This window comes from Blennius ocellaris (assembly GCF_963422515.1).
Source record: "Blennius ocellaris genome assembly, chromosome: 16".
NCBI lineage: Eukaryota > Metazoa > Chordata > Actinopteri > Blenniiformes > Blenniidae > Blennius > Blennius ocellaris.
In genome coordinates this window covers 5,876,947-5,949,035 of record NC_137665.1, presented here as the reverse complement: position 1 = coordinate 5,949,035, position 72,089 = coordinate 5,876,947, and the positions used below count along the sequence as shown (strand labels likewise).

The 72,089-nt window shown below is 40.3% G+C and overlaps 3 protein-coding genes across 6 annotated transcripts; 1 reads left to right on the top strand and 2 right to left on the bottom strand.

Moving 5' to 3' along the window:
* Window positions 1-16,281: 16,281 nt before the first annotated feature.
* lgals2a (lectin, galactoside-binding, soluble, 2a) lies at window positions 16,282-20,546 on the bottom strand. Its single transcript, XM_080510985.1, has 4 exons — window positions 20,275-20,546; window positions 18,095-18,174; window positions 17,250-17,421; window positions 16,282-17,128 (listed from the first exon to the last, which is right to left on the bottom strand). The coding sequence occupies exons 1-4, from the start codon at window positions 20,281-20,283 to the stop codon at window positions 16,982-16,984; spliced, it is 408 nt and encodes a 135-aa protein (XP_080367111.1). The 5' UTR covers window positions 20,284-20,546; the 3' UTR covers window positions 16,282-16,981.
* Window positions 20,547-25,120: 4,574 nt separating this feature from the next.
* On the top strand, window positions 25,121-33,422 carry gtpbp1 (GTP binding protein 1). Of its 2 annotated transcripts, XM_080511121.1 has the most exons (13): window positions 25,121-25,468; window positions 26,886-26,997; window positions 27,161-27,341; window positions 27,512-27,695; window positions 29,141-29,305; window positions 29,486-29,609; window positions 29,715-29,829; window positions 29,912-30,056; window positions 30,176-30,358; window positions 30,473-30,608; window positions 31,224-31,402; window positions 31,546-31,716; window positions 32,443-33,422. In XM_080511121.1, exons 1-13 carry the CDS (start codon window positions 25,277-25,279, stop codon window positions 32,557-32,559), a joined length of 2,004 nt encoding a protein of 667 aa, XP_080367247.1. In that variant the 5' UTR covers window positions 25,121-25,276; the 3' UTR covers window positions 32,560-33,422. The 2 variants fall into 2 exon arrangements, with proteins under 2 accessions (XP_080367247.1, XP_080367248.1); XM_080511122.1 differs by lacking the exon at window positions 32,443-33,422 and having other exon boundaries at window positions 31,224-31,466; window positions 31,546-31,671.
* A 454-nt stretch (window positions 33,423-33,876) lies between these two features.
* Window positions 33,877-44,714, bottom strand: sgsm3 (small G protein signaling modulator 3). 3 transcript variants are annotated; one of them, XM_080511118.1, is made up of 21 exons: window positions 44,572-44,714; window positions 40,996-41,084; window positions 40,809-40,894; window positions 40,520-40,583; window positions 39,931-40,142; window positions 39,714-39,821; window positions 39,312-39,455; window positions 38,987-39,182; window positions 38,760-38,905; window positions 38,394-38,627; window positions 38,121-38,303; window positions 37,818-37,973; window positions 37,679-37,733; window positions 37,549-37,598; window positions 37,205-37,357; window positions 37,029-37,099; window positions 36,829-36,877; window positions 36,603-36,688; window positions 36,381-36,503; window positions 35,826-35,886; window positions 33,877-34,759 (listed from the first exon to the last, which is right to left on the bottom strand). In XM_080511118.1, the coding sequence occupies exons 2-21, from the start codon at window positions 41,000-41,002 to the stop codon at window positions 34,676-34,678; spliced, it is 2,268 nt and encodes a 755-aa protein (XP_080367244.1). In that variant the 5' UTR covers window positions 41,003-41,084; window positions 44,572-44,714; the 3' UTR covers window positions 33,877-34,675. The 3 variants fall into 3 exon arrangements, with proteins under 3 accessions (XP_080367244.1, XP_080367246.1, XP_080367245.1); XM_080511120.1 differs by having other exon boundaries at window positions 40,520-40,580; XM_080511119.1 differs by lacking the exon at window positions 44,572-44,714 and adding an exon at window positions 44,272-44,412.
* Between the last annotated feature and the right edge of the window lie 27,375 nt (window positions 44,715-72,089).

Below are 72,089 nucleotides of genomic sequence, written 5' to 3'. Positions count from 1 at the left end.
TAATTCTTCTTCATTGTCCACCAGGCACAACACTGGAGCCCCCACAGCAACTTTGTGTGCAACCATGCAGTGTGAAAATAGAAGACAACTACAAGTTTTGCTGAATTTTTTTGATCGGGGCAGAATGAAGAAAGACCTGGATCATAATATGTTTGTAGTCTGTCGCTGAATTACTGAAAACAGTTGTCTGATTGTTGTGCTGCCAAGACACTTGCACATAGTAATGTTTCTGGTGAAAACGACTAGAATTGAATTAGTTCTAGTGCTGAGATGGATGCAGGCAGCAACATTTCAACAATCTCAAATTCCTATTTTAATGTTATGAGCTTTAAAGAATATCTCTCTATAAGATACAAGCCTATTAAGTAGCAGCCTTGTCCGCTCAGTGGGGCTACAGGTCCATCAAACAAACAATATCTTTATATCGTCTGTGCATTTTCTTTCTTGATTTTTTTCCCCCTCTTTCAGCTTCAGCACATGCAACCAATAGGCCCTGAATGTAAACCACGACAACATGTGATTAACATCTGAAGTACCAACAGGCCAAACTTACCTTGACTGACATTAAAAAAGGTGTGTCCAGGATTTACTGGAAAAGACAGTCGAGGATTATCCTTCTTTCGTGCACCTGGTCGGTGACCACCATGGAGATTCAGTATCCACTTGCCATTTAGGAAATCGGTGCACACAGGGACATTTCTGTGAGAAGAATCGAGGCTTGTCGTTGCGGTGCTGCGGTGCAAAACCCGGTTCCCCGACGGAAAATTGGGTTGTGCGTTGAAGCCTTGGCGACTCTGCGTGGTGCGCACTGGTCTCCACCGGACTCACATCTCCACCAAAAAAAAAAAAAAAAAAAAAGCCGATAAGACGATCAAATTCTCATTTTGTTTTTACCAGGCAACTTTTTACCTCCAGGCTCCAAAAAGGCAATTTTCAGCCGGTAAATGTCAAAGATGATCAATAATTTGAGTTCCACTTTAAGCCGTATGCGCAAAGGAATTTGGGAACACTTTTTTTCAACATGGTCACGTTGACAGAGCACGCTGCGAAAAAATCATCCTACAAAGCAGGAGAAAAACTGTCATATCCAGCAGCATTCCTAAACAACATCCCCATCTTCACGTGTTTCCCAGTTTTCATGAAACACTGGCACACAGAGTAATTCACATCTTCTCAAACCATTCCCATGGCAATTTAGGAGCTGAACTTGATATTCCAGAGCCTCTGTATCCAAAAGGCGTGCCTGTCTTTAAAAAAAAAAAATCACACACACAAAAAAAACCCTGCAACAGTTAATTCCCTGTGGGCTAAAACACAAGAAATTCGATTCTTCACTTCATCGTGCGTCCAGACCTCCTCCTGGTGGAATACGCGACGGAGCGGCGCATCGGTCAAGCTCCACATCAAACCAAAATATCTGACGGAGGTTCACCCAAGGCTGCTTCGGACAAATGAACGGGTTGGGGGAAAAAAATGTCAAAACAGTTTTCCACTTGAAACGGTGAGATGCTCAGCGGCTGGGGAAAAGTGGATTTTTCTTCTTTTTTGGGGGGGGGTCATTCCCACGCTCTAAGAGCATTTTATTTTGTCTGTGGCGCGTCAAAACCGCGTCTTGTGGGTGAAGTCTTAGCGAAGAGTGAGTGAGAGAGAAAGCGAGAGGGAGAAGAGGAGGAGGTGGCGGTGGAGGAGGGATGAGGGTGGGGGGGAGCTTCTGGTTATGTGGGGAACGCATTTCTTTAATCAGTCCTCACATTGAAAGAGCTTGTGTGGGGCCAGTAAATCACTGGCTAAATGGAAGTGAACTTAATCTGATTTAACTGATTATTATACCAAAAGAGCGCAGACTATGAATTGGAGAAAGACTCCGGCGCGTTTCGTGCGTGCGCGGTGTGTGAGACATGTGAGGACTGGCAACATGGTATATGGCGGTATACGTGGAAGAGTTAATATTTAACGAGGCGCGCGTTTACCTTCATAACCAGTTCACGCACAGCGTGGAGGGTCTAATGTGCCGCTGACTGTTTGCGCCGGGCACGCAAACAGCGGTGGACGATCAGCCTTTCGTGGCTTCATGAGATCGGACAGGCGGACGCGCCATCGCAGCGTGAACGCCTCACGGACTCACGCGTGAGCAAGTTTGAAGCGCCACGAGGCAAGGCGGTGCGCATTGGACGGAGTGCACTGCGGATCGTCTCTGGCGAGTGGGTGGCGATCCCTTTGGCATATGATGAGACAACATATTGTAATAACAGTGCACGGTGGCGCAAAGTGGAGTCATGCCCGGGTCCAAAAGAGGTGAAAGAGAGGGGAGATGAATGGGGAGGTGCATCATCACGTGAAAAATCGCCTGTAAAACACATTTACGCACGCACATACACAAGCACACTCTCATTGTTCAGAAACTTATTCCCACAGAGTTTGACATTACACCCCCTGTTTCAAGTCGATTACAGTCCGGTACAGTGTGAATACATTCAATATCTGGCAAGCATTAATGCATATCCTCATTTCCATCCTTCTATTTGTCCACCCATGCTTTACACAGTTCAGAGTCTCTGGGTGCTGAAGCAGATGACAACTGATTATTGGTACGTCCTAAAAAGCTCACTACTCCCTCACATTTCAAAAACTAAGACAAACAACAATACACTCACACTTAGACCACGAGGAGCCAATTCACCATGCATTCAGACTGTCAGGTGGAACTGTCCGGAGAAAATCAAACTCCAAACAGAAGATTGGACATTCAAGATTCAGACCAACAACTTTCTCGCTGTGAGGCGAGAGCTAACCACTACTCCGACATGCCACACTACCTTTCCCAAAAAACCTTATTGGATGAAGTAATACAAAAGACTGAATGGATATGTTTTGAAAAAAAAAAAAAATTAACATAAGTTTTGCAATCTATGTGACTTCATCACGTAATTTGTTCTCAACTCAAAAGCAAAAAAAAAATCCGTTTGGTAAGGTCATTTTTTTTTTTACCCCAAGATTTTTTTCTATAACGGAGCCTCCATTAATCTCCCAAATTAAGTTCAACCACTTCCCCAGTGCCTTGTTTTTTTTTTTTTTTTTTTTTTGTAAATTGTGTTCAGAACCATGGACAGCTAACAAACTGCAGGATTTGGTGTGCCGCTGTCCAGAGTCCTGAAAGTTCTTCTTTGGAAAATGTTGTATTAATGTCAGCCATTATTTCTTTCTTCCCTTCATCTATCCATCTTAACCTCCTCCACAGAGAGAGTCCTGAAAGTTCTTCTTTGGAAAATGTTGTATTAATGTCAGCCATTATTTCTTTCTTCCCTTCATCTATCCATCTTAACCTCCTCCACAGAGAGTCAGAGCACTCTTACAAACTCCTGAGACATACAGGAGTCAGTACTGGGTCGGACCTATTTCCATACATTCAAAATGGCAACAATTAAGCTTTATTTTTACCCCCTCAAAATCTGTCCTGAATTGTGCCATCAAAAAGGTCAGAGACTTCCATTTGTCATAATAACAGTGGCGATGAAAGTCCAATATTCTCTTGATGGCTGTAAGAAACACAATGTTTTGGAGAACAACTTATGTGCACCATAAGCTTGTATTTTATGTTGGTCCTTAGAAATAACTCCGATATGTGTTGTATAAAGAGTGAGGTTGCAGAGATTTAGGGATCAATTAAACATGAACACATTCCTTCACATGCTCGGTCATCCACTGAAAGCAAACAGCAAGCCACTTTGAAGCTTAAGTATACAGGTTAGTTTAAGACACGGCCTACATGTATTGACGGAAAAATGCTTATTATAGCTCTTTAATACCACACAAAAAGAAAATGCCCAACACATGAAAATTACATGTTTTGCCATTGTGAGGTTATGACTAATTCAAGGCACCATGTGCAAAAATACCCCCACTTGCCAGCTTGAGGTAAAGTGCGTTATTCATAAGTTGTGAATAATTGAGGTTCAGGGAGCACAGTTGGAACTTAGTTGGAATATTTGCTGACTGTGTGCTTTGTCTGGGCTTGGCACTTATGAGGAACTACAATGTTCGGGTTAGGCAATTAACAGCCAGAACAAGGAAAGAAAACAACATTATCAGTGTGTTATTGATAAACAACAAGCTGCTAAATGCGTCTTATCCCTTCACATAATACTTAACCCATTTAATTCTATTTATGTATTGACTAGTCTCTTTCGCCAGACAGAACAATAACCCCTACATGCATGCACTGTATCTGTTACTCAAAACTGTGTTGTTGTCTTGAAAAGCTGTAAATTGAATTGCGTCACTTTGTGGCACATCTTGTCACCTAGTGTCACACTGCATCTCGTCACATCAAGTCACTTCCTGTCACATTGCATGGCATCACAACAAAGCAACGCAACAAAACAAAGACATCATCAGTCGTGTGTTTTGTTTCTATTGTGTTCAATTCAGGGCATTGACATGTAGTCAGGATTAACTCTCAGCAAACAACTTTCGATACAAAATGTATATTTCTATCTATGTATATTTTGGAACTGAGACAAAACATTTTTGTTCCTGTCATTTACTAACAGACTATGTAAAACCTTCCCAGCTTTGTCTTTGACCTCTGAGTCCACGAGTGTGAATAGCCACTAGCATTTTAAGTTAACTAGTACTGACCAACTTTCAAACTTTACATCCTTCAGTCCAGTACAGATGCAGTCATCAAACAGATTTGAAGACCAGGAAACAGCACAAGTGCAGTTTGCTTTCGGAGAGGGAGAGAGAGAGAGAGAAAAAAAAAAGAATTTCCAACTTGCCTCTGTTTTTTTACAATCTTGACCACTCAGACCAAGAGAAAGGCTGAAAAAAAAATCATGTGAAGCCTCGTTCACCTCTGTTATGTCAGTTTGGATGGCCATACCGATAGAGGCTGGTTTCTGCAGAGATGCCAGTTGTGCACAGCCTCCGGGGCTGCTGGGGAGAGATAGGCTACATCCCAAGGTATGTGTTTGTGTGTGTGTGTGTGTGCGTGCGTGCGTGTGTGTGTGTGTGTAAGTGTGAGAGTTGTCGCCCTCTCTGGATAGCGATAAGGGGCTGGAGCCACCTGGAGCAGAGCATGGATGTGTCTGGAAGAAGGTGATTAATGCCACAGCCACCAACCTTCTCACGCTCTCCATCAAAACACCGCTATAAACAAGTGTCATTCAGGTAGTCACATTAAAATGAGAGACACACACACACACACACACGCTGCCACAAGCAGGTGCTTTTAGGTGTCTAGCTAACAAACACAAAGCCAACCATGAATTAAAAGCCAAATGAAGAGACACATTTAGCAGTTTTACCCATTTAAACTACATCCATATTAATAACCGTATAATGTGACAGAAAAAAATATGTTCAATCATAATGCTCATCTAATTCCATGTCATCGATAGCTTCTGTAGCAGAATTCATGCGTATAAAGTTTTCTCTCTCTCTCTCTCTCTTTCTCTCTCTGTTCATGAACTGAAACATGAAACCTGTGCCCGGGTTTCTTGTCGTCTTATGAAACATTTAGGGTCCCAGTTGACCGGACATGTGTTCCTTGTCAAGTAGACAAGCCCATCCCACCGTCCCATGTGTGAATGTCGAGGTGTGCGTTACATCAGTCATGTGTTGGCCACATTGAGGCATGAGGTGCCCTGACAAGGGAGTCATATTGCTCATTCTCGCAATGGAGAAAGTGAAGGTCAGAGAGGAAAAGAGGGCGAGGAGAAAGACAGAACAAAGTGGGTGTGTCTAGAGGGTGGAGAGGAGGAGAATACAGATGGAGGAGTATCATTTATAATTCAGAGGATAATAAAATAATATATGAGATAAACTTGAAATGACAATAACCCCCCTCCAAAAAAAAAAGTTACATAAAAGCCTTAAATTATTTTAAAATGTTAACGTTCGACAAACTTGTGTTGTCAAATAGAAAGATTGCATTGCCACAATAAGAGAAGTCAACACAAATGACGACAGTTACATTTCGCCAATGGACAGGATTGTTTGTTTGGCTGTGTGCTGTTAGTTTTGTGCTTTGGCAGTCCACATTTTGATTTGAAAGAAGAATTATGCAACACAAGCAGTATTTCTAATGACATTTTAGTAGTTATGATAAAGCTCCATGATCTTTTCTTTTGGACACAATTTAAACATCTTTCTTCATCTCCAGATCTTGTGGATCTATTTAATCAACAAATTGCATTTCATGCAGTAATCCTCTGTTGCAGAATATTTGGCTCAAAACATCAAAGAATCTATGGAACAGCAACAACATGCTCCTGAACCCGAAGTACGTGTCACCTACATTTTTTAATACAATAAATAGCCTTTAGTTCACTTGACCTTACTGCTGTAATGAACTGACAATAACATTATCTAGTGAATTGTGCAATACGTTTAATCAGGACATGTTAATGTTTGTTGTAACCTCTCGTGGTTTTAATAATAGCAGACGCAAGGAGAAACTGCGTGAAGATCCATAAAGTCTGCTTGAACAGGGTAAAGGTGAGGTTCAAACTGTTGATCCAATTTAAATAATATAATGATTAGTGTTGCTTTTAAATAGATAATTGTAAATCAAATGCTTTGAGTTATAAATACTGCAATTTTTGACAAACAAATGAATGTGTTACTCTTTCTGTCCTCAGATGCTCTCATCAAACAGGTTACCAAAGAATTGAAACTATACATGGTCCTGATTTTCAATTCTAATTGAACACACATACACACACACACACACACACACACACACACACACACACACACACACACACACACACACACACACACACACACACACACACACACACACACACACACACACACACATACACAATTGCAAGAATACTCTCACCCACGACACGTCTTCAAGTACAGTTTCATTTCAGTCTGCTCTTTACCTACCCAGAATGCCCCTGGAGGGATTTAGTAAATAGAAAGCTAGTTTGTACTTTCCATTAGAGCCTAATTCTATTATGCAGCCCTCTCTTATCGATCCAAACATTCAGGGAGACGTGCAAGAAAAGTAGCCAGTGGAGCCCAGCGGAGGCCACTGTGGTCTCAGGATGGAGGCAGAAAAGGGTGGGAGACTGAAGTGGCAGGGTCAGATAGAAAGACAGAGAGATAGAATTAAAATAAAAAAGAATAAATCAAGGACAGTTTCATCTGCATTCATATCTAAAAGTCATATTGACAGTCATGACATTTGTATAACATTATAAAGGTGTTTCACATATATGCAGCAATCAGAGTGAACACATGCAAATTGCATAATTTATTTTGCTTAATGTACCTCTTGGTACATTATTCAAGAATGTATCTCCAGAGCAATCTTCTCTACGTGTGTGTTCATGTCCTAACATTAAAGGCCTGTGTACCGGACTGAGAATTCAGCGCACACAAACAAACATTGACTCCTCCAGTGACAGGCCAGTGAGCAAGAGCCAGACACGTACAAAAAATAAATAAATAAATAAATATCGTATCTGTAGGAGAGACCTCGGGAGTGTGAGCAGTTTGGTGTGGGGATTGTAGTTTGTTTGCGTGTGTGATCTTTAACCCGGGCAGCTCATGGAACGAGAGATGTGGTCACAGCTGATTCACCTTGCCTGAGGGGGTGAAAGCAGTAGAATAAGACGAGAGATTATGAGGGGCATTTCTTCAGAGATGCAGGTAGATGGAGAATATGAGGCAGAGGGAAAGAGAGAGCGAGGTGGCAGTGGGAGGCAACAGAGCGGATAAAGGAAAAGATGAGTTTAGGGAGATGTGTGAAGGAGCCAAGGTGAGAGGGGGGTAGGGATCAGGTAGGGCTCGAGGAAAATAGAAGAGAGATAGTAATTCAACCAAAGAATTGGAAAGATACAGGAACACGTCTACGTAGACCTCTGCCAGAAGCTCCCGACCAAAAATTAGACCATGGTCACACTCTCTGAGCAGCTTGTCAAACCTAATGTGAGCATGTGCATATAGTACATGAAAACACATTTGCTCCCTGAACAGGAAGCTAAAATAATTTTTAATTAAAACAACAAGGGGACAAACAGGAACTTTTGAACAAGCTGCTGCTTAAAGTGAAGCAATAAAGAGATGAAAAGGAGAATGGAAAAGATCATAGCAACAAGTCAGGAACGTTACGTCCTTGTGGTGACAGCGGTGAGATGTATTCCCCAAGAAACATTATTATAACAAAGAAATAACTCAGCAACCCTGTGGTCTGCAGTCAGTTTAATAAAATACTTTCTGAATTAACACCACAGTAGCGTTCATGGCTTCAAATGCTTATTTTATCACTGACACACACCCACAGTCACACTTTGTTCCAAATGACAAAACTAGAGACGTGACAAGAAACAATGTCTCATTTGACAGCAAATAAAAAAAATAAAAAAACAACGTTTGTGAGGCATGGTCTTTTATCTCTGGATAGTTGGATAAGGAGAAACTCTTCTTTTTTCTTGCATGGAATTATTCTGTTCGAATAAACAGTGTGGGACAGATTACTGAAAATGAGTACTTGATTCCCTCCATCGATCTTCTTTCCTAGTACATGTGGTGGTAAAAGAGCACAACAGAGCTCTTCAGTCAGGAAGAGTGAGGGTCGCCAAGAGAAAAGCCATTTCAGCCACTTGTCCCTGTGATGTTATGTTACATTATTGATAATAGGTGACTGTGTCTATGGAGACAGAAAGCTTTGCATCACAGCTAACCCTCGACACTACAGCAACCAGTACTCATCCTAATCTTGTTCAGTTACTTTTTTTAAAAGTTGTGTGGGGTGAATAACTGGCAACCAAAAATACAAAGTAATCAGTGAATTGGAAATCCAAAGCAGAGGTTTGAACTCCGGGTTCTGGAGGGCTGCTTCCTGTTTCTGAGTTTTCTTGCTCAAAGCGGAGATTTTAAAAACATGCTGGACTGGTCCACCGGGCCTTAGAGCTTCCACCTCTGGTCTAATGAGTGATCCATTAGTTTCACTTGGAGATACTTCAGCTCCAAGTCTTATCGCTGTGCACATTTTTTGGTCTATTTGATCCGTTACTAAGGCTTTAAATCACACGCATTCCAAAGTCCTAGAAGGTTATTAGAGACTTTAGCAGCCATACAGAACTTATCATGACACTTTTTCTTAAAACATGGATTTGTGCACGACAATGGGACTGTGCTCTCAGAAACTGCAGTAATTGAACAAGTGTAATTAGTTCTGCAATGCTGCCAAAAGCAATGGCATTGCTGTAACAAATGACCTAATAATACACATACTGCATCAAATTTCCTCGACTCAGCACACACTTTATTTGATTTTAAGGACTCGGATCAAAAAAGTTCGACAGAATCCAAGGACTACTCCTCATTAAATGTCGAGACACTCTCTGCATAAGGCCTTTTGCTTCATCGAAGGCCTCATTTTATGCAGCAGCCTTATACTTGTATGCACTGCAGTTTCGACTCCAACAGCAGTTAGGGAGGCCACTCACGCATGCTCCAAGAAACAAATTAGTTGATTGCTGCTGAGAGCCAGACGCCTGTGCATGTAAAGACTATATGTACCCAAAGATTGAGTTATTTCCAGCAGCGGACATTACCAGCCATCACATGTCCTTCTAACACCTTTTTCTGCTCTTACCTGAATGAACAGGAATGATAAATCCATCATCTGGCAAACAAATCATGAATTCTAGGTATGGAAAGCAAAAAATATCTGCTATGTTTTTGAAGTAGTTTACATGTAAGTGAGATTTATACTATTGTTTTGTTGTTGTTTTTTTAACTATGTTAATTTTACCATAGTCATATGTTTTGTTCACCTATTGTTGGGGTCTGGTAGAGCAATTTGTTGCATCTTGGTGACTTAACATTAGTTGTGAAAAATTATTTAGAGATCAATAATCTTTTTTTTGCATCTAGTTACGTCTCAAGTCAACCTTTCATCAAGAAGTGACCATAGTTTACTGGCACTCGAAAACTAAGAATAAAAAAAAAAAAAAAAAAACACCAGTCAAAAATATTATGATATTTGAGCAATGAGCAATTTAAAATGGGAGAAACATTATTTTGGTATTATTTTGTGAATTTGTAAAGTGGCTTGATTGCACATTTATGTAATTCTTTTTGTAGTAACCTATAAATTGATATGCTTTGGCTCCCTTTGCTTCGGTGTCTTTCAAGATATGCATCACTGCACTTGATTTTAGGCAACCATCCTGTCAGAATTCATCAACTTCTAAAGATAGAATTGGTGAAGTGTGTTATTTTCATCTGGTTTATTCTTTAAACAGGAAGTGAAGGTGGAGCTTTAAACAACACTGACGTTTGCAAATGTCAAATTATTAACTCTTCTAGAAGATACCTGGATATATTCTTGATATTCAGGCAGTAGAATATCAAAACCTATGTACAAAGAGTGTTGTTATGTATGTTTTGGTGATGAAAAGTGAAAGTGTGGTGAGTCTTTTGAAGTCTAGAATTGGATGTAGATATTGACAAGCAATAGCAACCATCATACTGTTATTTACAGTATGGTGCAATTATATGAGTATGCATACCAAATCCTCTCAACAGTAACAGGACAGAAAAAACAAATGTGTTACTTTTGTGGCCAACACAAGGCAGGTGTTTTGTTTTTTCATATCTCCTTTTGAATAAAGCTTAAAAGTAGCTTGAGAAGCCCTGTGTGATCTCTTCATCGTCACCTGAGGGATCATACGATGCATGGCTAGGTTTAAGAGGTGGCCACATTCACAATTCAACAGCATTAAGATGATGGTGTCCTATTTTACGAGGGCATTGAGTGCAACGCGTCGTGGAGTTAAAACAGTGAAGACTTTGCCTCCATGGAGCGGTTATATGCATGCTCGAGGTAAATTTATGTTTCCATGGGATTGCACACAATTGTGGAGCAGCGCGTCGTAGTGAAGGCTCAACTTCCAAAGCCATTACTGACATTTTGCTGTCTCCGAACCACATTAAATTTAAAATTGAGGCATTTAGCGAGGACATTTCTTTGATATAAAGTGAAGTGTTGAATGTGTGTGTTCCTCTGCCATAAACAGAGGACACAGGGAAATAATTCTAAGTGCTATAAAACCGGTGCATTAAGAACTGAAAAGTTAATCATCAGTGAGGGAAGAACAAATGTAAAATGCTCAGTAAAGCATGCAAGACTTTTAACTATACTTACAGTGTAAGCCTGCAGTGATTTGGTTGAGCAAGCAGGTCGGCGCATCCTGCCACACGCAGCCTGAAGGTCTGATTACCGTGGGATTACTGCAGATTGGCGCCGAAGCCTTGTGCATACCATGGCAAATGTTTGCCTTCTCTCTGACAACAGACGTGTTTGAAACAGTAGAATTAAAATCTCAAATCTTAATTCATACAAAGGATTAAGCCAGATTGTGGCAGTATGTAAAGATGATTTTTAACTCGTTGGTGAAAAAGCCCACTGGGATCCAGTTCATGCTGAAGCCTTCTGAACAGCTTCCCTTTCTGCAAAATGCTGGTGAGACTCATCGCAACCTGGGACACAACTCATGTAAACAATATGAGTGACTTTGACACGATCGTGTGCTTTACAGATCACTAGAGAGTTTTATAACTGATTCATTCTGTCATCTCCTCACAGTCTCTCTCTCTCTCTCTCTCTCTCTCTCTCTCTCTCTCTCTCTCTCTCTCTCTCTCTCTCTCTCTCTCTCTCTCTCTCTCTCTCTCTCTCTCTCTCTCTCTCTCTCTCTCTCTCTCTCTCTCTCTCTCTCTCTCTCTCTCATGCTTGGAAATGTCTGGTTCTGTCTTTGTAGAGGCCCAGCAATAAGATAATGAAACCTAAAAAAAAAAAAATGGAAAAGCAGCTTTGTGCACTAAAATGTTGCATTATATATCCTCTCAGAAATGCCACAATCTGCTTTTACGTTTTACCAAAGTATCACCTCTGAAAAATGTATTACCCCTCCTCCAACACAGTCGAATACAAAGTGTTGCATCATGAAACTCTGCAGAACACCTCACGGCAACTTTCTCATTACAGTCACGTGTTCAAAGCAACCTCTAGGCCTGCCACAGGTCAATGAGAAATTAGGAATCAAATGGAAATAAGTGCACATGATGCATGTATTATCACTGTTTTCTTTTTTGTAAGTAGCAGCTTTATCAATTTATGTAGTTGGCATGTTGGTGCACCTTTTTATCATACTATGATCAAGTTTTTCCAACATAGTTCTGGTATTTCCTGAGGCTTCCTTGTTTAAAAAAAATAAAAATGTGAAAATCAACCATTCAAGTAATTGGTTCTCAAGAACCATGTTTCGAAACCCACAGCCCCGCTCCCTGCCAATCGGATGAAAGTTGACCCAGGCCAGTCATATCCTATAGAGGGATCGCATGTTTGTGACCACACAAAGAAAGTGTTTCTTATAGACAGTCATATACTGCCTTTTTCATGTTTGGATATTTTAACACTGCAACTATAAAAAAAAGAGCAACATTTGTTTCATTCAGCTCCTTCTGTGGGGGATTACATTCCTTCATTCATTGGTGCTTATGCATTACTAAAAACATCTGCAGTATACGGCCGAAGGCCCACACTAGATGTTTGAAAGGGCTTGATGCATGTGAAAGGCCACCTGTGCTGCCATGCATACACATATCAGCACTAAATACCCTCAGGTACACACACACACACACACACACACACACACACACACACACACACACACACACACACACACACACACACACACACACACACACACACACACACACACACACACACACACACACACACACACACACACACACACACACACACTGTGGGGCAGGTCAATGACAGAGCAGTCTCCAAGCTGTTGCAGAATTCCCAGAGTTTGCTCAGGACAAATGGTGTAATTCCGTTGGGTTTGGACCTTTTGTGGACTATGAGGACATGGGGCAAGGAAACAAACATGCAGATGCATAATGACTGTGGAATCTCAGCACAAACGTCTCTTATCTATCCATATCAATACAAACTCTAAAGGAGTCCTGTGAAGTTAATTTCCACTATAACCTTCAGTTCAGATGAAGAGTTTTTATCATCAAGTGTAAAAAAAGGACGAAAGTGGTCCCTGTCTGATAAACTGAATGGATATGCGAGCATTTTCTATTAAATATATGTGAGCATAAAGCTGTGCTTAAGGTTTATGACTCTGGCTTCAAATGCATGTTTTTAGATTGTGGGAGGAATTCAGTCTACCCAGAGAAAACCGATGCCTGCATGGAGAAAACATGCAAACCCCACACATAATTCAATTAACCTCATTTTGATTGATTTATTTGTTCTCACTCGTCTATGGGTAAAAGCAACAGGGAATCATTTTTGAACCACTGCCTTCAAAAAAAGAATTGTTCTGAAGAGTTCAAGAGATTTTCTTAGTTTGAATACTACTTAGTAAACCTGACAGAAAACAAGTGCAGAGGTGACCTGTAAATACCTTGAATGGATTTGGAGTCATATGTGACGCAGAGCCAAAATCACAGGAAGATTAATTGCAGGTAAATGGCAGAAAGACAGAGTCAACACGTGCCAGCTGTTACATGCTGAAAAGCAGAAGTTTGCAATATTATCTGATGACTCTCCCACGTCAGTGAACTGCCCTCTAAAATGAGCGAGAGAAAGACCATCTGTGGGCGAGCGAGAGTAGCACATCATCAACATCAATGGATAACTAATGAGATATAAGTAGCAATTTCTGAAGCCTTCATTTTGAGCTTAAAATGAATCGTCTTTGCATGAAGTGTCAATATTTTTTAACTGTTCAAGATATGATTATTGACCTTATCCGTGTTCTCTTAGTTGCTCACTGTTAAAGCACATGGAATAGATACAGTAGATTCACCCAAACCTTTAAACTCTGATTCAGTTGTCATTACTTTTTTTTTTTTTGCAGTGCGTGAATCCAGGACCGCAGTCAGCTCAGGGCAGGCCCACGCACATCTCAACGTGTGGCTGATAGCTTCGGCTGCTGAAATCTGGAGTCATGCTGGCACTAAATATAGACAAAGGTTTTATGTAAGCTGAGGTGAATCATTCCATCGCACACATTTCAGCACATTTGCTCACACGCAGCGGATGACAGTGCACAGGTGAAGGAAACACAGCAACGAGTTAAATATTACCCGTACTCATTACAATGAATGGCATTTGAAAAAAACAAAACAAAACAAAAACACACCACACACACCTGCTGCCTGCTGGAGTTGCACAGATTTACATAAATGTCTTGTATACGTTTATATGACCTGCTCCAGGGCCTCACTGAGGACAAATGTGTTAATCAAAGCTCTGGCATGATTGATTGGCTGTACCCTTGTCCTCACCACAAGCCCCAGGGTGATCTGCAAGGATGGAGATAAAGGATCAATGTGAACAACACACATCTGATCCTGAGTGGTGGCGTTCACGCACATCACCTGATGCCATTTCCTTCACTATCAAAGTAAGAACGCGAAAGAGTGAGGGCACGCGGACGGTCTCGAGCCGAGCTAAAATTATCCAGGTGGACGCAGAACAAACACAAACATATGAGTTCGCCGACAACACAGACAGCCCTGGATATTGATCTTGTCTGCCACAAAATAATTAGAACAGGAAGTGCTAAAATGAGGTATTTTCAATTAAGATAGCGAGAAGAGGGACGGGTTGGAGCTGAGGAATGACAGGTAGAAGAAGGAGAATAAGGGAGGTAATTTGAAATTGGCGAAAGGAAAATAATTTTAATAAAAATGCGAAGGGAAATGTGGGAAATGGGTCGCTATTTTAGAGCCTTGTTATTCGTTTCTCAGACTGAAATTTCACTCGTGTCACGTCTTCATCTTCAATATTTTTAAATTCTTCAGGCATTACTGATTACACCCACTATTTGAATGAATATTTAAACCAGTGAGTTAATTCTTTCAAAATATGCAACTGTTGTTTTAAATCGACATTTCTGGAAAAAAACAAAACAACCAAAAAAAAAACCTTACTACTGTGTCAGTGTCCATACTTTATTATTGTCAGGGAACTGTGTTTTCAATTATATTACACTATTAAATGAAATGCCCATCACTGACACAAATATGTTATGTATTTAGAGTATGTAATATGTATTTAACTATTACTATAAGTATCATTTTGAGGAAAGTGCTGTGCTGTTTGTTGAGTTGTGTTTTGACAACAGTACCTTCAGTCTCAGCAACGTAACTTTTTTCAGTGCCATTTCCACTCCTGGAAATGTTCAGAAAGCAGAAAGAAAAAGAAAATGCATGAAGTAGATGAGGAGTGATGCAGATAAGAAATAAACTGTGGCCAGCAAGATAAACAAATCTCCAGAGAGATCAACTTAGATACTGACAGGTAGCTTCAGAAAATCCATTATTCCGCGCAATCACACGCGCACACACGAAACACACATGCGCCTGCTGTTAATGAATACTCTCAAAGAAGAAAGAAAAGGTCATCTGTCATGATCCTGCCAGCTTCTGTCTCGCAGGATCAGAGCCTGGGAACCTGTCCTCCCAAATTCTCTTCTCCACCTTCACTCGTCTATCCATCTCTCCTCAAATCACTTCCACACACATTGCCCTCAGTTACATCAGATTAGATTATTATAATACTCACGAGTCTCTTCTGCAACACACGCACACACACACACACACACACACACACACACACACACACACACACACACACACACACACACACGCATGAGCGTGCGCACACGCAAAAATTGACTCAAACTGCTGCAGTGCTCTGATTGCATTTCTAGTCACTGAGTGCAAGTGGGACACATGTTGGCCATTGTGCACCCAGTAAACCTGTCAGATTATATAATATGTGTGTGAGATATCTTTAGTTTGTGAACAAGATGGACCCCCCCCCCCCCACCCCCCAGTTTGCTTCAGCTCAATATACAGTTTTGACAGTGGATGTGACGTCAGCCGGGACTTGTAATCCCAGCTCATGTTTGTCATAAAAATAAAGGTGTTTCTCTGTATCCAACAGATTCTACATAGACAGGAAAACAGGAGCAACAAACCTTGATTTTGTAGTCTTTTCCTCTTCCAAGCGATGATAAATCGCATAAATATCACAATCGTGACATCTACTGGCAATTATGGGTAAATACAGAATGTCATATTTAAATTAAATTTGACATAAAACCACACACACAAAAACCCCCACAAACAAGCAGAAAAAAAGTGTACAGTACTTCAGACAATTTACACTTGAATTTAGGATTTTCCTTTATTTGAAACTGCAAAGTGTCAGTGAAAGCCCGACCCTTGTGAATTATAAACTGAGATTAAGTGTGGATAAAATACCTGAACAAACTTAAAGTTTGCATGGACAGGCAAGATGAGTCAAGTGGCTGGAATATGGTCCTAAATTGATCAAACGATGAGGCAGGCCATCATACTAATCTAAAGTATGATAGTTTTCTTGTAGTTCATGGGTAATCGAGATGAAGCCAGGCACAGGAAATACATACAAACCCAAGAAAGCTTTTTTTGTTGTTGTTTTTTTTATGAGACGTTTTTATTAGACATTGTTCCATGTGAGCATTATAGCCAAGTACAAATCTGGAATGTCTTGGAAAACAGAAACTATGAAACACTGCAAGGCACATTGAATAAAGGTTTGGCACATTTTATGAAGATCCATCTAACAAAACAGGTTCCTGTCAACAGAGACACTAAAGTAGTGAAACTACTTCAGGAGTAATTGTCATGTGCACAGAAAGGGAATTCAGGACTAAAACTGACACTATGTTGATTTTTTTTTTTCTTGTATGCAAACCGACTGCGATATTGTGTATTCGAAGTGTGCATCTGCTCTCAACTCACTCAAATCTAGTAGAGCACATTATTTTCTGATAAGCATTCGAAGCTACACCTCGTGCGCTGGGGAATTTAAAAACTGACAAACTGAGCAAAGAAAAGGTGAGAATTTTAATAAAGCAATTTATGGGAGGATGGAGATCTACTTAATCTGCAAACTCGTGATGCGAACATCCCCGTCAAAGTTTAGGACTGAGTATTTATCTGCACCGATGCGATTGGGGAAGTGGATTGCAGAGCCATCTGATAGGTTCACCACGAACTCTGCCGCGGTGAATTCAATGGTGAGCTACACAGGAAGAAGAAGTGAGAAGGAACATGAGATGAGTATGCACCCTTGTTGAGAAACATATCTCAACAAAACAACTTAAGAACAAATACGATAAGGAAAAAAAGTTCAAATGTCACACCGTGAACTCCTCTCCCTGGTGGAAAGGAAAGCCTCCCTCCCGGTGCTCCTCACACCAGCTGCCTCCCTGGAAGGAGTTGCAGACCACCGCGTTCTCGTCTCCATGGGCATTGAAACGAGGGTTGATGTGCATCGTGATCTCCTGCTCCTCAGTGCCAATGTTGATGGCAAAGCTACGAAACAAAGAAACACACATTTTAGTCACTTTTGTCACAATTCTTTCAGATGAAGGCAAAACACAAACCTCAAAAGTTGCGTTTACATGAAAGTCATTAGTCAGTATATTGTGTTCATGTGGATTTTAATAATGAAAATAAAGTCAAATATTGGTCTCTGCTGCAGGGGAAGTAGAGCAAGTAGAGTAAATGTGTAAAGAATAAAGAAAAAAAAACTGATTGAAATCCCTTTCTTTCTTTTTTCCATAATTAGCCAATATTTTATTGATAGTGAGTAGTGAATGAAATGTAATTTTATTAGTTTGAAATATTATGAAATGTGGGTATTTGTGGGTATAAGACAATCATAGTCACATAAGTATAAAACAAGGGTAAAACATTTACTCAAATAAATAACTAGAATTCTGAAAGTTTAATGAAAAAGTAGAAGTAGAGAATTTGTTCCAGACCTCGAGATGTTTGGGATGCAACAAAGCTAATTGAGGAATGGTAAGCCACAAAGGTTTAGGACATTTCCCTGTGTTTTTGATCATATAAAAAGTCATAAAGACGTGATTACATCAGGTTTTCTTCAACGTTTATAACTTCTCAAATCTCCAATAGCAGAAAGAACATTGAACTCGTTCAAAAGAAGGTCTTTCTATTTGTTCTGGCTAACACGCAAACTTACTTTGAGGACTCAGGCGTTGGGACTCCAACGACCGTCAGGGTCTGTCCAACCTTGAAGGACATGTTCTTCACAATCATTCCCTGTGAAGGTAAAGAGTGTGGGGGTGGGGGAACAAAAACGTTATTGTGATGTAACTAATGAAGAGTTTACAAGATCCATTTATTATTGCAGCTTTAGGCTAGTATCCTCAGCCAACTCTCCAAACCTCACTTCATCCTTATAAATTGCAAAACATGTGTTCTCAATTATTCTTTCATTGAATGAGTGCTCTCTCTCTCTCTCTCTCTCTCTCTCTCTCTCTCTCTCTCTCTCTCTCTCTCTCTCTCTCTCTCTCTCTCTCTCTCTCTCTCTCTCTCTCTCTCTCTCTCTCTCTCTCTCTCTCTCTCTCTCTCTCTCTCTCTCTCTCTCTCTCTCTCTCTCTCTCTCTCTCTCTCTCTCTCTCCCTGCTACAGACATCATTTTCCTCTAAGCTGATTTTGGCAGAGGTCAACAATGCTGAAAAACGATGAGGGACGAGGGTTCAGTAATATTTTCCTTCGTGCAGCACCAAACGGCAGCTGCACAGTGGGGAAAAAAAACGCAAAGCACAGCAGAAATCCTCTGCAGAGTCTTTACTGTACATGTGGCAGGGAGATACTGAGCCACAATTGGGAAATTACACTTGAGCAATCTTGTGAAACAGACCTCTGTTTTAAAATTCTGCCATGTGTAAAATGTGAAATATCAGAGAGGAAAAAGTGCAAAAAGATTCCCTTTTTAAAGGATTTATCTTTTTTTGTATTGTATAGTTAAAATCAGTTAAACTGGAAAACCTGTAAATTCCTGATAATTAAATGCATTAAAGCAATCTGTTCAAACTTTTTTTTTACATGTACCAAGAGAAAAATGTCAGGAAATGTACACGTCTGCTCTGCCAAGTCTCTCTGAAAGTCTCTCTGAAAGTGGCTGTTTGGGAAATTTGAACCACTTGTGTTTACACGCTGCAGCTGTTGGCTGACATGAAAAATCCCAGCAAATGTTAACAATGTTAGACACAATGAGACTAAACCGAATTAGTTGATGAAGGTCATGGAAAAAGTATTTAAACAGTCCTGGCATATACAGCTGTACATTTTGTGCTCAGTGAATAGCCACTAATGAAAACAGACAAAAAAAAATTGTCTACATTTGTCAGCATTGTCTAAATTATCTATCTATCTATCTATCTATATATATATATATATAATTGTTAATTGCAGGACATGAGAGGATAAATCTGGAAGAAGAAGAAATAAAATCGGAAACGTCAAGTAATGCTTCAAATGAAAGATAGGGAGGGGGTAGAATATCTTGGGTGTGGCATTCACTCCATGCCAGAGTCCCTCTGTGAAGCGCATGAACATGTAACACTAGGCCTTCAACTGTGCAGGGTTGAGATGAGTTGTGTTAAATAAACACAAAATCAAGCTTTATTGTGCAAGAGGTGTTCATTGATAGATATATGTGGGTAAATAAACTACTTGTATTGTCAATTCAAGCTCATTTTAAAAGATAAAGTTGATATTGTAGCAACTAGTCTGACCTCTGTATTATTACTTTATTTCAATCTACTCCTTGATGTTATTTCAGCCTCTAGACCTCCTTTCCAATCTTGTTTACCCCTGTAGCCAGTAATAAGCCAGGATAATACATGGCATTTATTGTAATCTACTTGGTTTATGAATCCAAAGAGACCAACATTCATTGCTCACCACGTTTAACTCTGACACACAGTCATAAAATGCATGACTGTAATGAAATGAACAAAATGCCAACAAATTCTTGTGTTGCAGTGCAATTAAATTTCAATGAGGAGAGTGTGATGAGAGAAACAGCAGATTTTGATGCATTTGCAGAGGTAAAGATCAAATGAAAAAAATGTGGGGGGACTAATGTGCCTCCGGGGTGCGTGTTGAATGTTTTGACCATAAAAGGCAATCACATGAAATCACAAGGCCAAAACTCTAAGAGTTTAATAAAAAGATGTTATCCGCAACATGCTGCATTAGTTAAAGCAGAGTTCAACCAGTTCATCACTTTCTTCAGCTCGACATAGACGCTGCCAAAAATCAGCCGCCAGCTCCATTTTTTTAACAGTGTGGCTTGACTCTGAACATCTAAAAGAGTAAAAGTAATACAAATGAGTTGAAAATGTCACTTACTTTCTGCATCTTTGCTGATGGTGTTGATCAGAGCTGAGAAGAGATGGTATTGCTGCAGGGCCTCACCTCCCTGCACCCAGACAGGCCATTATATACAGTGTAGGGCGGTTCCTCCATCGGAGTGACAGTTCATTGGGCCAATAATGCATTGTTGTCGCAGAGAAGCCTCCCACTGATTCTAAGTGAAGCTGTAGAGTCTGTAAAAAATGTTCAGGGTAGCAGTTGAAGGGTAGCCGCTGACTTGCGTGAAGTGACTCTAATCAGTGAGCGATCGTCGGTTGACAGCAGCCTGTTACGCTGTAACCTGGTCGAGTTGAGTCTGGCTGTGAGAGGGAACACTACCCAGAGGAGCGGACAGAAATAGAAATCTATTTGTTGCCAAGGAGACCACTAAATATTTAGCTCAGCCAGAAACCTTAATGTGCATGTGGTACTTATAGCTCCTAAACTTACAGGAAGATCAAATAGCAGTGTCCGACTGCCAATAAAGTCAACTTTAGTTAGGCGGGAAATAGAAGGAAAGTGAATGGTGAGAGTGAGTCAGGGTTTCATGATGATTTGAATCTCTGACTCACAGCCAGTGGAAGTCCACACTTTTAGCTGCTGGCATGCGGTTGCTGTGACTGACATTAACACACTTGCACTACACCGTATCGGTAATGCGATTTAGATCCAAATAGTCTCCATCCATCTTTCTATTCAAATTAGGCTCCCGGGTGCTGAAATAAATCCCAGGTTACCATGAGTGAGGACAGGGTGCACCTCAGTCCATCTCAGGGCAAATGCAACCACAAACAATGTACTACTAGAGAAACCAATTTAGTTCAGGAAACTCTAAACAGAAACCCCCAAAACACAACCCTTCTCATTTCAGCCCACAGTATTAACCACTATCAACACTGTGCGGTCTTTTGCAGACCTAGATGGTCAAGATGTTCTTCTTTTTTTCACTTCCTCATCAAAACTAAAAGGTTAGATTGAATTGTATCATGTGCATATAAATATATCTGAACTCTGAGAGCCAATATACTTGTATTTTGTTCTGTACTGTATTATTGCAGCATTCTTTTATTCCACATAAATATAATAGTCAACTGTCTTCAATGAACTAGTCTCAGTATGGTTGTACTATCATATTATCATCATTACTACTTTCTCTTCGGAATAAGTCACAGCCGTCTCCATGTATGGAAACGGATAAATGACCACCAAGTGTTATTGCTCCGTGAAATTGGCTTTTCAGGTAAATGTAAACTATTTTAATATTTGCCTGTAATGTTTTTAATATTAACCCATTGATTCTTTAGTTGTATTCTTATGAGTTTGACTGTTGATGACCAAATTCTCCTCAGTTTACTTCTCAAATCGAATTTGCGCCAGTTTTTTCAGTGTCTCTGAGAATGAGATCAATTAAAAGGTCAATATTTAGCTGCTTGACTCGGCAGCAGCTTACATGCATGCATCAGTGGAAATCCCTTCAGCTGTTCTTTTTGACTGATCACCAACAAACAGTGTGTGGTTTGTTTCTCCCTCCAACAGCTGGCATTTATCGGTGACCAAATGAACTGACTGTGTCCAGGCCAAAGTTTTAACTTAACTTAATGTCTCCTCTGCAAACAGTGTTTGATTTCATTGTGTGAGAGAAGCTCTGTTGACGAGAGCTGGTGACACAGGGAAGTGTTGGTATTGCATCAGGCACCTCGTGTGACACAGGGCTGGGATTTGGTTCGACTTGCCCAAGACTCAGTCTCAAGACAGTCAGCAGATCATGACACAAAGAGCTTTTACATAAACAGAAGGAATGCACACACACACAGACACACACACACACACTAACTCAATCCTCGACAGATCATACTATTTTAGACCTGGCAATATATCAATGTTAGAATGTGTTATGATGAAACAATGTATTTTTAGACCTGGGTTGTGGTAATAGAGCCTCTTGGAGGGGAAGTGGATTGTACGATTGCCTTAACAGTGAGAATATTCCATGTTAGAGTTCAGGTGAATGGACCTTCCTGTGTAGAGTATTCATGTTCTCACTGTATGTGTGTTTGTTAACTATAGGCAACATGGAAGACGGATGATAGACGGATGTAAAATCATAGAGCATACTCTGAATACATACTGTGAATACTGTAATATATAGTGAAACCAGTTGGTTATTAAGTGGATATATTACCTAACCCTTTCATTTGCATTCAGTGAAATGACTTGTCTGGGCATGTTTATTCATTGAGAGAAAGGTGAAGTTGATTTGAAGTTTATTGGCATCCAGTGGTCATTTTGAGCTACTACAAAGCAGGAAACACAAACTTAAATTAAAAATATTTTTTTTTGAAATTTAGAATCATACGATAACAGTCACAAATGAAAGACCATCAGTGATACTTGATAAACAAAGTGACAGTAACAGATAAGTTCGTTCAGCTTGAACTGATTTGAAGTTAAGTGGAACGATGAAGTGGTAGTTTTAGTTTATTAAAGATCTCTGTGAGACAACTCTTATTTTAATGTAACCTGGTTGAGCGGGGTCCAGCTGTGAGAGGGACTCTACCCAGAGGACATGAAATGAATAGGAATATTGTCGTTGCCAGGGAGACGACTAAATATTTAGTGCAGTCTTACAAGTGCAACTTACAAGGAAGATCGAATGTCACCATCATAGAGAGAGATGTGGTGGAAGAGTGAATGAACCTCAGTGAGGGGAAAAATGAGGCGACGTACTTAGTCAGATCATCAAAGTGATTCGATTCCCTCCACAACTGAACATAAGATACTTTTAGCGTCGCTGATGGACAAACCGTATGTGATTTAAGAGTAGATGAAATTCTTATTGTAAGACAGAGACAATCTACAACCACCCTGGAGATGAGACAAGGCAGAGGGATTGATCATTTGTGTCTTGTCATTGAGTTTGTTTCATTTGATAAGGTTGATGGTTTGGGCTCATTCAGGTGATCCTGAAGTCTCGTCTCATACATTATTCATGCTCTTTTTTTTTTAATACATTTATCTTTTTACCTGTTTTTGTCTCTTTTTGCTAAACACTAAGGTTAAATTTTTATTTAAAGTCTGATTTATCTGGGAGGTGTAGTAATTCTGAGTGGACTCAGAGACATTGGGGTGTCTTATCAAAAGTTAAATGTGGCACAAAGATGTGACGTGGTTAAACTTATGACCCGGTCTCAAGACAGTCAGCAGATCTAATCACACAGAGGACTTTCACATAGAGAGGGGAAAGACACACACGCGCGCACACACACACATTTCTTTCATGTACAATATATATTATGAAATGTTATTAAAAGTACTCAAATAGTACATGTTATAAATTGAGCTTGGCCTTATTTGTAGTTTAACAAATAATGTTGCTGGTGCTTTACAAAAGTAATGTGTTATTATCACCATTCCTATGTCAGTTATATCCACTTACCTGTTCACATTTTACAAGAAAACTACTGTGTTGATTATTTTTAAAATACCAACCGCTTACATATTGTCAAAGACATTAAACATTTTGATTCTATTCATATCAATACTATAAATTCCACTTACGTTGATCATCAGTATCAATACTATTAATAATTGTCACGTTAGCACAAATCGCTTTAAAAAAAAGTGTAATTCACAACAAAACGTGTTGTGTAATGGTCAGCTTAAAACATACCGCATGGGCTTTATATAGGGATATATTCACCAGGAGAATGAAGCTGCTCTCCAGTGGTCGCAGTTAGGCACTGCGACACTATTCATGGCTGCTTTACTTTATAATAAAGCACGCGTTCAATCTCAGTAAGACAGTTACTGGTGGTCTGGGAATCAATTGAACGTTGTAAAGAGGTGAAAGCAGCAGGTCATTCCATCTGAGTGTGATAATATAGATAAACACGCTGCATTTCCGAATGTAATTTGTGATTGTGTGTGTTTTTTCGTTTGTCTTTTTTTAGGTTATCTTTGGTCATAGCAGGCAGAAAAGAAAAGTATTGGAAGGTATTTAATGGCACGTTTCTATCTAAAACAGATATAATTAAATACATTTCACTGAAAATGAAAGCAACTCCACAATGCACGCTGCAGCACCTCCTGTTGGATGGTAGTGGACATGTATATCTACTTAAATTGTATATTCATTTATCTATTAATTTTGCCTTTATTTCACCTGGTGTGTTGTTACACCTTTACCCAACATGAGTCTTGTTAATTTCTAGCATCCATTGTGTAAGTCTGCCCTTCAAGTACACAGCTGTTGTCATATTTGGGTCAAACCTTGCACTTTGATATAATTTGTGTTTCCTGGAGAAGAGTGAAACTTTACTATTGTTAAATAGAAGCAATATTCTGCCAATTACTGGTTTCCATGGGTTACTTTTCGTTAAAATAAATCTATTTTCCCCCAAATGAATCAACATGTATATGGTTTATCTTGATTCATCAGTCTTTTTCATTGTTGAAAGTTTCTTAATGGGCAGAGATTAAAAATAAAGTTGTCTATTTCTAATAATCAACTACTTAAGAAAATTATTACAGCTGTTCTTGTTGTTGTTGCATCAACAGTAGTTTGGAGGAGTTTCACGGTGTTACAACATGAGGGTGGAGGCCTTGCTGTGGGACGGAGCACCTGTAATCATATGAAAGTCCCCCTCCGTGCCATTGGCCCGCGGCTCACATAAACATGACGTCTGCAACACTATTGGCACACAAAGAGTCAAAACAGACGCCTTTCTGTTTAATATTCATCATGTGCCGGAGGTTTTATGATTAAATGGCTTGTGTGCAGAGTGGCCGAATACATTTGAGTGACGTGTTATCTTGTTGAGGTTAGTTCTTTATTAGAGGATGGAAATGTTTTTCTAAAAAGCCTGTTAACCTGAGAGCTGCTGGTTAGTGGGTGTGTGCGTGTGTGTGAGTGTGTGCGCGCGTGTGTGGTTGCCTGCCAGCCGTCATCACAACAACCGAGACTGTCTGAATTGTATCACTTCAAAGTTGACGTTAAAAAATGGCATCGATAGCGGCGCGTGAGCCGGGTATAAGCCCGGCCGCGATGGCGCTTGCTGACGCTTTAGTCCCCGAGAGCATATTCGCTCCCGACCGGGGAGGTTACGGGGACGACGCCGGGGATGAGTGCTTCGATGACGGGGACTTGATGAACGGCGAGCCCGAGGCCCGCGGGATTGACTTTACCAGCAAGGTAATGGCCTGGCCCGGCTAGCCTCGCGCTAGCTGCGGCTGAATGAATGAAAACATATGTACGTTACACACTTGTAACCATGTAATTACCGAGCAGCGTGTGTCGCTTCATTTCTTTTTCGTGTGATCAGAAACACATGCAGCACACACCTGTTTCTTTCTGTGTTTCAAATAATATATCCGCGTTAGCGGTGGCTAATGCTCGTTGTAGCTAATGCTCGGGCCAGAGCTAACATCTGTTCCACACTTTGCGCCATATACTACCTCTGCACATCTCTCGATAAAGACATATGGAGATGATCGAGGTGCAAATGCAAGGCAAACATTAAAAAAAAAGCACCGACATTGCCTTCACGCTGGGTGTTTGCACCAATTCCCCAAACACACAGGTTGACTAATTACAAGAAGTTGCCGTGGTCTGTTTATTGTGTTGGACTAGAACCAGCAACTTAACCCATGTGCAGCAGCATCGGGCTGTAAACATCGCCTGATCGACTGTAAATTTGTAAATTTCCTGCTGCTTAAAGCCATCACATTAGGATGAGTTTTGACACGATGTAATGTTGAGTATTTGCGCGTGAGTGAGTTTGTGTACAGTGGGGTCAAATTACACAGAACAATGCTGTTTCTATGCCATCAACACATTACACAGGGTTGCATCAGGGGGCAGTTCCTCTTTAGACTGTGAGTTCAATTAATTTTGTCCCTCAACTTCTATTATGCAATGTAGTAACGAGTAATAAACCTTACAATATATGTGTTTTAGCACATCAACATCAACTATGTCTGTGAAAGTGATGGTAGCAGACATGGTCAGTTTATCAAAAACACCGTTTAGTTTTCATTTTTGTCATGAAAGAGAAAAATAGTGATCACTCTATATAGACTAGAAAAGGTAACTGAACAGTGTGAACGTAATAGTAACTTCAGTAAGTAACTATTTTTGTTGAGTTATTTGAAAATAGGTTATAGTATTATACATATTTAAATAGAAAATGGTGTCCTAATTTTAACTTACCAAACACTCTTTTTTTTCGAACCGGAATAGTTTCTTTTCAGTGTTTAGCAGCAGAGAGGAGAGTGCAGCATTGCTGTTTAACCTTGAGTTATACTGTGAGAAGCGAGCCAACTGTGTTTGCATTTGAAGAGCAGCTTTTTCAATTCCCTCCTGGTTCCACTTTTTCTAAGCATCTGAATGTGCGAGCTCTTCGCGTTTAATGAGAAGCCTGTAAGGAGTGAGTCGTACTCGATCTTCTTTTCACCACACCTGATGTAATCCCCTCTCAACAAAACACAGCACTCCCAGACTGTCTTTGAAAGCAGCTCAAGTTTCTTCGGATTAAACAGGAATCTTGAGAACAATCGGTAGTGCAACGGCCTTAATGACGGTCAGCCTTTATCTCCCATGTTCCCTTTAGCTGGCCCTCGTCAGCCCGAATGGCGAGCAGTATGACTCGTTACTTCGACAGCTACGGGACAGGATGGAGGAGGGATGTGGAGAGACCATCTATGTGGTTGGAATGGGCTCAGGTACGAGACACACAACTTTTTCTACCCCCCCTGCACTACACACACAAATAAGCATGTATATTTCTCGCCCTTCCATCCCCCCACTGTTATCTGTTGTTCAGGCACTCTGTGGCGGTGCGCTTTGTAACGATTCTCCTTTCGGTTTCTCTCTGCTCCTCTGTAGATGGTGGTGACTGGGGTCTGGATGAGAAAGATATGGAGGCCTCGGTGGCCACTGTGTGCTCAATGTGTGAGCAGCTGGACGCTGACCTCATCCCATTGAGAGAGCGCAGCGAGGCTGCCGGCTTGGTACGGGACTTTCTCATTCGGAGGCGAGTGGGTGAGCTGGACTTCCTGGAAGTCAGGTGAGGAATCACAAGCTCATGTTTCAATCACACATTCAATTATTTCTCATTATAACTCAGTACTTTTTACATTATAAACCTTGGATTTATAACAAAGCCTTCTTTTTCATTGTGTTCTCTTTTTTGTTGGCACATAATGTGACGTCTTCGTCTCTTCTTGTGTCCCTCAGGGTTGCCGTGGTGGGGAACGTGGATGCCGGTAAGAGTACTCTTCTGGGCGTTTTGACACACGGCGAGCTGGACAACGGCAGAGGCTTTGCTCGCCAGAAGCTTTTCAGACACAAGCACGAGATGGAGAGCGGCAGGACCAGCAGCGTGGGCAACGACATCCTGGGCTTTGACCAGGAGGGTCAGGTGAGGGGCAAAATCATGGCAACCATGCAGTTGCATGAAGGTTGGTTTTCAATTGTGGTGGTCCATACAATTTTAAGCAAATCAGTGTGGTAGTAGAATAGCTTGAGAAGTTTGTATGGCAGTACAAACGTCTTTGGTTCTTTACACAAGACATGCTAAAACTTTTTTACAGTCCCTGTAGGGATTCTTTACTAACAGTGCACCTCGGCAGCAAAAGCACCTGAATTGTTTCTGCAGATTTTTGAGAAAGAATTTGATTAAAAAATTAACAGATTTTATCCCTTTTACTTAAAGTCACTGGGAAAAATATGACTTGGCTCAGAAATGTGGTTGATTCTTTCCCTGTGTGTGTTTCCTCCCACAAATCAAAAACATGCACGTGACGCAATTGGTGACTTGAAATTGCCCCTAATACACCAGTGTGACAGATCTTAATCCCCGGGACCTGCTTCTGCTGAGTTGATTGCCGAGGAGCTCCCTCCACATTATTATTCAACGATACAGCAGCACAAACGTCACAAGTTTCAGCTAATGAATGTCTCCCGAAACAAGCCACACACACACACTCTCTCTGCTCCTTTCCCATCTCCTGAACGTCTGTGGTTTTCAGGCGGGTTTAAAAAAGCAGCCAATCAGTCGCTGACGCTGACCAGTTGTCACAGGGCGCACCAATCAGAGGTCTGTTTTGTCTCGTAAAGTTTCTTCTTCAGCCAGTGATGTTTGGGTTTCGCCCACGGCAGAGTGTCGAATATCCTCACACAGCTGACAACAGTTGAACACAAGATTAGGGGAACCTGCTGAGCAGCAGCTGTAACAAATCTACTAAAGTACTGCAACAATGTTAGTTTCTACTCCTGATATTGCTGTGGAAATGTTACATGGAGTGCCAAAAGTACTTATCTGTTATTCATGATCACTGATGAAAGCTAACATTTACTTTTATTGACAAATGTGAGGTTTTGGCTTTGCAAGATATGATTAAAGTGATTGAAGTGACAATTTTTGCGCAGAGATTAGTTGTCACTGTTAAATTGTGCTATTAGTGAACTGTTTTGTTAACATTTAGACGAGTCGACAAATCTTAATTAAGGTTTTCATTTAGTTGACAAGAGAAGTTAGTTTCCAGAAACATCATTATTCACTGGAGTGATTATGTTTAATAAAGACAAATGTTCATCATTTTGAAAACAATTTAAGCCCAATGCAAATATCATATTTGTTGCAATCACGCGTCTTGCATTTTTTGAATATTAAAATACAGTACAAAACTCCAGATTTTCAACAGTACTTGTTGATAAAAGCAAGAGGTTATTATACATTTTATCATATCACTGCCCAAAAGGCAGAAACAAAACCTAAAAGACTCGAATCGAGTCGACATAATATGTTCGATTACATCTTCTAATCCTACATACATTTACGGTGAGGTGCTTTTCTGTGCACAGGTGGTAAACAAACCCGACAGTCATGGAGGAAGCCTGGACTGGACCAAAATCTGTGAGAAATCCTCCAAGGTCATCACCTTCATCGACTTGGCTGGCCACGAGAAATACCTGAAGACCACCGTGTTCGGGATGACCGGACACCTCCCAGACTTCTGCATGCTCATGGTCAGAAAGAGGAAGACAGTGTCTGTGTGTGTGTGCGTGTGTGTATGGTTTATCTGAGAACATGTGAGCCTGGATATCCATCTCCATAAAAAAGGTTTTAATCATGTGGAGTCAAATATTTAAACTTTGAATTTATTACCTGGGTTTTATGGTGTATTGTCTCTCTTCCTCATCTTCCAGGTGGGCAGTAACGCAGGCATTGTAGGGATGACCAAAGAGCACCTGGGCTTGGCTTTAGCTCTCAATGTGCCGGTGTTTGTCGTGGTCACTAAGATAGACATGTGTCCAGCCAATATCTTACAAGGTCAGCTCCCTTTGTTTTACTTCCTTCACTCCACCATAGACCTGAGCTGTAGAAGCCATCTGATGTTGCTATGGTAACAGTTTAGTTCTGCTTTCTTTCCAACAGAGACCTTGAAGCTGCTTCAGAGACTACTGAAGTCTCCAGGCTGCAGGAAGATTCCCGTCCTGGTCCAGAACAAGGACGACGTCATAGTCACAGCCTCCAACTTCAGCTCAGAGAGGTAATGGGTTTGGTTTCACAACGATTCGGCGTTACAATGCTTTGGTGTTAAATGTGTGCTAACTCCCCCCCCCCCCCGACAGGATGTGCCCCATCTTCCAGATCTCCAATGTGACTGGAGAGAACATGGACCTGCTCAAGATGTTTCTCAACCTGCTCTCGTCCAGGACGTCCTACAGAGATGATCAGCCTGCCGAGTTTCAGATAGACGACACCTACTCTGTCCCGGTACTCTGAACACTAGCAAACTCCTCCCACAAAAAAAAAGAAGAAAAAAAAAAGAAAAGAAGGTGTTTAATCTCCGTAACACTCACTAATCTACTGGTTATGTTTTCGTCATGTTGCAGGGAGTCGGAACTGTCGTGTCTGGGACTACATTACGAGGGCTCATTCGTCTAAACGACATCATGCTTCTGGGCCCGGATCCTCTCGGGAGCTTCATCCAAATCGCTGTCAAATCAATTCACCGCAAGAGGATGCCTGTGAAGGAAGTCCGAGGCGGTCAGACGGCCTCGTTCGCTCTCAAAAAGGTGAAAGGAGGGACCAAATCTACCGCAGCGTACTGTGTAAATGTACTATTGTGTTGTTTGAAGAGTAATTTTGTGGTTGTGTAACTGTGTGTAAAATCTGCTGACTCTCTGAAGATCAAGCGTTCGTCGATACGGAAAGGCATGGTGATGGTGTCCCCGAGACTATGCCCACAGGCAACCTGGGAATTTGAGGCTGAGATCCTGGTGCTGCACCATCCAACGACAATATCTCCAAGATACCAGGCCATGGGTGTGTTTCATTGATAATAACTGTCTGATTGAGGTCTTCGCAGAAAGATTTGTTAGTTTATCCTGGACTTAGACAAGCCACTGTTGTGAACTTTACATCCACTGAGGCTTCCAGCCATCTTAAGGTTAGGTATTATCTTTAATGGCAGTGTTAATTCCTTTCTGTCAAAAAATCTGTGTGAGAATTGTCACCTGGTGACGTAATCTAACAAACGACGCTCAGACAACGGGAAGCAAACCAAAGAGCAGTTCACATGGACTCTGATCAGATCATAAACAAGATCTTAATGTCGATAGGATAGGGCCGTTCTAATTGGATTGAAGAGCACAATGTGCTGTACATAGCGTGGGTGGAAACAATCCTCTTCCTGCTGTTTTTCAACTGCAGTTTTTTGCGAAAGTTCAATTTTTAAATGCAGCATTTTCTAAATCACAGTGAACAGAAGTTGTGATGATTAAACAATCATCCAGTGTTATTCCCTCGAGAGATATTCAGCGACGGCTTCCCCGCAGTTACGCAATAACTGCATATTTCAGTGAGTCACACATTGCAAGCGAAGTAAGCCTGAATTCCTTGTGCTCTTTGTCTCTTTTGTTACCGTTGGGTGGCGCTCAGTCCACTGTGGCAGCATACGGCAAACGGCCACCATCCTGTCCATGAACAGAGACTGCCTACGAACAGGCGACAAGGCTTCAGTCCACTTCCGCTTCATCAAGACCCCCGAGTACCTGCACTGCGACCAGCGGCTGGTGTTCAGGGAGGGGCGCACCAAAGCCGTGGGGACCATCACCAAGGTAGCAGAAATGACTGGAATGGACAAAAGCCAGAGGAGAGCTAATGTGACGAAGCTATAAAATAGTGAGCAATGTTAGAAAAAAAAACATTTAAAACTGCATAACCTTTGATGTTTACAATATGGACACGGTGTTGTTTTCAGCTGCTGCAATCCACCAACAACATGCCGTCAAACTCCAAGCCGGCGCAAATCAAAATGCAGTCCACAAAAAAGGCCCCGCTGCGAAAAGAGGACGGCACCACGGCAGCCGGCGACGACGCAGCCACGCTAGCGACAATAGCACAGTCAGCGGGCGCAAACACGACACAACCGGTGAGTCAAAGAAAGAGATGCCACAATCTACCATTGTATACAGATGGTGTATTCTGGTCCTGCTCCCTTGTGTCTTTTGATTTGTTCGCTTCCACTGTCCTTTACTCTCTGCAACATCTTATTAAACAAGTCTTTCCACTCTACACACTAATCGTGTCATGCCACGTCACTTCTTTACACTCTCTCCCTCTCCGCTGCTCACGTGGCTGCCTTCCAAAGGGGGAGGGAGATGAGGACCCTCAAATAAAGGAGGGCAGCAAAGAGAACAAGGTACAAGGTGTCAGTTGTGTTTGGCTGTGCAGCATGTTTCTGTACCCGACCTGCAGGATTCATGTGGTATTATTCCAACAATCTGGGTCGACGTTTTATTTGCTTCATTTATTTATCTCAGTTTAAAAGTGTGTCTGTATGTGTATAAATAAATACGGAGTGTGTGGAGTTTGCATGTTCTCTTCCATGCAAACTCTTCCAGGTTAAACGCCCCATTTTGGCCAGACTTGGTAAAATAGTGCTATAAAAACCTTTTGTTGTCCATTTTCCTAAAACGTAACAATTTAGAAACTTAACAATGGCTGGGATCAGCTCCAACCTCCCGCAGTCCAAAGTCAGAGAAACAAATTGATGGAAGATGCAACACAAATAAAAGTTTGACGAATTTGCGTTGCTAATGTCGGCCCGACATTCTCCGATGTCTCACTGAGCCTTTGTGTCGTTTTTGTCTCTCAGCCAAAGTCTGGAGGTGGTGGACGGAGAAGAGGCGGCCAGAGGCACAAAGGAAAAGGCCAGAACAGCAACAGCAACTCCACGGCAGCGCCTCTGTCTTCGGGGACGGGAGGCTGCTGAATCGCTCTCCTACTCTCATGCAAACCCACCCCCACCCCCCAACACACAAACCACCATCACCACCTCCCGTTCACTCCACCAAGTGTCTTCATTCCACAAAACATAGAGGATACAGACGTTCGGAGCAAGACAGTTCTCAAGTCTTACTTCTCCTTGCCTTTTTTCCACGAAGGTCGTGTCGTTTTTATTGTAAAGGGAACAGAGAAGAGGGGAACGTTATCAAACTGAAAGCAGACGCCTGGTATGTCATTTAATGTCTGCTGCCTTTACGATTTTCAAATGGTTTGGCTGACGTAAAGTAGCCCAGTTTGCGAGGTCAGCCTCTCTCAGGAAGATGATTTATTTGATTCTAACCATATTATATGCGCGTTTGTGAAACCTATGAGGGGGTCTAAACCCAAAATGAGTCGAGCATCGACATGAGCAGCTATATGTGAAATCCCCTCCCCCCCCCATGCATTCCCTGTGTATTTGCAATGATCCACAGTTGTACTATTTATACCACATATGTAAATTAGCTGTTAGTTGTGCTGATTGGAAAGATGTATAAAATGTATGCAAATCACACATGAATGTAGCAGAGGGCACAAGGTGGTTTTAAAATTCGAAATATATGGGAAATATAAGCTGTCGCCTTTTTCTAATTGCCGGTTATTTATTTGGCATACATGCAAGAAACACTTGGATGGTCTTAAAATCGCTCAAGCTCATCTTGCCCGCTCTCTTAGATTTAGTAGTATCCATCACGCCTCCATTGCCAGCCCATTTACAAAAATATGTTATCTGAAAACTTCAGCTGTTGCTAATGATTACGAGTCATGCAGTACTTGCAGTGCTAGTTGTAACTCTTAATACCCAACGTGTTATGGCCTGTTGCTGTTGTCATGTTGTGACATTTTAAACACTTGGAAAATACCAATAAACACCTTTGACTCATTCGTTCCAAGAGTTCAGCTCAATCTGTGCATTTAAAGTGTCATAATAAAAGGTGAAGAATTCAACAAAGGAAAGGGATTTCAATTCAGCTTTATCGTGCTCACTTCTTTTTCCAATATACTGCAAGTTGTTTTATGTACAGAGGATGGAAGAGTTTCTGAAGTATCTTTCAGAAAATACCAGAATCCCCCCCCCCCGTGTAGGATCGTCTGTACTTGACGATCAATGTGATTCACGCAGGACACCACAGATACAATTCAGTAGACCCAGAATCCTGGGTGGTTGTGTTTCATCTCATAGGAAAGTCACATTAACCTTTTTCAAGTACACAAATTGCAGAGCAGGAATCAAAACAACAAAAAAATAGCCATCAGTCAGGAATGAAAAGTGCATGGATTTATAAAGTAACCTGTAGAAAATGTAACACAAACTAACTGAATGTAGCGTTAATGGACTCAAAACCAGTTGGAAAATCTGCCATGTTGGCTTAACTTGCAAACAAAAAAAACATTACAAAGTGTAGCATAGAATTCTGTAACATGTTTTCAGGTAACACACAAAAAAAAAAGACATCTGGTTCATGTACATTATATCATACAAGATCCGACTGCTCACTACCACTGTTGAAGTAGCACATAAATCCAGAGCTCGGTATCACAGTCAGAGAAGGCTTTGCTCGGCAAGTGCAACATTTCTACTCACTGAAAGATTTCATTCAGGGATTCAGAATATCGACGTAAGCGGCACTTTTCTCCCAAGAGATGCGACGGCTTCATTTAGGTGTTTGAATATAAAACTACATGGGGTTGCATGGACTGTCTCACCTACACAGAACGTGCACTCCATGAACTACAAGAGATAAGAATCCATCCTGTCTGAACACATTCCTTCATGTGTTTGGATTTTTTTTTTCTTTTTACCTTGTTGTGAAATGGTTTTTATCATGAGTTTAAATAAGAAACTAATTTGCACACATGCTTCAGCCCATAAAAATATAGTCCACTTGCTTGATTTTTTTTTTTTTTTTTTTTAATCATTGGATGATGTTAACAAGCCTGTTTCCAGGTTTGTTAAGAGTTTGAAGTGTAAGTCAAAAAAAAAAAAAAGGTCACTGAATATATAGAGACACACATGACGGGAGTTTTCAGCCATTTTTTTTTTTTCCGGAGTGTGCTGCAGGTTAGCCATCAATGTCCCAACTGAAGAGATGATGTTTCACCAGCATGTCCTGCACTCCCTCTTTCAGCGGCTTCTGCTCCTTCTCCTGGGAATGAAAGGCGGAACGTTTTTTAAATCACATCGCAGACAGAAGCGCCACAAGTTTCAAACTTCTAAATCAAAAAAAAATTTAAAGTAGTCATAATGAAAAGATAGGCAGAGCATTGAAGCAGCTTCAGTAAAGTTTGATATCAAATGACCAGGTTATGTTTAAGTGAGAACTCGTTTTGAAACATGTCAGGTGTTGGAGAACAAACGGGTCTTTCTCACAGGAGGGAAATCACATGCTACTAATAACTACTTCTCTATTCTAGTAAGTCAAGACATTGTGGCAGAAGAGACTAAATGGCAAAAACTACCATTCATTCTGATTGGGCGCTCTACTTATCACACAGGAACTGGTCTGTGGCAAGTCAGCATGTGATGACAAGTTCAAATCACAGTGACAGGCTGCATTTCTCCCACTCTCCCTCCGGTGTGCAAGTTGTAACCAAAAGGCCAAGTTGCCGTCCTGTAACTGGCCGACAAATCCTCCAGAAGCTCCCTCATCTCTGCGTCTGTCCAGTTCACTTCAATGCGCCCTCCTGTGCGTCTATTGACAGGGGTGGCAGGGGCATTGCAGTGGCGTTTTGATGAATTGAAAGAGCCGAGTCGGCTTTACTGCGTCCACTGCTCATACAGCTGCCAATCATAGCGTGACCCCCGACCTATGCTGGGAGGTAAACGGTGGTCTGACCCCGCCGTCCATGCTGATTGAACACATTCACAGCAGGCCTGCCCCCACCACGGCGAGTGAAAACAACCTTTCTGAATATTGTTGGAATGTCCAGATTTGAAATGTTGCCACAATGTAAATCAAGCATAAAACCAACAGAGAAGTGGTGTAACTAATGTCTACTCTACAGAAGTGACATTTTACCTAAAGATCCCAACTAAAGAGGTGATGCTGAACCAGCACATCCACAACTTCTGCTTTCACCGCGGCGGACTTCTGAAAAAGCATAAAGTCCATTTTTTTTCCCCCTCCTTTTCTGACAGAACATTTCTTTCATGTGTACGATTTGCTGACTACTGCTTTTCATAAGGTTGGCTTGACAGTTCCCTTGGCTCACCTCTTTCTTGTCAGGTAGCTCGCAATCCTGGGAGAGACTGAAGGCAAACTTTGAAAGAACCCTGGTGAGACAAAAAAATAAGCCTTCGTTTGTTTACTTGTGAGATCATCTTTTGTAATAAATACTATTCCGTTTTTCTTTTCACCTCCATAGTAAGGACGCAACGATAACTTATTGTTTTCTCATGACAGACACAATAACATTCTTCAGTAGTTTGTATACAGTCCTCATGAGAGTAAAAGACCAGGATATGGTAAGCACGATTAAATTATATTATAGCTCTGCCTTGAGCTGAAACAAACAGTGCAACTGGCATCACTGTAATAATCACAAACAAAAACACTCATGTAGTTCAAATAAACAATCAAAGTATTTTTTTTTTATTGGCACAACATGAATTATTGAAAGAACTATTAAACTTTTATTGATTACTCAGCTGTTTGAAATCACTGCTATAGGTACCTAGAACTATTGTGCATTATCTTTAAACTGCCGCATACAATACAGTCTTCACATAGACAGAACAGAATGTTTCTCGTCATGCTCCTTCTTTACCTGAGCTCGCATTTGATCTGCACCCATCCAGGACTGCGAAGGAAAGACCATGGCTGGTACCACTTCTCTACGGCGGCGATGCTGGAACACAACACCTCCAGCCACAGGTGCAGGACCTGCTCGCTGAAGAGAAGCGACAGGAGGGGTTATTTGGAGCAGACTGAAGGTTTTACCAACACGGACGGAGTGAGGATTTTGGTCATCAGTTGGTAAATAACTCACTTTAGGCCGACACAGATGAGAGATCTAAACTTGACGTCCATCTGAGCGTGCGCTGAATCGTGGCTCATGTTGACCGACTGCACCGCCTGGGAGGAGTAGATAGGGGGCGCTCAGGTACTGCTTACTCAGTCTTTGCTCTGATATTTTACAGAAGAGTTTTTCTTTGCCGACTGCACTCATGACGTCAAGTCGGTTTATTTGTCTTTATGATGACATTCATACTCACTCTGTACAGCAACTCCTCGGGTGTTAGTACTTTCCCATCTTCATCTAACCTGGTCAGAGCAAAAGACAAAGATTTGTCAAAAGTTTTCCATTTTTCAAATACAAGTTCAACATAAATGTTCCTGAACGCACCTTATTAAACATTTATGTGCACAGAAAGTTTGATAAAACAAACAAAAAAATTAGATGTGGGCGCTATACCTGTAGGTTTTACACAACACCAATCTGGAATAGACAGAGTTGAAGTCCCTCTCCACTTCTCTACTAGCAGCCTGAAGGTAAAAACCACAAAGCATAGAGGGATGCACCGCTCTGCTAAATTTGACACAAATCGAGTGAAATACGGCGTCACGTTGAATTAACAAAAGCCGTCTTACCTCCTCGATGAATAACCAAGGGTGACAGGGCCCTCCAAGTATAGAAGGTTTTTTCAGGCCATGCTGAAAGATGGCTTTTAGAGCTGGACACAGAGTGCCCCTGGCCAGGTCTGTCACCGCCTCTGTCACCGAGTCGTCACCTGCTAGTGAGTACTGGAGACGAGACACGAAACCACCGTTCAATGTCGAGGGCACAGCATGACTTCATGTTCGCAACACTGGAGGAGAGATGTGACTAAAAGACAAGAACTGCCAAAAAGTACATGACAAATACTCTGAAGGACATCTGCTGTAGAAAAACAGAGCAATCAGAAACTATTTGAAGAATATATTCACATTTTTACCTCTTTGCTTCGCTCATCCAGAATCTCCACAAACTTTGCTGGAAACCAACCTGAAAACAGCGACGCAAATAAACGATGTTGGACAGACTCATTATGTAGCTTGCAATAGTCAAGTCAATAAAGTACGAACCTCTGAGGCCATTTAGCTCCCCGACCCAACAGTGTTCATCTTTCTGGGAGACGATCTAAGACACAAAAACACATGAATTAAAACCCCATTATTCATAATTCTCATTTCAGTGTGTGTGCGTGAGACTATCAAGACTCACAGTGATGATGTCGTTCTTTCTGAAGCCTAACTCGTCATCGTCATGTCGCTCAAAATCCAGCAGAGCCTTTGCTCGTCTCCGTCGAGTGCGAGACACAACGAGGAAGTTTTCATGATCTCTCTGATGGCTCTCCATGGAGTAGTCTGGAGTCAGATCCTACACACAAACCAGGTTGAGAGAGAAATACAGATAAGACTTCAAAGTAAAATGAGATAACCTTACAATATCGGCTAGTATGACGACACAATTTCGACTGGTGTGCAAGCTAGATAAAAGTGTGTTTTCTTCCTGCGCTCGACTCACGGTGCTGGAGTGGCGTGGGTCTAGACAGTGGAAATGATCTGCAGTGCGAGCTATGGCTTCTCGCAGGGCCGCCACCAACTCTGTCTGCTTGATGTTTTTGGATTTCAGAGCCTCAGCCTCATCCTCCCCAAAGAGCAGGGAGCTCAATGTGGATTTTCTGCGCAGGGACTGTCTCCTCACCACCTGAACATATGCAAGCATGAGATAAATGTATTTGCTGTTTCAAAGGTTGTTTTTTTTTTTTTATTATAACTTTAGAAAATGTGGCCTCACTTTGTTGAGATTAGTATTGAGAGTTGCATTGTTTCCGTTGTTGAGCTGTGCCTGTTCGTTCAGGATGTAGGCGAGGTGCTTGTGTCGGTGGGCTTCCAGAGTTTCCTGGGACATTGTCCCAGCTAATCTCATCGCCTCCCCGAGAACTTCGAGCCCGTCCCTCAGCTGGCTCGGCAAGTCTGACAGAGTATTAAAAATAGATGCCGAATTCTCTGAAGCCACAAGCTCCTCCTCCTGCAGGCATGAAGTAAATATCAAAGACATTATGAATATATCATTCTTTATGACTTGAATTTGAATATTTGAGATGATTTGAAAACAGTTTTCGGAACCACATCAAGCTGTTGAACTGTGGAGAGCAGCTACCTTAATCTTGAGCATTCCCAGAGTCATCTGGAAGAGCACCAGAGACCCTTGATAAAAGAGCAGATCCCAAATCCTGAGGAGCAGGCGGATGTCCACCACACTGGCAAACGACGTCAAGAACCAGTGCAGCGTGATCAGCGACAACTCTGGGTTTTAAAACGAGTGTGTTAGATCATATATGGACCACTGAGCTTTGAATCATTCATTAGACCTCATGCGCCACACACCGATGTCGTGCTCCTGAAGGAGACGGTCGAGGGCTGGCAGGTACTGGACAATGAGCTGACGGAGAACTCTTTGGTCTGTTTGGACACCCAGCAGAGTGGAGGAGAAATAAGAGGGAGGAAGGAGGTCTTCGATCAGAGCACACATCATCCATAACGCATCTTCCTCCTCAAGAAAGAGCAGCAGACAGGACACCACCTGGGCGACAAGAGATTTGGGAGTGGGGGAAAAAAAAAAAGAAGAGACAAGTCAAAAGGAAACCGTATGAAGTGTAGCATCAGGATTATGGAAACATGGTGAATGATCAGGTTTGCGTCATGTGCTCACCATGCCGGTGCCCTGACAATACCCAATGTCGGGGTAAAGCCATGCAAGGCCTCTTAGGACCCGTCTCAGCCTCGGCACGCCAACGCTGCTCATGCTATTAAAGCACGCATTTGTGGGCATCGTCCGAAGAAGATCTTTCTCTATCTGAAGAACAGGATTTCAAAACGCATCATGACTTCAGTTATTAAGCATACTAGGAAAGAATCATTTTGTAACACAGTGAGCTAAGCATATTATTATCTTCAATCTAATATCTGATGATGTTTTATCTATGTGAAATTATACTTTTCAGCAATTGGAGACTTCTTTATATATGTCGTATTACAGCATTTTAATCATCTATCTGCTGTTATCTTCATATATGCGACAAAAATATGCAGAGTGCTGTTTTTTTTTTTTTACCTGTTTAGCTATGATGGTGTCATCATTAGAGCTGTTCTTGATGATTTCTCTGTAGGAGATTTCAGAAGTCCTCTTCTTCTGCAAAGCTCCAGACAGACGCATCCACAGCTGACAGACAGAACAGCACAGCTCATCAGGTTCTCTTCTTTTTCATTCAATTCAAAAATGTCACCGTACAACACTGTAGGCAGTTCAGCTGTGGGCCAGGTGTGCCTACCTGTGGTCTCATGCTGTGGGGTATTCCACCGAGCACCAGCGACCGCAGACGCTCGGAGCGTGCAAGGACTGGATCGATGAGCTCCCAGGTCAAGTCGCCCACGGTGTGGTTGTGGGTGAACTCCAGGTGGGCTTGCCACCGCAGCCGTTGCTGGGGGTCTTCGCGCTGCGGTGACCCCTCGCTGCCCAGCCAGGACTTGGGTTCTTCTCCCTCTGAGTGAAGAGAGAGTAATGGATAAAGTTTAGCAGGGTTCATCTTTTCTTTTTTTTTTTTTAGGAAACATGTTGTAAAACACTAAATAGGACTTTAAAACCTGTTTAATTGCAGAACAATGCATTAAAGAGTTTTGCGGGGATATTACAATTATGAAACTAAGCTTGAAAATTCTAACAAAAGTATACCCACAATGAGGAACTAATCACAAGGTTAACAGAGACTTAGTTTTTTTTAGATGTTGCCACCACTATGCTTGGATGACATTTTTAGTTATTTTTCCTGACTAATGTCCAGGAAATCAAGCCAGCGTTTAAAAACGAGGACTGCAGACAGAAACCGTGTTTGCGTGAGTGAGAAGGAGTAAATGAAATACCCTCGAAGTCAATTCTGAAGCCAAACTCATCATACTGTCGCTGAGGCTGCTCTGAGGGCTCCTTCTGTGGAGACAAGAAGAAAAATGCATGTTGTTAGTGCTCATCTCATTGTGTAAATGTCCAATGAATCCTGCTGAAGTTATAGCGTTATAACAACAAATATCTGAAAAAGGGCAGCAGTCTCGTTGTGCAATATCAAACCACACAGATTCGTAAACATTTGCAATCTTATTTTCTGCCCTTAAGAGGCGACATGGAAGCTCTCAAAGCATGTAGAGTTGTTCTCACATGATGATACTTTGCCAAAATATCCTGGGGCCACATGCTGGGGGTGAGAGCAGAGAATGGCCCACCAGGGGCTGGAGTGTAGGTCCCTGAAACAGAGAAATAGCCATATTAAAAACATGAAGCATAGGATCATTTGAACTAAAAGCCTTATTAGAAAAAAAGTGAAAAAGGAAATGCAGATCCAGACCTGACATTCTGTAGAGAGCAGAGTGGACGGCTTCAATACAGAGAGATTGAGTGGCTTGAGTTGGAAAAAAACACCTCAGCTGATAGCCACTGTGGAAAAAAACAGGAGGGAGAAAACATGTTGGAGTTCAATCTAAGGATTTTTCCAATGAGAAGATTAAATCCCAAACCTTAAAGTGATCAGTGTTTCTGTCGCTAAATATCAGGATCCAAAACACCTCAAATAATTTGGCAATGCAAAAAAAGAAAATGAGGGCTTGGCCAAGGCAGAATAATGCAGTGAATGTGCTTTTCTGCCTGAACTGATTCATCTATTTGTTAACAGATCTGTAATTTGCAAACGTGAAATAAATGTGCAATATTTCCAAAAGATAAAAATATTTACACAACTAAAAACAGTATCCACAGAAAGAAATGTGATACAAACTAAATTATTTGATCAATCATGAGCATTTAAAGTTGTTTTAATAATGTAAAAAACATCTCAACATCCCAAAAAAGCCAGAACTGTACAATTTTCTAAATATATAGTTCTGCATGCAACACTCACACAAACTATGTCCTGAGTTGTATATTTAACGGTGCATCACTGATCCATCATTACAAACAGGAATAATGATCCTAGTATCTAATATATTCTCATTTTGACTCACAGTTTCCAAGTCGACATCAATGTATTCTTTGTCTAAAACTACTTACTCAGCTCTCTCAACATTGTGAATCCCAAAACGGCTTATTAATGAAGAAAAGACATCCAGTCTAAAATCCAACAACTGTAATGATGAAATGTTCCTTGCTCTAACAGAACTTAACAGATCCAAATGTTCTGGGCAATTCAATCGAGGAAATAAAGACAATCCTGCGTGTCTCTTCTGATGATCATATGACCACTGTACTTTCAACAAGCTATTTATCTGAAGTGTGCGTGTGCATCTTGGCTCATTTTTAGTGTGTACGTCTCGGGGCACAGTTAAACACTCAGAAAAATGAGTGGAGTCTTTGTTCTGTGTTCCACTTCAAAGTCTCTGATAATCGTCTTCCATTTTTTTCCTCTATGAAAATGTAATCATGTTTGCTGGCAAGACGGTGTGCGTATGTAATTCTCCTAGAATTGCATTACTTGGGTAGTCGTAGGGTCAGTAATTAGAGCGAATCCTTCGGTAGCTCTGGAGAAGTAATGTTAGCTCTTCTCACTGCAAGACTGGAATCACCGTACAGCTGTTCTTAAAATTTTTTAAAAATAAACAAACAGACATCATAACACATGAAACAGGTAGGACGTTCCTCCATAGAATAATAGATTCAATACTGAAACTATTTGTAATATAAACAAGCTAAGCACACACAAGCGAAGCACACACAAGCTAAACACACACAAACCACAACAGTGTAACAAGCAGAACCTGCAAACGAGGCCCACCAGCATGAGCCAAAATGATTCATTCTACCAGCAGGCTTGCAGCATCTGAAGGAGGATTTAGGACTTAAGAGAGATGAGAAATCAATTTGAGGTCTGGAGCATGGCCAAATGCTTTCAGGGTAGCTGTGTGTGTAGCTCGGGGGAGCACGGGGATTTCACTGCTACTCTCTTACAAGAACATTAACAGTTTAATCACCTGCCAAGGAAACCAGCATCATAGAGCCAGACCTGCAAAACTGTTGCACATATTGATAATCTAACTGCAAAATCTGCCAAGACAGGAAGAGTCCCCCAAAAAAGAGCAGAACCATTTATATCAAGTAATGCACACAAAGAGTCTTAATTTGAAACCTTACTTCCAGAGTCACATGTGGGTGTATGACCTGTTCAAAGGAGACACGAAGCATAAAAGTGCACTGTTTGTTTACAATTTGATAAGATACATTCACCCTTTGTTACTTCAGTTGGACATTACTCTTGAGTTTGGCCATCTATTGACAACTCAAAAATGTCAATAATAGTGATCAGTAGCTTCATCAGACACACGTTATCACAAATACAATAATGCTAAAACAAAGAGAGGTGAGAAGCCTTTTCACATTGCTAATGGTGAAATGTTGAAGTTCCTTGACAAAATGCTTGTCAGCTGATGAGCTACTAAATAGTAATTTAACTGCAAACTTTTCAATTTCATGTCACTAACATTTTGTCCTTCTCTGCTCCGTCCTTTCTCCCAAGACAGTGAAACTAAATGTTTGGGACCTGCATCTCCTGTCCCTATCAAATCTTCAGCTTGTTGATTTGCTTGGGATCTAATGTCAAACCTTTTGTTTGCTGTACTCCATAATTTCTCACGCACTATTCTCCGATTGCAAGTAGAGTAGCAGAAAGCTGTCACCACCTCTTTTCATGCATGATTGCTGGGTGGAAAAAAAAGTGCCACAAGATGTTGGGACAAAATCACTCAATTGATGGAAAAACAAATTGCTTATATCACAAAGACATCACTTCTGTTAGGAGTAGTTCTGCTCACCTATGTTTACACACACTGGTCAACACCCTTCTGAGAGAAAAAGCAACATCCTGTTGCACAGATGACGCAACAGTGTGTACACAGCAAAAATATTCTTCATTCACTCGGATGAAGGAGTTTGTGCTGCCCTGTTAATCTCCCCTCACCTCCCTTCCCCTCCCCATACACCTCCTCCAGTTGTTCCTCACAGCAACCACGATTTTGGTGACTCATGCTCCCCTCTCATAAACACTACTGCCTACACAAACATGCATGTCAGAGCTTCACTCTCCTGCAACCGGCTGCATTAGCCTTGGCTGAATAATGACAGCTTCTCGTTCCTGTTGGCAGACAGGGCTTTTCCGTCTCGCTCCTTCTCTCTCTCTCTGACACACATACACAGTCACATCTACCCATTCACACTTTCAAGGCATGTGTCACTGTGATGAACAGGGATGTCACTTCCCCAACAACAGGGATATGTGAATACGGTGGGAACCCCCTCTTTATCCTGGGAAGGGTTCTAAAAGTAGAGCCATCATTCTGCAGAGGAAAGGAGATACAGTGCCAACAATGCTGTCTTCTATACATGACGTGTAACAGAGCTGTGCATGCAGCAACAAGTGATTGTTTGTAATAAATAGCATAAATAGTTCACACATTGTATAGCAAGGTATTTTAATTGTATAACGATATGTTGATTCAGACTTTACTTATTGTATGAGTAATTTTTTTCTATTTTTGCATTTTTTTTGTTGTTTTTGTTTGATGGAATTGCCATGATGTATAACTACTAGAAAACACATTAATGATATAAACAAACCCAGGGAGGACACTTTACTTACGTGTGTGTACATAGCGGACGCGGAGCTACAGACACGTTACGTCAAACCGCAGCTGACGTCAGGTGCAGGTTTAAGTGAGAAATCGCCTTAAATCTTCGGTGGCAGCACATTCAGTCCATTGCATTTGCATCAAATTGGCAAAAGCTACAGCTGCAATATTCTAACAAACTTGATGACAATGTCTTAGAGACCAATGTCGCCTCCATGTTTTCACTTGTCAGCTGTTAGCCATACGTGCTACATGTAGCTTTCTGCTCGTTGTTACGTGCAAAGTGTGACGAGCGTCGCCGCGTCACCTACCTTTACATCATTCCAAGGTGGCAGCTTGGGGAAGACGTGAATTTGTGTCGCTGGAGGAGAAAAACCATCTGTTATGACATGATTCGCATCACAATTGCGATTCCCCTTTACGGTGCACCTGCTAGTGCCGACGTGTAGCTCCGTAGTATTCTTACGCCCCTGTGAGGTTTTTTCCCTGTTTCCGCTTCCATCCTGAGAAGTAGTTCCAAATCCCGGAACTACGCTTCTCGGTGGAAATAAAACACTGTATCCTTCCGCGCAGGCAAGGATGACGCAGGCTCACGACGTACAGACCCTGTTTGTTCCATTCATTCATTTTCTCCTCTGCCACCTCATTCATCCCAGAGAGATCAGCGCCAACCCCACCGTGAGAGCAAACTGCACACACCATCAACAACAGCTGCTCGTATCTGTTTGTTTTGACGCCTGTCAAAGAACTAGCAGATCCAAAAGATCAGGTTAGAGGAAAACAAAGCACAATAAAAAAAAATAGCCATGTAACACATGTTTTGGGGATTTTCTGCCGTCATAATAACAAACATCTTCCTTCTTGAGTTTGCATGTTCTCCCTTTATGTGCATATCCACCGCCTTATATTGGATTCAACAGTATATACAATAGGTAGATAGATTTTATGAGTGTCCAATTGTAGTTATGATTAATCATGTATTGGATTGATTGTTTGCAGCATAGTGGCACAGGGAGCGTCCTGCCTTCGCACACTGTTAGCTGGGATCCCTTGACCCTCCACAGGATAAATGCGTTATAGGAGATGGATGGATGGTTATTTGCATCTCGCGAACCAAAAACCTATGAAGTGACACATGCTCACCTTGTAAGTATGAGACACCTATAGGTTAATTTCCCGGTTGTTGCAGGAAAAGGCATAAAGAAAGAAAGAAAGAAAGAAAGAAATAAGCTAATATAATTATGTTTTCGTTTTCTTGATTCATTCTGAAGTGAAAATTTGCTGCAGCTCCTGTCACATATGGGGGTCTCAATTGCTTTTCCTCCTGTAGGTATTTTCAGTTAAAGTTTATGTTAATAATTTTATTAATATCACATAGCATTGGTGTTCAAAGTCTGTGTTTCTGCACCTTTGAAAGGTGTTTTAAAATGTGATTGAAATGTGCTATCGAAAAAAAGTAGGCTTGTACATGATGGAGAGTAGCAAAGTGAGGTGAATACAGCATACAACATTCTTGCAGTATGTTAACAGAAAGATGTCATTTAATTTCAATTTTTTTTTTTTTTTTTTTAAACAATTAATTTTTACTGGATCTCATACACCATGCCTACAACATCTAGAAAACATACTGTGGGTGCAAATGACAAGTCCGGTAAATAATGACCTTACAATAATCCTTTATTTTTATTTTATTAGCATTTAATTTAGTAAGCCAGTTTGTTAGTTAGTTAGTTAGTTAGTTAGTTAGTTAGTTAGTTAGTTAGAGGTAGTTATTCTCAAAGAACATTCATTCAGTAGGCGGGGTTTTCATGCTGGGGCTATACATTTTGCACTGTGAGAGACCATTTTCTTGTTTATGTGTTTCTATGTGTGTGCATATGTGGAAGCACACATTGTTTCGCCTCAAAGTAAGAACCCAATAATCCTTTAAAGTGCAAATCATGGTTTTTAAAATGCTTCCACTCTGCTGTTACCACCCATTAAATTTACATTACGGTTCATCATCCGTTCCACGAATGTTCATCTTGTTTTCTCTGTACAGTGAAAAAGTTAATGTGTCCTTTTTTCTTCTCACCACTCTTCTTCAATACCCTTTTGGTTTTGCCTCTGTCTGCTGACACATCAGGATGACACTATTTTGTTTCCAACCCTCTTCTTCTGCTCGCATGCTCTGTCTGCTGCACCATGCCAGAGTGAGTCACATCATTAAAGACGCTGAAGCCACCGACCTTGCCTACAGCTTACCAGCCAAATAGCCCAAATGGTGCATTCAGCCAACACGCCACGTCAATGTGGGTGGAGATCAGCATCTTTCTGCCACCCCCCCCCCCCCCCCCCCCCCCCCCCATCCCATCCCCACCTCCTCTGTTGCTCACCGGCCTGGCTGCCTGTGTAATTTTTGATGGAATGATTTGCACTGTCAAGCAAGCCCTGAATCTTACACTGCGGTTACTATGACGTCAGACAGAAGCAGAGAGGCGGAGGGAGATGCCAGGGGGGAGGAATGAGGAGTCAGACAGAGATCGAGAAACACTAAGGGTGGGAAAATACATGTGAGAGGGAGGGAGCGGAACTAATACTGTGACGAGATAGAGAAAAATAATTGGATCACGGAGAAATTTGTGATGACCAAAACAAGATGACATGACCAAGGCAAAGGGTGAAACAGGGAGAGCAGTAGACGACAGTACATGCTGTATCAAAGAGGCTTTTTTTTTCTTTATATTGTGAAAAAAAAAACCCTGAAAACTCCCACTGCATGTGGGTGGGCCTTTAGTCAGCTCAAAGGTTTGCACAGAGACAAGAATGCATGCCCTTGTGTTATTGACATGTTCAATGGATTAGATGAAAGTGTTTAGTGATCCAGATGAATCAGTGGGTTACTATCAGATTGATTAACGGGGGGGAAAGAAAGAGAGCATTGCCACTTGTTCACACTGGATCAATATGCTGCAGTCCTGCAGTTACATGTCGTGTCAGAAGATGGTACTGTTGCATCGCATCAGGCTGTGCACAATTAATTATGGATGTGGGCCATATTTCAGATTATATTGTGAACGTTGATGTGTGTGTGTGTGTGTGTGTTTGTGTGTGTGTGTGTGTGTGTGCAGACGCGCGTGTGCGTGCAGTCATGTTTATGAAAATGGACTTGTGAACACTGACAACTCACATGTGTCATTGCTGTTCATGCATAAGCATGTGTGCATGCATACATAATTGTATTCTCTGTGTCATTCGTACGTGTGCTATGTTTTTATTTTTTAAAGAATGCACCTCCACAATCTTTTTCACGTGACGATAACCCCGTCACCTGAAGCCATTACTCTGAAGCATGATTAGGTCTACATGTCTGCACCACCATTATGGAAATGCATATGGGGCACTCTTGAGACATGGAGTAGAGGTTGATGTGACCTGCTTGATGTGCCCCCCACTTTTGGGATAATGTCCATCATTTATGCATATCAGGCCCGGCGAGAAGAGTCATACTGGGTCTCTGGGGCAGGATATGGGGCTTTTACACAGCTGTTCCCTGGATCTCACAGGGCTTCTCCTGTGATGAAAAGGATTGAAGGTAAAGTGCAGGGTCAACGGCATGGGATGTCTCTTGGGTGCTGTGACGGGATGGTATTTATGACACAGTCCTTTGTAAATGCATATTGTTTGTAACCTATCGGGCATGCAGCAAAGATAGTAAAATTTATTTGGATGAAGAATAATACAAATGAAATGAAATAAGGGGCTAAATTGAATTAAAAAAAACATTAAGTTTTTTTTTTCCTTTCTTCCTATTTTTGAACCACAAAAAGAAAAAAAGGGAAATGGCAAGGTCAAAGAGAACAGAAAAGTAAATGACAGGAGCCTCCTGGGTGTGACCATTACTTCAATGTACCTCTCTGCAAATCCTACACGTTTTCATTTCTCTGTCTAAGCATGTTTATCATTCATGGAGGTTAAGCCATTTGGGAAATGAGGCACTGGGTTGCAAAAAAAAAAAAAAAATACACATACATGTTCACACATCGCAGTAGTTGATGCGATGTGATGTAAGTGAGGTGAGTCTGATGATGGACGCAGAAGTTGACAGGATGGTGCACGCCAGAATGAAGTGGTTGGGAAAAATCTGATAAATATATTTTTCTCTGTGAGAACGTAACGCAGAGCCAAACGGGAGGGGAAGGAAGTCATAAAGCTGCAGCAGAATGTTTGGATGCTGATTTCTCCGCAGCATATAAATGCACTGCAATAAAGCACAAGGGCAATAAAACGTATATATTTCGACCTGAACAAAATGTATGAAGAGCCAAGCGTTCAAGCTATAAAAGAAATCAAAATTTTGCGATAGAACCGCGGTGTGGCATCGCATCACAGCAGAAACTTGATTGCAATTTGTAAAGTTGGCCAGCATGTTGCAGTCCATGCTGAGACATTGTGTCGATGGTAGGCATCCTCTGAGAAATACATCCTGCTTAGAAATATTACCTGTGCATTCTGTGCCTTTATGGTCATGTGTTATGACAGTGCTCTCACTGTTTCCGTAGTGATCGTGTCACTTCACTGCGTCCATCTGACGTGATCATGTGTGAAGTAGGGGAACAGTCATTATTTGCTTTAGTGACACAGATGGATGGGTGTTATAGTAACAGTAATCTCTCAAGCCATCTCCCGCATTGACCTTGCAGCATAATTCCTGTTAACCTTTGAACCCTCTCCTGTGCTGTATTTGTATGTGTGTGTGTGTGTGTGTTGGCAGAGATACATTCACTGTAGATACGTACATAGGGAGGATCACTTTCAACTGTACAGACTCAGGCCATTTATTTCTGTATACTTCACCCGGACGTTCAGACAACCGCAGGACAGGCCCGCACAGGTTTCCACTCTATCACGGAGCAAACACAAAGAGGCTGACAACTCACATTTACAGCCATGGGAAAATTAGAGTGACCTCAAATTATCTCACTATGGGAAAAAAAATCCACATTCACCTGCAAACTCCACACAGAAAGGGTCATACCTGGACTCAGACCAGAGATGTTCATTGCTCTGGAGTGACACTGCTAACCACTACAGCTCAATGTGGCCCGACTTTACTCACATAGTGCATATAAATGAGAACTACCATGATAATAGGAATTTGGCCGTACGAAAGACTGTAATCTAGGGTTAGATAACCTCACACTTATTTTGCAAAAGTGTTATAAATGCACTCGGAATAATGTTGAGTAAATTACTTTCCAGGAAAATCTAAAGCCTCTCGTTCTCATTATGGGAATCACTGTTACAAAGTAATTGTGAATTACTCGTTGTGTGCTCTTGTTTGCTTCCTGCATTATGATTCTGTCTGCTGCTGATTTATATAGTGGTGACATAAGATTATAAGTGCCCCTGTGGGTGTTATAAAACCCAGTGCTGGCTTTGAGGCGCAACAAGTCGCTGTGGTTTTTAGCAACATAGTAACGTTAAATGTTGGAATTGTAGAAAAAGCTGTCGATTTTCTCAATATTAGCCTCTTTGCTATCAATAAATTCACAAGCTGCTCAGCTTTTGTTCCATGATTAACATTTTATGTTACCCTTATCTACAATTTTGACAATAACCTTGTGCACCTCAATCCATGTACTGCTCATCATCTGCCACAGAATATCTAAACTCTTGATTCACTCCTTGAAGGATAGTCTGTTTTTCCACAGTGCCAAATGGCAATTGCCCTCTTAAGAGATTGAGATGGATCTCTCTCTGTAGGTTGTCTTTATCACTTCCATTAGTCTCCATTAGACAAACAAAGAAAAAAGAAGAGAGAGTAAAGGACAAGAGGAACAGTAAAAATATAAAATTGTAGCTTACTGTAGGTCAACACATTTATGCATGTGCATATCTGTCATATACGGAAGCTGAGTGCAAGCTAAGGAGATTAAAGAGTGGTGCTTTTTTTGCGCTATATATTGACTTATAACCGTACACTTAGTTTGTGAAGAGAGCTTGATATGGAAGCCTAATGGATAAAAAGCATGGGATTATTTTATAAATGTAAGAAAGACTGTCCGTCAATAAAGCTGTTATGAGTTAATATTCTAAATATACATCATTGTGAGTGCGTTATTGCATTCATAAACAACAGATGTCCTTTTGTCAGACTGCTTTAAGTGCTGCCGATGTCACATTGAGTATAATTTACATGCAGGTCTTCTTTGGTGGGTGTCAGTTATGAATATTATACAGGGTGAATAAAAATTCCTGCAGTAAAACAGTGCAAGACAAAAAGCTTTCTCTTTCAGCCACATGCACAAACAAATACTTATTCCTCTTGTTTCTTCAATCTCTACATTTCTACTTGTTGCATAACTGTTTTCGTCTGTTTCTCATTCTAGTCTGTCTGAAGCATATGTCTTTGAGTCGTGTCTGAGCCAAATAATTATTACAACATAAGAAAAAGAAAAACACAAGAGTGATAATATTGACATCAATCAACAATATTAACATTAATGAGGAAATATGTAATACATTAACATCAGTTCAGGGCTTGCTGTATGTTGATTATATCTTTAAATATTGTGATTAAAAAGCTGTTTTTTTATGTCCTAGATAAATTATGGAACAACAGCTCAAGATACTTTAGAGCTGCTTGGGTTTGATTAAGTTCTAAAATACTACAAGTTTGCACTCATTCCCACTATTTCCGACAGAACTCTTTAGTAACCTTATAAGATGTACAACTAAATTCAGGTTTTCTAGGGCACTATGTTTTCCCATTAAATATGATCATTACCCAGTCCATGCACCCTAATAGAAGATGAGTGTTTAAACTTTCAGCAGAAGTTTCCATCATGTTTAACAGAAATCGTTCTGCCCACCACAGCAGATAAAAATCAGCATCAGGAGGAACTCCTGGTGGTAATGACTGATAGTAGTAACGGATGGGATCCCTGTTCCCCTGATACACATCTGCTGATGGAGCCGATGCTGTCCACTATCAGCACGTTGGCTGTTGATAAAACACTCGCGAGTCCTTGTGGGAGCGTATGCAAAAGGTCACGATATCTCAACGCTATAGTAGATCGGCAAGGGCATCATTTGTTCTGTGAAAAGTAAACTGACTTCATGGTTGACATAAGTGCTTCACACAATTTCTTCACACTGGTGCTGCAAATGTCCTGTTATGCCCTTTCCAAATATGTTTCATTCAGATCTGGTTACAGAGAAGGCAACTAATATGACACTCTTCTGTTGAATGCAATAATATCATATTCAGTTTTTCTTCTACAGCACTAATCACAACAGTGTCTTATTCTCTATTGGTATCTTCATCTTGTGACGAGGTTCAGCCTGTCCCTGTATACAAATTCAGCATTCAGTCACAATATAATTATACTTTACAGATGCAATTTGGTCAGAAATCTGAGAAGTTTAGGACATCAATCAATCAATCACCATCACATTTTAACTTCAACCTGATGTTTGCTTCAAACATGGATCTATTACTCATTACACTGCTGCCGCACACCATTTTCTATGCATGCATTTATTACAGCTTCGTGAGTATTTGCATGAGTGGGTGTGGGAGTGTAACAGCAACCTCCAGTAAAAAAAGACAATTGGCTTTTTTTTCCTCGGTTGGGCCAAGATGAACTTTTTATGATTCTATTTTTCTTCAGAGCAAATAAAGCAGCTCATACATCACAGTATGAGTTCGGGAAATGAACTGCATTAAAAAATTTTTTTGAAACGGAGTTGCTGAAGTTCACTTAAAGGGCTTTGTGCAATTTGGAAGCATGTACTGCCTAAACTCTTACCACAGAGACTTTATTAAAACCTGTTTGGAGTAAATACAACCCAGTGGGGATCTCAACCAAAAGAGCAGCAGAAATGCCTGCAAGCGATCACTAACTGAAGGTAAAAGTAAGACATTCAAGAGAATATTTAAGGGGGGGAAAAAAAAATCTAATTATATTTGTTGCAGAAATATTAGTGAACAGGTACGAACAAATATGGTTGTTGATGTACTTTTTCAACATGTGCATAGTTGATTATCCCCCCCAAAGTCCTTGTATCACAGTGTTTTGTAAAAAAAAAAAAAAAAGCTCATATTTGTAATGAAACAATATTGAATTCAAGTGCTGGTAACAAGTACTGAACCCTAAGATGCAGACTCCAGGGAAGAAGTGAAGAATTGGCAAGTAGTGCTGATTGATAGCAGGTGTTTGAGTGGGAGTTTGAATGGAGCCACTCTCCTTATCCCACGAAGCCACGCTTCTGTATTATGAAGAGACAGAAAATATCTGTTTTAATGTGGAGGAGGAGTTCACCTTACACATAAGATAATAATGCCTAGTTCACATTATCGTTGTTGACCATGGACAGCCAGCCAAAATCAAAAACATAATCATTAAATTTTTTTGTAGTATATGTGAAAAAAAGCAAAACGAATGCATAATTGATATTTCTGATCAGAACTTATTATGAACACAAATAAAATACAATTGGAGCAGAAAGATATTAAAATATGACCTTTTAAACTTCTATTTATAGGTTTGCAGTTCATCCAGATTTATATGTGTAAGTAAACAAAACCCAAGTTACTACTATTTATCATACAACAGCCTGCCAATACAAACTGCAATATAACCACTAGTTATTAAAAAATATGTGTATGTTTAAAAAAAAATATATATATATATAGATATATATGGGGTAGGATATGATCATATCGTATTGTCATACTGTATTCAGTTCTGACATGTGACATCAACTTCTTTCCATAAATCAAAACCAGTCAATAGTTATCCAAAGGACTTCACGTCCAGAAAAAAACCCCAAAACACAATAAAATGTAGCATGGACGATGCACAGAGACAGAATAACCTGATTGTAAGTGTAAGTGCACAATACATAAAAACTACTATTACATAAAGATACAAAACAAAATAAACTCCACATTGAACACTGATCTAATTAGATAGATTTGAAAAGAAAGGTAGGTCAGAAGTGATGCGCATTTCAAGAGGAAATTTGTTCCCCAGTTTGGGAGCAGAAACTGTAAATGGATGATCACATCAAATTTTACATCTTGACATTGAGACCACTGGTAGGAGCTGACCAGATAACCTCAGTACCTTGTTGTGTTTACATGACGTTAACGTCTCTGATAGATGCGCTCATAAATAAGGTCACAGATAGCAGTAAAATGTATTTTAAAATGAAGAGAGTGAAGCACAGGAGCAATATGTTCACTTCTGGAAGTGTTGGTTAAAAGATGAGCGGCAGTATTTTGGACGTGAGAGGGAGAACTGTCGCAGACCAATTTACAGAACATCACAGTAATCAAATGCTGAGCTGCTAAAAGCTGCAATTGTCTTCTCAATCAACTTGATTCTGAAAGGGATGTACTTTGGACAAAAGGTGAAGTCGGTAAAAAAAATTGCACTCACAACTGATTCGATTTATTCATCAAATTTCAAAAGGCAAAAAATTATTACAAAATTTTTTTTACTGCTCGTTTAATGGCTTTAAAGTACCATGTTAGCTATGGATGAAGAACCAAACATGAAAGAAAGGTTTTCTGTCATTTGAATGTGGTAAATATTGAGCCAACCACTACTTTCATTCATTAATAGAGTTAAGTTGAGAATTAAACATATGGCTTGGATTAAATCCTAAATGTTGTTGACATATCATGCAATATACAAAAAAAACCCCAAAACAATCTAAATAAAGTTATTTTCCAAAGAATGACTTAACTCCCAAAAAAAAAATCATAATTAATTATATCATATGATGACTCAAACCATAAATAGCAAAAAAGAACCACAACAGGAATAATAAAAAAAAAAAAAAAAAAACAACATTTGAAGATGAATTTATAGTGATAATTCTTGGAGAAGGATACAGCATGTTCTTCTGAGTCTTTCCTTTCAAGGCTGTCCTTCCGCTGCATGTCCATTTGTATTTGTCCATGGGTGTGAGAGAAACATGGCAATGAGCTTAGAGAAAATGGTTTATTTATTACTGTGAAATGTCCTCATAAGCTTTGCAACTCTCCTCGTATGACTTTGTGGGAGCAAATTGACATAACGACACAGGGTCTGAACACACAAACGAGTCTTCTTTTGGGGACTCAGTTTCATGCGTTCAAATGTTAACATCCAGTATGCATGTGCTTGTATGCATATGTTCATGAGATTACATGACATGGAGGACTACATGAAAGAAGTGTACATCCTTAAACGTCTACTGAGGTAGAATTAATGAGAGCTGCAACACAGACAAGAACTAACTTATAGTGTAAAACAACAATTTCTTTCTGGATAATTCTTTTTTTTTGTTTTTTGTTTTTTTACAAATAAACAAAATATAAGATAACTGCTTGCTTGTTTGGACAGATCCTGTAAAATGGTGAGATGTCATTATACACCCACACACTCTTTAACCAACCAAGAGTGCCGTAGCTTAACCAAAGGGATCTCAGAGGAAATTAAATATATTAATACCCAAATATGAGAGTGCTGGTATTGCAATCTACGGAATATTATCCACAGTTAAATCACACTGTATAAATAATACCTTTTCAATTCGAAAACAGAGGTGGTTTCATCAGCTGTCTGGGATCATGCAGCAATCAGTGTCTAGCAAAAATTAGCTCTGGTGTGTTATACTTGCGAGAAACGTGATAACCTAACTCGATTTTGTCTTTTTTGATACACTAATTTGGTCAGACCTGTGACATTTCACAGAAAGGGAACAATTTCTCTCCTTCACGATCAGCATCTCTGTCCTTGTGGAAATCAAATGTTCAGCTGCAGCTGTGTGACTAATGTAATCTGAAGGAGTTTGTCTGTATTTTTATCATTAGGAGAATCTGAGGGCACAGTTGCCACTGTATCAGTAGTTTTCGAAGTGATGTGGCCCTCCTAGAGCGGTGCGAGATAACTTGGGGGCACAAAAATAGGAGATACAGGTGGGTAGGAGGATGCCTTTTTCATGCAGTTTATTTCTTCTTTTTACCATTGATAAGAAATGCTATTGAATAAAATAATAAATAAGGGGAGGGTAAAACTAATTGTACCACTTGATTGAATACATGCCTGTGATTAAGTGGTATTTAAGTTGATTACATTTTTGTTGAACATATTTTCTGAGAAGCATCTGGATTGTTGTGCCCCGAATGTCCCGCACTTTAATGCTTTGCCTATTAAAGCCTTGGAACTGTGTGAAGTAGCTTTCCATAACCTGCTTTGCATGTGGTCAATATAATTAGTTTGTTAACTCAAGAGGTTGGTGGTCGCTTGTGCTCATGTGTTGAAAATAATTGCTCCACTGTGTTTTCTCTTTTCATCACCTGTGCATTTGCTGCCTGGCAGGGTGCTGAAATAAGTTATTATTATAATGTGAGAGGGGTACAAGGAAACTGATAGCAAGAATACAAACTCAAAAGCAGCGTTTGAGCATTTGAATCTTAAACTAAGAAAAAATAAACTAATTCTTATCTTGATGTCAACATGTGTATAAATTCCAGCATAAAAATATTAATTAATTTCTTGGCTTGCCAGTGAAATATTAAACATGCATTCCTCATTTTTAGGCAGTCAGGGCATGTTTTTCTTTTTCTTTTTTGTGGCATCATACCCTACCTGGATTCAATCAAATATTTAAGATAATCCTTTCACCTCACTCATCCTTGAAGCTTGAGCACCATTAAATCAAATATTCAAAGTCTGCCCTTTAATAAGTAAGCTCAGCATGCTACACACGCACATGGAATTACATACAGACACAATTTGTGGGCATTTTTGCAATCATGCTTGCAAAAGTACATATTTCCATTCAAAGTCATAGTGCCTTAAATTACAAGGATGAACCTCGCCACAATTCTTATGTAGTATTTAAACATATTCAGAATAAAACATTTTATTCAGTATACATTTTCACTCGTTCAGATATAAAAGCTGTTAATAATTTGACTCAATGAAAAACCATTTGCTGTGATGGAAGATCATCAGTGCATGGGTCTCAGTGTTGTGTTGTTCTTAATATCCATTCAATACATTTGAAATACCTGCTACTTTTATTTAAAATTTAAAGTAGATCTTTACTTACTTATGAAGTCTCATGGGCCAGAATGAACCACAGCCAGTTTATTTCAGACCTCCGATCAAAGGCAATTCATTTCTGATATTAAGCGAGTATGCTGACATTCATCACATCTAAATTACAACTTTATGCAGACAATGCCACCTGCAGCTCCACCGAGATGAATTAAAAGCAGAAGCTAAATCCTCTCACGACATGTGACGAAGGAACTTCATCTTCTTCTTGTTCTTCTAAAATGTATCCCTACAATATGCTGCAATCCACAAGGTTTGTGTTTCCACATGTTGTGAACATATGTTTTCGTTATTAATGGAGAATTATGAGACATAAATGAAGTGTTTTTGCAGTTGGTATAGCAGGCAGTTGCCACAGCCTATAAAAAATGTATGAGTTTATGCCACATGCAAATATTTGTATTCATGTGGGTATGTTGACATGAAGCTGCCTCTGTAATGGCCCAAGCCTATATGTATGCTGCGCAGCACTTGGTGTTTGTCAGTGTCTGTTCACCATTAATATTTCAGGTTGCTAATAACATAGCTGTCACTGACTGTCTTTCTGACTTTTAAGGCCGCCCGTAACTCCTTCAATTTTCAACCACCTATCTATCGTCATCCTCACATTCATCTCCATCTCCAGTGACTTTAATCCCGTCATCGTTTCTCTCATTGGCTCTCAGCACAGATTCAAGTGTCAGTTCGTCTGCCTCTCTTCACTGTCCCAGTCATTTGTCCATTCCTGGAGCCTCCATCGCGCCCCTTTCTGTCTCTCCAGTCATCCATGCCCCCCTCTCTCATTTTTCTCATTCTCTGCTTCTCCTCTCTCCATTCACCTCTTTTTACCCTGCCTGCCTGCTCCGTCTGCCCACTTTCTGTCCTCGTCTTCTCTACCTGATAACAAGCAGAGTAGTGCAATGCCACGCTTCACTGGTATCCCTCCTTGCTGCACACGAAGAATGAGAATGCTGCATAGAAAGAAACAGATGGCGTTACACAAACACACACACACATGCAATGACATGTGATTCTCTCCCAAAAGACATGCACGTAATCACACCAACATGCACAAATGCACACGTACGTACACACACACACGCACACGCACACACACACACACACACACACACACACACACACACACACACACACACACACACGCACACACACACACACACACACACACACACAGTATACTGACATATATTTTATTTATCTATTTTCACCATGAGTCATCAGCCTGGTGAGAGGCTAGCGGCCACTATGAAGTAATGAAATTTAAAGCTGTCTTTAACTAGCCAGCTTCACTTCCAATACGAGTGCTGAAGCAGCAAGACACGGATATGAATAATGCCACACTTTCAGCCCAGAACATTAATTTTTCTTGCTTGCTGCTTTAGATCTTTGTGAAATATTTTGCATAGCCCAAGGCCATTTCTTTGGATTTGTGGTGCTGTTAATGAAGTTATGACTAAAAAAAAAAAAAAAAAAGACTACAACCCTATAGAGTTTGGTTGATAATTAACTATGAGCATATTGATAGGTAATTTATCTAATTTAGGTAATAACCCTATTAAAACATAAGCCGAAGAGACCCAATAGAACATCCACGCCTCTTCTAAGCAAAGAAGCCTTTTTCATCATTTGTAATCATCAAGTTGCATCATAGTAGATGCCTGAGGTGCAATACAAAGAAACTATTCTGGGCAATCAAAGCCAGTAGTATATAATTTTCTACTGGTGTTACTTCCTGAGATGCAGAATTCTTTGCGTGAGAGGATGCAATCTTTTGGCAATTTCAAAAATATAAAAATGACAAAAATCACTTAATAGCACCATGAGGAAAAGACAGAGAAAGAAAATATTGGAATGGGTATGAATTGCCAATAGAAAATTTGACATTTTAGGGAACAATTGTGAACAAAAGGATTGCATTTCATTCAAAATTAATAGATTGATATTAAGAGAGTATGGTTTGATTGACAAAAACTGGATGAAGTTTAAAAAAATTACTTTCTGAATGCAATAATAATGTTTTTCTCTCCAAGGAAACTCATTACAATTCCACTGGAAGCTGGAGCTGCCTTCATTCATAATAAACTGACATTTTGTTTGCACTTTGTAATGCAACCTGAAAATGTGATAAAAAGAAATGTATTTCATACAGGCCTTGCTGCACACAGCCCAGCTGAATAAAATAGACTATTCAATGATCAGATTAGTAACAAGAGTCTTGTTCCAGTAGTGCATCATGATAGAAACTAAAAATATCTCATTTTCAAAGGTCCCAGCACACCTTTCATGTTGTTGATGCACCCCGAGAGCAGAAATGACAAGACACTGGAGATAACTTGAGTAATTAAAAATATATCAGTCATAAATCTCCCTTGTTAAATGGCTTATCATTCAGCTAGCTTAAAAATGAAAGTCAGGCAGCAGTGAAAAGGTGAAGAAAAAACATTTTGAGGAAATAATATTTGATAAAAAGCAGCGTTACACCGATCATTAATCACAAATGGAAAATTGTTACACGCTTGCTTGCACATCGACACTCAGACTGGGAATTATCCTGAAATATGTTACGTTGCTTCGATACAGAAATGGGTTTGTGGCCGCACAAATCTAACAGTTTTCATTTGCCGCTTTTTGAACATCCACAAAGTTTGCAGAAAATTGTATATCATCTCATCCATATGACTGTTGCTCCAGTGTTCTGAATCATAATCAGTTGATGCCGATGGCAGCGTGGTGGTGTTGAAAGGGCAGGCAGTTCGTGCTTGCATGACAGGAAACATCCGTTCAGTGCTACTGAGCTCTGAACCCTGAACTCCGACCTCTCTACGGAAGGAGAGCAATGGAAAAAATAAAAATACATTGAGGCAATGTCACTGACCATAACAACTAACAACTGAAGAAATAATGGACTAGGAAAAAGGAAGGACGATCTAGTGAGTTCTCAACCATTCCAAATGGGTCACAATGTATTATTTTTTAACTTTTGACACTAAATTGTGCTACTGTCCTACGGTTATTCGGATTTTCACTCAGATTTTTCATTTTGCTAAATTTTCCATTTTTGCTAAACGACGAGCAGCCACCAATATTGTTCAGTTTTCCTTTTTTGAAAGTTGATACTGGTGGTGCACAGTGTATTCTAACACTATTGTATCAGAAACAATACTTACTTTTGCTGCATTTTGAGCTACCCCAGCTCAGCTGTTTGATCGGACAACACTGGCCAGTCTTCGCCCACCACGGTGAGCCTGCTGATGTTTCACTACTTTTTTTTCCCTTTTAGGCTACTCCTTTTTGTTCTGCTGCCACAAAACACAACAAACAAAAGTTTCATTTTAGGAGCTGCTATGGCCTCGTACAAGTGCTCCTGTTGTACTTGTTTTTTTTATGCCCATATTTTTTGATGTAACATAAATTTTAAGTGTAATGGTAAATAGATCTGATTGACATAGACTTTTATTTACCGAATTGAACTGCTGATTGAGAGACGATCTGCTATACCCACTGAGCCATGGCCGCCCAAGGCTCACACACTGTTTTATACTGTATATACCACCCAATAACAGGTGCCATAATAAAACGTAGTAATAAAACATTTGTGTCGAGCACTTTGTTATTGAGAAGGAATGGGCAGCAACTGTGCAACTGTGTCTTTTACAATGTGCACATAGATGACTGGCCCACAACTCACTATCCTTGCTATGCAAAGGTTTGGGTTGGAAATGTTATCATCAGTTTTTCTTGCCCGCAGCCGTTTGCAGGATTTTTTCCTCTGATTTTAAAAAAGAAAAAAAATACCTGCAGCAGGATCTCGACATGCAGCCTCTAAGCAGAGAAGTGTGCACTTATGCAGCTGGTAGTGGTAACATGATTATTTACTTATGCACAACATGAGGACAGGCACAATCAAATTCTACCAGCAGATGAAATCAGACAGGTGAGCTATCTACAAAAAACAGTGCATAATAAGTAGCCAGTCCTGAGCCCAAGAGTGTTTTTTAAGACATTGCCTTATCAGCCAGCAGCTTCAAGCATTGCCCATGGGAAGGTTACAATCACATGATAATCCAGAGGGGGATGTGCCAGCATTTGGTCCAAAAAAGTCACTAGAAACCCCACACCAATGCTTAGTTAGACTTACATAACAAAGAGACATATATTCTTTTGTGTGTGTTTTGCTATAAGTTATGATTTCCCCCCCCTACTTTCACAATTTCCACAATTGAGTAAAGTAAATGTTAGATGACTCTTTTTGTATTTATCAGATTTCTGCTCCAATCCATGGACAGGTCCCCAGCGTTCCAAAGTTGCTTGTGGCAATCTAAGGGAATCAGTGCAACCCCTTTAAACAATGAACTAAAAACTTGATAGACTAACGTTAAAATGGCTGACATGGCAATTGTGCAGTTTCACCTGTCCACATTCACCAGGAGCCATAATTTCAGACTGTGCACTTCAGACAGTTATATAAAGGGCCCCTCTGTCCTTTGTTTATCTGCAGCACGAAAGCCTCACAACCTGCTGCCTTTCTATATTTAGTGATGAATATCTAGTGCTCTGTAAAAAAAAAAAGTAGTGATGGACAGTGTGAGGGAGCTGGACAAGATAACAAACAGTGAGGAAAAGAATGACAAAAACACAAAATGAAACAAGAGAATATTTAATGTGTGCAATAGGGGCAAGCTATAGAGAAACATAGAGCGAGCAAGGAGGAACAAAGCAAAGAGAATAAGGGAGCAGCAGCAATAGGAGGATGAGGGTAGAAGAGGCAGAGGCTCCTCTGGGGTGTAATTAAGGCTCTGAATACTGTTTGCCATTGACCGCTGGAGCTCGAGAAAGAGGAGGGCAGTGATGTACAGGGGGAGATGCAACAAGAACGCACAAACACAAGGGGAAGGAGTCATTCCGTAATAGACAAGGGGAAAAAAAAAGAAAGGTTATGAAAGTAAAAATGAGCAGTAAAAAAGCGGAACAAATAGAGGGGAACAGGAGAACAAAGAATGCTCAACATAAAGAGGGAAATAAAGCAGGATGGTTTTTTCTTTTCTTTTAACAAAGCAGAGGGGAGTACAGCGAGTACAAAGGAAAGAATACAAAACTAAATCACCTCTGAACCTTTTTGGATCCCTCATGAAAGAATGAATTTGAAATAGTTGTGGAAGACATGGGGTAACAGGAGCTGGATGTGGAAGGGGCTTACCCAAAAGTTATTGCAATGAAATATGTTACTTACTATCTCCCTTTACTATTACACAGTAATGGATGATAGACAGATGGATGGATATTCTCTTCAGCACCTTTCAAACAGATTTACAAGTAAACAAGAAAAGTATTTTTTATGCATATATTTTGAAGACAACAGGGATATAAATAAGCAGTTAGTAAGCCGATAAACAGATTCCATAGTATTTTAGTATTTAATATATCATTGCATATTTTTTCTACCATCAAAACAACCAGAAATATTCCTAAATTCAAATCAAGGATATAATTAGCTTTGTACTATCAATCACTTTCATGTTACTGCTTTGTCTCTTTTTTGATGCATGCTTATTTTATAATGTAACTATTTAAAATGTCTTTGAGTATTTTGAAAAGTGTTACACAAATAAAATGTATTATTTATTATTATAATAACATTTTTTGTTTGAACCACCCAGTGGCTCCTGTTGAAACATTGCCTGCTCTGAAATTGACAACTTTGGTTAATATGAGATATTTGTTTTACAGTTATTTTACTCTTCACTCTGTTACTCATCCCACATATGTCGATCAGTCGCTAATAACACAGTTTTATGAAACATCACCGTTTAATAATGTAGACTTTAAAAAGCGAAGGTGGATTGAATTTAGGACAGAAATGTTGCTGTGGCGAAGAAACAGATAAGAGATACAAAATATTGGTGTCAGATTTTTGTTTTTTCTTGTTTTCTTTTATTCCAGGGGCATCAAGAGAGGAGCCACTGCTAATATATATCATTAAGTCATTAAGGTTGGTTGTGATAAATATTTTCCTCCCACAAATTACATTTCTGGTTTCACAAGACTTTTATTTGGAGGTGATTAAACTGCATGATGACAGCCCTTCTTTATTTTTCTTAACTGGAACTCCTTCACATCTGTTAAAGGCAGAGTAGCTTGGACCTATCCATGGGGAAAATAGAATAATTATCATCTGGTTTTTAAGCAGGCTGTGCAATAGGTTGAGTTTTAAGAAGGAACATCTTTTAAGTGGAGGCTTACACCTAATTTAGTGTCATTATCCACACTATATTTGAAGTATGGCTAATTGAAGTATCTGTGATTGCGCGCAAACACGTCTTAGTCATAATTAACCGGGCTCATGTTCACACCGACTGCTTTCTTAACCTTAGTCAGTGCGAAATCTCCATGAGGCGATGATGTGCCGAGTACAATGTGACACAGAGATCTGTGAGATGACATGCCTTTGAAACCGGCATGCCTTCGAGTCAACTTCTCCCAGAATTTGTGAGCTCCCAAAAGGAGACAGAGGTAAAGCCTACAGAACATTTACGGCCTAATATACAACTCTGATCCTATCACATTTGACATGTCTTCCACACAGCCAGTAGAAGATGTCAGCACAACAAAGTTAATTGCTTTATTTTATATCCACACAGAAATACACATGTAGAAGCTGGTTATTGACGTAAACACGACTCAGACCTTCTCTCAACACGCTGAACCTGATATTATGTCTGATCGTGGAACACTTTCACTCAGACCCTGAAGACCATAACTGATGATGACAATTCACCTCCAGTTCAGCACGATGAACTGAAGCATGAAGATGATTTGAAAAAAGTCACCATAATTGACGCTGACAGTCATAGGATGACTGTGCGTTGGGTGCTGTTTCCCTTTCGAAAGGAGGTTTGGTGCTGCAAGCAACGGGCCGCGTTGGCTTGCTGCTGATGCCGGGTTCCCCCGGGTGCAGTGGTGAGTCAGGTTCCCTGTCGCAATGCATTCGCTACAACACAGAGATGCTCTGGGGAGTCTATGACTGATCCTTCTGCCCTGCAGTGTGTGAGCTCTTGTTTTTGTGTGCGAGTGTGTGAATGCCTGTGCTAAATGTACATATCAAATGTGTCCTGCAAAGCAAGATATGGGAAAGACTTTGAAGCTACCTGCTGATGTCACTCACCTTGACCCTGCGGGCAAATGGCAGAACCTCATAAAGCGATGCATAATGTGTTTGTGTTCTTGGGCTACAGCAATATGGCTATGCCAGTTAGTTTTTTTTTTGCTTGGAGCATGAAAAGTGCAAAGTGCCAATTACTTGTGTTTACTTACTCTGGTATCTCGAGTCGAGCTATATGCTGCACGTAGATTAACGATGCGGCCGGCAAGCTGGCGGTTACAGATATGTTGGATGTTTAATGCAGTCTGTAGCTGCTCAAATACATTATGGTGTGGCTACATTGATGACAATAACTGACATAGCATGCTGCCTGCTTTATTTACCGAGGACATCATACAATAATATATGGATGCAGCTTTGAATTTCAATCAACATCAGGGCATAGTCATTCCTCGTGTTCCCATCAAAACCACCCTTAATGGCAAACTTTGTAGAAGGAAGGAAATAACCTGACAAACAGCATAAGTGACCCGCTTCACTTGTATGGGTTTGGGTAACTTCTTCCTCCAGGTATCATCTCTGCAGAAACATCTGTTCTATTTTACGCTGGTTTGAAATGAAGTGTTTCATGTATTATAAGTTGTGACTGGTGATTTATTTTTGTTTGCCTTCTAACCTCTAACCATATTTGGGATGTTTGTAGTTTCTGTTGTGATCACTCGCCTCCTCTTCATGTTTCAAGTATCCTTCCTTCCAGTTCCTGTGCTGATTACAGAATGCTGCTCTGATTGAGCACATGTGTCCCGGTGTCTCAGCCTTCACTTGTGTATTAAAATGGTGGGCTGCATTTTGTCTGTGTCATTTCACCTTGGGTCACCTGGTCAAGCATTGTCAGCCCTATTCATGTCATAATTGTTTGTTTTTTTTCATTACTGTTTACGGAGCTCTTTTATGAGTCTGTTGTTTGGAAGCATTGTGTCTTGTGCTGCATTGACGTATTCTGGATGCCGTTACTGGATGCAGTTGCTGGAATTACTTTACAAATCTTGATGCATGAAAGAGCCACGCAAGATATTGCTCTAACTCGATGGCTGAAAGTTAAGCTCAAAACTTATGGAAAGACTACTGATGGCAAAGTTCAAAGTTAATCATATGCTATTTTGTCCCCACAGTGGTTTTTGTGGTTGACTTTGTCTTGGCACGTGGATGAAGTCAGCTGAGTTGAATGTTGTTTTCATGTTTATAATACCATGAAAAACATTGCATATAGTTCCATTGGCCTTCACATATGACAGTTATAGTGCAAATCTTTCATTTAAATGTAACTCAGCCCAAGTGCCATCTACTCATAAAAAGCTAGTATTTTTGCTCCTGGTGAATCATTGTTTATTGGTTTTAGGTCCATTTGACCTGATTGATGTTTGGCCTTTTAAAATGTAAGTCCTAGTGATCTATTTATCAAGTCATCTGTCTGTTGTTCAAGTGCATATTTGGTTTCACAGTATTTATCTGTGTTCATGTGCATTGTTTCTGGTCCCTCCTCATTGTTCACGCTGATTGTTTCTATCTATGTCTGATCAAGCCTTATTTTCAGGTGTGTGGCTAAATCTAAGTCCACCTGGAAAGTAAGTCTTCCTTTTCCTCCCTCTTGGACTTGTGTTGTGCCTTTTGATCAGTACACTTCATAAAGATTGTTTTAGTTCTAACTCGTTCTGGGTCTTTAAACCTGACAAACCCATCAAGGTATCAGTATTTCCACAAACACATTTTGCAGTATACATTTTGACTTGTCGAGCGCTGTAAAAACGCCATCTTTAATCCTCCAAACCCAATGGATGACATAGATATTAGATGAATTCTTGACGGTTCACTGGATTCCCAAAGCTCCCAAGCACTTAAAACAGTTCTCGACCGAATTGAGCAGGACACGTGGTTTCTTGCCGCAATCTTCAGTAAGATTTAGTCAATTGATTTTATACTGTTGTCAAGAACACTAAAAGAAAATGAAAGCAATAATGAAACACGTAGCACAGATAGAACAACATCATTTTGTACTACAATCGTGAGTCATGGTTCATGCAAAGCGCCTGCACAGTGGCAGATTTCCCAACATCCCCAGTTCAAGTCTGGGCTTGAGGGCCTGTCTGTGTGGTTATAGATGATGAAGATAAATTATAAGATGGTACCTGTATCTCTTATTTTGTGGGGGATTTGAGACTTGGATTTAGCCATTTGAAAAACTGGATTGATTATTGTTGTATTTATGTGGCATTAACGCTGCTGTATACTAAAGGCTTGGGAGACAGAATGAGGAAGCTATGTAATCCTCTGTGCTGCTCAACCTCCGGTAATGCCTGCTGAAAAGCCTCTCAAGTGGTAAATGTCTCTAAAGAAATGCTTATCGACAGATAAGTAAATGAGTGTAGGGGTGAGAGGGATAAGAGCGAGGAGGAATACACAGAGGAGTAAAGAATGAAGCAGCTACCTTGTCTGTTCTTGTCTCCTTCATCTCTTCAAATCTCATCTTACACTTATTCTTTATCTTAAAGCTGTATTCCGCCTTCTTAAGCTAGTTTAGTGATCCAAGCGCAAGGCAATCCAAAACAATAAATGACTTAACGTCCTTCAATGTAACATCTGTCTGCCAACATAAAACTGTATTCGAGCTCTACACATATACATATTTTCCTGGCAAGATTGTTCAGGACGTCTTGGTGATAATCCAAATGATCCTCGTCAGCACTTTCTTGTGTCAATGGAGATTGAGCTCTGTGAAATCGAGGTTACCGAAGTCCAATATGAATGTAAATCCACTCTTGATTCAATGTATCAGTTGATATAGCTTCCCTCAGCCCTCCACTCTGACCTGTTTTGATTTAAATGAAATGTCACAATTATAAAATGCTCATATGTTTTGACAGTTTGTTGTTTTCAATCACCTTTCTTAATGGACACTGCTGTCATAAAACACTAAGAAATGCCTTGTTGCTGTAATGTGCTGCACAAATAACGTTGCCTCACCTTAGCCTGACCTATTTACAAGGTTCACGCTGCAGCAAGCATGTGAAAAGGCACTTATTTATTTATTTGCACGTATTTATTTTTATTATTTAGTTAGCTGTTTGATTATATATGAGCTTTGTGAATACGCAGTGCGTATTTAATAATTGATTGATTGATTAGTAGCGCACACGAAATTATAGAATTATTTACCACCCGGCTCTCAGCCTGATACAATAAATCAATTTCCCGGTAGATAACAGTAAAATCCATTAAACCGTGGAGATGTTTAGAGGGGTTAAATCCTTTATTAATCATATTATATTCAACAAAATAGGGCTATTACCGCAACAGCCATGTTTGGGGAAAAAAAGAAGCTGATGCAACTTTCTCTTGTTTTTAGTAATTCAGTGGAGCTCAGTGGAGAGGATGAGAAACCAATGATCAAGTATGTGGCAGCAGATCCAATATTGGCTCAGTGGAATACACAAAAAAGGGAAAAGTGGAGGCCTCAAGCATCGATTCTTAACCAAAAATGTATTATGGGCCATGAAAAACTGTGGATTTTAAGGGGTACAGCATTTTTCCATAAGTGGGGTCACCTCTGAAGAAGAAAGTTGGAAGGTTATTAAAGCAAGCTGTTTCAAATACCTCAACCAGCAGGAAAGTCCCCATCCTAATTGACCCCTTAACCCCCCCCCCCCCCCCCCCCCCAGTGCTACCTGGGTACTATCGAGTGTCTGCACTGCTTCTATGGACGAGCTAATTGCAGAGGTCTGAGTGAAATCTCACCGTGCTGCTGTCGCAAATATATTAAAACCATCCTTCACCTCAATGGTTTTTCCTCTCCAGAACAATCACTGATGTGGTTCTGCATTTGTTTCCGTCACAAAAAAGTTCTCAAGACGCAATCAAAAAAAATTCATAAAATGTTAGTGATGCGAAAAGAAATCAAATCCAACTTTAGTTTTTCTAACTCAGTGCAATAAGTGTGATACCGTATGCATTATTGTTTTCAAATGAGCATTTTTCATTGGTTCTGGTTGTAACTGTCAGCTGCTTCGGCCTTTCTGTTTCTAAGTCTATTTGAGCAGACCACGGAAACAGGAAGCCGCATAAGAGAAATGAAAAAAAAAAACCTTTTGGATAGTGCATGTTCCGTGTATCTACACACGTGCGTCCCTCTAATTACAGTGCAAGTGAGTTGAAACCTTTACAATGCCCCTTCAACTGTGTAAATTATCATAATCATGTTTCTCTGAGTAGTCTGACTTTTTCTAGCCTCTATTCTGCCCTCTTTCATGCTCTTGCTCATTCCCCTTCACTCTCTTCTTCTATTGGTGTTTTTGCAGCAGCGAGATAATTACAGTGTGCACACTCATGCTGACACACACACGCACGCACGCACGCACGCACGCACACACACACACACACACACACTGGAAGTCTCACATGGAGAAATAGAGCACATTCAATATTTATGGGGGCACTCTGAGAGGTTATTCCTCCCTGAAATTTTAATGTCCCTTCCCTGACAGAACCCTGAGAATATACGAACATATACACATATCTTTATCCAGCATTAGGTCCGAACTGGTTGAAAGGTGTACCATGAATGTTGGTGTCATTATCAACCAGTCCATTTCTCACAAAATGTGCACAATTAAAGAAATGACTTGATGAGAAAAACAAAAATGGTACAAATAGAAAACACGACCAAACGCGGGAAATGATACTGAAAAAAAAAAAAAATACAAAAATGAATCAATTTGAATTCTGTTGCTTTAATCTTGCTTGAACAAAGATAAATACAACATAAAATTTGGGAATTTCTATCAATTTCAATAGATTCCCTGTTTAAATATCTGATACTATTTTTGACTTGAATCATAATTACCTTCAACCTTTGCATATTTCTGCCAAAGAATACATGTTCAGAAAACCTGATAGAAACATATATACAATAAAATGTATGAATAAATATAAATGCTTTTCTGAAATTTAATGAAATTACACAAAATAACAAACAAATAACACTCAGGGTTCCTCTTATTCTTTATTAATGGACAAAAGAATGGTTCAATAAACCAAAACATAACCTCAGGAATGAAAAGAAAATGTTGTTTTGGTGATACACTATTTGTCAGATACCTTCCTGTCCCAATATAAGGAGTAAAAGGTCTGCAGCCATGACAGCCTGTCAGCTGGGGTCCATAGCGTGATGAGCTCCAAGTGGAGCATGACAGGCCTGGCAGTGGGTTGATGGAGCAAAGCCTTGTGGGAAGGTCAGTTCTCCGGACAGTGGGAGAGAGGTAAAGGTTAGCCGTGATGCAACAGGAAGCACTAAGGGCAGGGCATTGAGATTGAAGCTTGTGGGGTGCCAGTGTGGAGGATTTATGCACATCCATTTACCTCACATGATGTGAGCTGTGTGGTGCGTGTCCTGGTTTGACGGATAGACTGAATCTGTGAGGGTATTTTTAAAAAGAAATTATTAAATAAATGCCTTGAAGATCACAATTAAATCCAAGCTATTGAACAGTACATTTTAAAACAATCTAAAAAAAACTGTCTCAATAAAACATCAAATATTTGGCTTCAGGTATAAATCAGGCCCCATTTACACAACGTTTCAAGTGAAAATGATGGCGTTACCATGCCAGGCCACAAGTTGGCACTGCTACTTGTTTTGTAATAAAACCGCATACACACATACGCAGAGCAATACACTTTAAACAATTACTACACAAATATTCATATGGAGAGACACAAAATTGGTCTGCTATTACGGAGAACATGAACCGGGAGTCATGACACTCTGGATGCTGCCATTGTTGGTATTATCAATCCACTTGTACATTTTCAGAGCAACTATTTACTGTAGCCCTGGTGTGCATGTGCAGTAGCAGAGTTTCAGAAAATATGTGTTGTTACCTGTTTCCATTGAGACTGAGCATTAAAAAAAAAAAAAAAAAATGTTTTCCCACATTTTTCGTGGAGTGATTTTGAAAACACTGATGTCCTGTAAACTGACACCCAAATGTTTTCCTTTTTCACTTCGTTTCACCAATTCGCTGCAGCTTCATGTTGGCCTCAAGTGGCTGGGGTGATTATAAAAGCGGCGGTTCAGGAAGGGACGGCGTGAAAGAGGGGTCAGACTTCATACCAGGGGGCTGTTGAGGAGAAGGACATTACAAGAACAGCACTCTCACCCAGAAAATCAATATTAAAATTCTGTGTAAGACCAATAGCAAATAACATTATTTTATGGAGTTGCAAACTTGTATAATATGTGTGATTTACACAGAGGAGTCTGAAACACAAAAACACCAACATTATTGTGTGTAAAAATAAGTAGATTTTATTTTCCATTGAAAAGCAAGAACAACAAAACAACTTTATATGATGCTGTTATGGTTCCCACTGGAAGTCTTACAAGGTATTGAGCCATTATTAATATAACTTGATCACGAGTGTATCCATGACGTTCTGGTTCGATGCTTTCATGTGCAGCAATTTTAGCGCCATATTTATATCGTAACCCTGAAGGGATGGTTGGCAGTACACATTGACCAACAACAAAAACAATAATAATAACAATAACAATAACAATAACAATAACAACAACAACAACAACACACTACTGTTTTTAGAAGCCTCAGTTTAAAGTTTTTTTCTGATCTGCATGCAAAGCACTGATGATCACTATAAAGGGAGCTCAACTGTATGTTTAAAACTCATCATCATAATGGAACAAATGGAACAGAAGGTTGCAAATCTCACAGGAATCCTCTTGCAGACTGTACCCTAGTCAACCACGACAGCAAGTCAATGATTTTCCTGCTTGAGTTTAACTAAGTTACTTCTTCAAGGCAGGTGAAGTCCTATTACATTATATTGAAGGGGTTGATAAGAAACCTGCACTGTTTAAATTGCCATTATGCGAAGTGAGTGTATATATCATGTATGCGAGTTAATTGAGAGATAATAAAAGTAACCATTTTCACAAATGGTCACAAATGGCCATGTGTGCGCTGCCTGGTTGTCCACATTAAGCCATGTTGCCTTGTTAATTGTGATTTTGTTTGTGCGTATATTTAAATGCAAATGTTAGCACAGTGAATTGTGAGAATGAGCAAAGTGAGTTAAAGACAAATGAAGAGAAGGGTAATTGCTTTGACAGTTCTTTGCTTCGATGTGAGCACAGCCTACTATAACATTACGACTCAGCAAAGCCAATATGTGAACGGAATGAACTGGCATCCACACATCACGGAGAAGGATAATAAATTGACTCCACAAATTAAATTATCCATCCATATACACAACTCCCACACTGGCTACGAAGACATTAAACTTTCAATTTTTAGCATCTTGTGAAATTAATCTTTCGGTGTTCGGTAGCCTTGCACAGGTCCCTGCTCTGTTACAATCATTTGTATTCCATAGCAGCATGAAATGATTCAAGTAGCTTAGAGAACCGAAATCAACAGCCCACAGCCAATTTCTCACTGCACATCTCATGTCTATTATCAGACTCAACAATTCAGGTGGGATTTGGGTCCATATTTGTGTCCACGGGCAATATACAGCAAACTGCAGCTATCTCACAAGTCAATATACATGAAATAATGCAAGTACACAGATGAAGTGGACACAAGCTTTCTGCCGAGAGGCTTCACATGTAGTTTACAGGCATGTATGCAAATTGATAGATGCATTTGAATAACCATAAACGAACTTATGTGCATTCTTAGCTGGAGGATGCTCCACAAAAGCTTCGTGGACTTAATGGTTTTATGTTGATAGCATAGCATCAAATGAGCTTTGTGGATGTAGTGGCAGTGATCCCTTGAGTTTTTGTGTTTGCAATTTACAGAGAATAAGAATGGATGCATGGAAGTGATTAAATGAATGCATTCAAAGCTGGATTACAAAACTAAGCATGGGAAAAGACAACCTCCTGAAATGATGTAGAATGGAATTGGACGATTGGATGCAAATTAATTCAAATTTACAAACACAATTTTGAGAATTTTCAGAGAAGCAACGTACACTGACTTGACATTTATTTTGCATTCCATGGAACAACCGTGCGTTACTTTAAAAGTGTGCAAGAAGAGATTTGTAAGTCATTGCTGTGTGTAACCAGCAATTTACAACGCCATGCCCACTCAGTGCTTCAGTGCTGCCAGTGGAGTTTCAAAGTGGGATAAGCAATTTCGAGCTGCCTCAGCTTTGGAAGTGAACGTCCAATTTTCCTTGTTCCTCCCCGATGAAAACGTTACATTTGACTCTCAGGAGCACTTTACGGCTCGGGAGATCTCTCCTTACAGTCATCTATCCAAATAATTAACAACTCCAATTACCAGGCTGCAATCAGCGAGAAACATCCTGTCTGGCAAGCCTGAAATTCTCCTCCCAGCATGGGAGAGCTGAAAGTGGTGTGGAGTAAAGTGCAAAACATTGTTCAAAGCTTAAATCGGGTCACTTCAGCCACAATCGTGTTATTTCACGAACAACTACCTGCCAAACAAATTATGCTTTTAGGGACTCCTTGTTCGTCAGCTTTTGTAGTTTTCACCTTGTGACTGATGGATATTTGTTAAATCAGACATTGTACGGATTT

Coding starts and splice junctions, on each gene's coding strand:
- lgals2a (XM_080510985.1), bottom strand. Junction 17,422..18,094: donor CCAACGCCTGAGTCCTCAAA/GTAAGTTTGCGT, acceptor TTTGTTTCGTAG/CTTTGCCATCAACATTGGCA. Junction 17,129..17,249: donor ACCAGGGAGAGGAGTTCACG/GTGTGACATTTG, acceptor CTTCCTGTGTAG/CTCACCATTGAATTCACCGC.
- gtpbp1 (XM_080511121.1), top strand. CDS start 25,277: ATGGCATCGATAGCGGCGCGTGAGCCGGGTATAAGCCCGGCCGCGATG. Junction 30,057..30,175: donor ACGACACCTACTCTGTCCCG/GTACTCTGAACA, acceptor GTCATGTTGCAG/GGAGTCGGAACTGTCGTGTC. Junction 31,403..31,545: donor CCGTGGGGACCATCACCAAG/GTAGCAGAAATG, acceptor TGTTGTTTTCAG/CTGCTGCAATCCACCAACAA.
- sgsm3 (XM_080511118.1), bottom strand. Junction 39,456..39,713: donor ACACCATCATAGCTAAACAG/GTAAAAAAAAAA, acceptor CCTGTTCTTCAG/ATAGAGAAAGATCTTCTTCG. Junction 37,599..37,678: donor GGAGCTAAATGGCCTCAGAG/GTTCGTACTTTA, acceptor CGCTGTTTTCAG/GTTGGTTTCCAGCAAAGTTT.